The 60,948-nt window shown below is 39.5% G+C and overlaps 3 protein-coding genes across 3 annotated transcripts; 2 read left to right on the top strand and 1 right to left on the bottom strand.

Annotated features, from left to right (window-relative positions):
• The first annotated feature begins 2,933 nt into the window (after positions 1-2,933).
• Positions 2,934-8,318, top strand: LOC135462574 (zinc finger protein 418-like). Its single transcript, XM_064739797.1, has 2 exons — positions 2,934-3,045; positions 6,987-8,318. The coding sequence occupies exons 1-2, from the start codon at positions 2,973-2,975 to the stop codon at positions 8,189-8,191; spliced, it is 1,278 nt and encodes a 425-aa protein (XP_064595867.1). The 5' UTR covers positions 2,934-2,972; the 3' UTR covers positions 8,192-8,318.
• A 5,820-nt stretch (positions 8,319-14,138) lies between these two features.
• LOC135463175 (oocyte zinc finger protein XlCOF6-like) lies at positions 14,139-18,823 on the bottom strand. The gene is made up of 2 exons (XM_064740493.1): positions 18,721-18,823; positions 14,139-16,378 (listed from the first exon to the last, which is right to left on the bottom strand). Exon 2 carries the CDS (start codon positions 16,278-16,280, stop codon positions 14,211-14,213), a length of 2,070 nt encoding a protein of 689 aa, XP_064596563.1. The 5' UTR covers positions 16,281-16,378; positions 18,721-18,823; the 3' UTR covers positions 14,139-14,210.
• An 18,100-nt stretch (positions 18,824-36,923) lies between these two features.
• Positions 36,924-40,673, top strand: LOC135463174 (oocyte zinc finger protein XlCOF6-like). The gene is made up of 2 exons (XM_064740492.1): positions 36,924-36,982; positions 37,982-40,673. The coding sequence occupies exon 2, from the start codon at positions 38,011-38,013 to the stop codon at positions 40,204-40,206; it is 2,196 nt and encodes a 731-aa protein (XP_064596562.1). The 5' UTR covers positions 36,924-36,982; positions 37,982-38,010; the 3' UTR covers positions 40,207-40,673.
• The last annotated feature ends 20,275 nt before the right edge of the window (positions 40,674-60,948 follow it).

Genomic DNA, 60,948 nt, shown 5'->3' with positions numbered 1-60,948 from the left:
GCTCACCTTGTCAATGTTATCTCAAGACAAATGTGTCTAAATTCCAACTTCCACTACCAACAACTTTGCATTGTGAAGAGGTTTTGAATTTTGACTAAAAAACGGCCTTGCTGAATCGGCCCCGGGACGGCTTAGGTGGACGAATGGTTAGTCCGCCTATAAGACGGGGAGACCTGGGCTCAAACCTGGGTTGGATCATACTATAGACTTTTTAAAATGGTCGCCTAATTCTTACGGCCTCGCTTGGCGCTCAGCACTGAGAGCCTGTTAGAGTAACTAAACAGGACTGGCTGACCCGGTGTCGGTATAACGTGACTGTATAGTGTCATATCTGGTGTCTTCGACATTATACTTAACTCATTATACTTGATTCAATCAAAGTCCATGTAATGTCCAGCTCATGCTGTCCTCCTCTTCGACCGTAAATGGGACGGTCTTCCAGCAACCTGCTGATGGTCGTGAGTTTCCCGTGCGCTATGCCCTGTTTCCTCCAACAATAATTTTGGCCGCCGTCGTCTAAGTGAAATATTCTTGAGAACAGCGTAAAACATGATTCAAATAAATAAATCAATTAAAAAACCTTGGTTCTTTGGCCATTTTATGACATACATACATGTATTATTCAAAGACACAACCGAGTAAGTTGTGTTGGAGGCAATGAGTGTTTCAGTGGTTGGGGTAACTGCCTCAATCCCAAATCTAGTCAGACTTTTTAAACACTTTGAAATTGGCGATCTTGGCACTTGGTTACTGCAAAGAACAATGGGATAGGCCAAGCTCTGATAGGCTATGTGTACTACCCTATTTCCTCAGCCTTTTTGCGGATAAAAAAAGGAACTTTCAGCCTATATTTCGTTGTTATTAGAGATGAAAACATAATATAATATTGTGAAACATTACTGCGCCCAAAAAAAAAAAAAATTAAGAAACAAACGAAGATTTGATAGGCTGATTGTGAGAAGCGTTAAAAGCACCAATCAGTGTGATAAATAATTTAAAAAATAAAACGCGCTATGGCGTAATTAAAAAGCCGTATATATAAGCAAAGACAATGCAGAAGTGATGAAATGATCGCTTTCAAACAATTGATGTTTATGTTCTTATACATACGTAATGATATACATTTTGGTGTAAGTGTAAATTATATGTCAAAGAACAGGAAAACAAGTAGCCTTAATATTAGATAATGTAGCGGGTTATTCGTTCCGTAGTCAAAACATTGTCTTCTGTAGTCCAGGAATGATGCTGAGAAGAATTCAAACTTTCTCATGTCGTTTTTGATGCCCGCCTTTGCAGTTTACTTTCCAGACATTGGACCGATTAAGAATTTCTACTCTCCCGCAGCGAGTTGAGGCGCGTTGTAATCGCGCCGCAGATACCTCATGTGATTTCCGGTTATTCAGGTGTGGAAAATACCTGTCTTCAAAATGCCTAGAAGTACTCAGCAAATTAGCGACTTGTAGGTCTGTTGATCTTCTGTGTGCAGTCTTTGTCTTCTATCGACTATTTTGGCCAGAGACCGTAAGTTCAGTGAGGATAACGGCTTACAAAGAAGGGAATCCAATGTGGAGGTTTTGTAGACATAGCATAAACTGAAGATTTTTTTCAGGTTTGCAACATTTGTGCTAAACACACTTAATCATCGTGTAATTCACTAGGCTAGTTTATAGTTTCAAGCACGCAGGTTCCTCGCAAGGAGATTTTTTTATTGTTTTAAATTCTAAAATGGTCTTCAATGCCTATCTCAAGTAGGTTAAATTGGCTTTTTTTTAACTCCAGAACGCTAGTCAGTCACGTGACCAAAGTGTGTGCTGATGATTGGCTCAGAGGAGCTATGACAGCAATGCAAAAACTATGAATACTGGGGTAGGGGAGAGTGAATAATCAGATGCCTGTAATCTCTTCCCTGAGCACAGGGCTTGGAACTTACAAGCCAAGTAAAATGTTTTTGAACAATTTATTTTGTGTAACTTTGAAATGTAAATATGTGTTTATTACATGTAAATTTATTATTTATCTGAAAATTAAATCAGGTCTTTAGAGTAAAATTCCTAAATACATGTAAATCATCTATGCGTTAACTTTCACAAGCAATACCAATCCATTCTTTAGAATAAAAAAAAAAAAAAAAAAAACTACCGTGGCAAACCTTCCCCAAAATTCACTGTCACTCCAAACAGAGAACACCTAAAGCTACAGTATAGTTGCGGAATTTAACTTGCTGTACCAAGCAACATGAAGTGTTGGGATAGTCACTGGGAATAACTACTTCTGATGTGTCGGATCGACAGTAAGCCATAATTACTGCATTTTAACGTGCATAAAATATTCCTGAGCGTAAATCGATGTCAACTGAGTGGTCCCCATAAACAACTAGCCCGTTCTGAGTCTCGGTGAACCAAAAACAATCCATGACAACCACTCAAATTCACGAAACAAATACATTTTCAGACGCTACACCCACTCTGGCAGTAAACTGCCTGCCACATCCTGATCACTGCAAGAAGGAACGAAGTTGAAGCGATCAGCCGTAAACTGCCTGCCACCATTCTGATCACTGCAAGAAGGAACGAAGTTGAAACGATCAGTTCCATCCGACAACAAAATAGACCACAGGACTGGCCTTGTCCATAAGGATTGCCATAGGTTTTATCTCCCTTTAATGATGTTATTTTTTTCCTGGCTCACATGGATCACGCGACTTGTATGTACGATATATGCTAGGGAAAATGTGATGTGTGAAGACGCAGTAAATTTGGCTTACTGTCAATCCGACACATTAAAAGCAGTTATTCCCCGTAACTCTCAGAGAGGTACATTCCTCAACCAGTTACAGGAATGAAGCACTATCGGTCTCAATAGCTCGATGGGTCTAATGTTTAAATGCATCCATTGGCGAAAAAAGATTTAAACTTTTATTTTTTGTGCTTTGCAGGAAGATGATGTTGTAGTTGCTGAAAACACACACAGCTATGGAAAATATGGAAAATAGCTGTGCTGAGAATGATATGGATCTGATCAACTCAACTGACCTTCCAAACTCAGGTATTTGTGCACTCATTCACTCTCTCTCTGTCTCTGGACATGTAGGTGACAGAGCTACAACACTCATGCCAAAAATGATAATTCATAGTTTTGAACAGCTGGGTTCCTGACAAGAAGCAGGAGGTGATAAATATCACAGAGCTAAATGAGCAAAATGCTGATTTTGGCTGATTCCTAAAGTTCAAAGTACTACATGGGAATGAAACTATCATATTTGAAGGCTTGGCATATTCTAATTGTTTTTCCAGTAAGAATTTTTAACCTAACAGCTATATTTTTCTCTTTTTTTTTGAATATGAAAATCCGGGTGAAATTTCACCTCCATTACTTAGTCACATGACCAAGAGTGTGTTGATTGTTGATTGGCTCAAAGCAGCTATGACATCACTGCAAAACCATGAATAGGAGTGGATAACTGTCGCTTGTGTAAAATATGTGTCAATTATGACCACCAGCCGTTACCAAGATGATAGGGATATATCGTATTGGTGGAAGACATGTTGTGTTTGATAAATATTACCAGCAGTGGCGTCGGGAAGCACTACAGCAGATATGGCCATGGCCGTACTAATTTTAATCCCCCCCAAAAAAAAATAAATAAATGTAAAAAAAAGTAAAACAAAATAAATCAGGTAAGTCAAACCAATTTAATGCATACACACGCACATAAAACTACAGTGGATCTGTGATAAGAATAAAAAACCCATCAAATGATTTTAGGACATCTCAAACTCTCAGTTTATTTAATGAAGGATTTGGGCTGCCATACTTCAGTATCCTGACCGCATCAGTTATGTCCCTTGTTAAAATCCACAGTCTACTGCCATTTCTGTAGCCCAGAGTTAGGGACATGTATCAGTCGCTGAGTGGCTCTACCTGGCACATGTGATTTAGTTGAATTGACTAAAATTCCAGATTGATAAATAATTCGAAAAAATACAATGACAGTCTGCAGTTGGTATTCTGACTTGCCCATTTGAAAATAGGTCTGAGTGGGTAAAGGGAGATAATTCTGTTTGTATAGCTGCTTTGATATTGCTTTATACTGAGAAACAGTGGCGTACACAGTTTTAGTAGTTAACTCTAGTCTGACAGATTGCTAGTTCAGGTTTTGCTGCAAAGAAGTTGCTGTTTAAGACATGAAAATTGAGGGTTAAACCTAAGGATTAGGTGGAGTGTGGTGGCCAAGTGGATAGAAATGTTTGCTTTTCAATTGCTACCAGGTCGGCTCATACCGAAGACCTTAAAAATCGTACTATTTGCTGCCTGGCTTGGCGATCAGCATTGATAGGCTAGAGCAAGGAAACAGGACTGGTTGGCCTTCTCTCACTATGATGTGATTGGGGACATGTCATGTCTGGTGTCTACAGTATGATACTATAGTGGCGGCATGGACTTGCCACAGTATATATACACACACTTAATGACTCCTCATCATCACCGGGCTGAAAAATGGTTAACTCTAGTTCATTCATTCATTCATTTTTTTTTTTTCAATCACTAGGACCCACAAGATGCGGGTTCAAACCCAACCTTGGAGAATGGATATACATATTTCTTTTTTCTCACTGTTAGTGGGACTGTGGTGGCACAAAGCAGTCAGTGACGTACTTTTGCCATTTGCCAGATGTGTTCATTTTTTGAAAAAACACATCTGTAAGAGTTTGCGAGTAACTTGCCAAAGGGCTGTGGTTTTACCTTAGTGCTTCCACCCATAAAATCGACTGCAGCCATATACGAGAAATATTGTTGAGTATTCCAGTAAGTGACAATCAAATTATTAAGTAAATGAAGTTAAAAGATTAGTGTCCAGATTTAGCCAGTGGTCTTACTTTTGAAGATTATAATCTGTTTAAACAGTGCGTTAGCCGAAGAGATTGTGAGAAATGTACTATTGAATTTAAATACACCAAAACAATAGATTTACTGCCCTCATTGATCTCCAGCCAGCCACCTGTTGCGGCTGAGAAGGTTAAACTTCAGATTCCGATGTTTTCAGATGAATTTAATCTTTGTCAAGGCATATTAAACTGCACGGCAATACAGACTGGTAAGCTACAGCTTTACACTGTACATTTCATGCGTTTGTCTCAAAATGTAATATTTATTTACTTTTCTTTGCCTCTGTCCGCTTCACAATAAATGTCATTCTATTCCCGCGAGGTATTTTAAATTCATACCTGTATGAGATGACAACTTCCTGTTAATGTCAGCATTTCGAGTAGCCTACATGTATGTAGTCATGATTAGTACTCATTATCCTAAAGCCGTTTGTGGCAACAGCTGTGGGTTCAAATACAGGGAAGGCCTGTGTGTACTTTGTGCGTATCTGTTTGTTTTCTTCCAAAATAGTTGATAGAAGTTTTGTTTGACTAAGTTATGGCATATTTGCCTCCAAAAGTAGGCAATGCCCCCAGTTGCCCCCAATGGATAGCCCCCAGAAGTGGACAATGCATAACCTCCAAAAGTAGGTCAAATTTAGCCTTGAAAAGTAGGTCATATTAAACAGTGAAAAGTAGGTCATATTTAGTCTTCAAAAGTAGGTTATGCGGAACCTCTAACAGTAGATCCTCTCCGGCCGTAAGGGGGAAGGTCTGGCAGCAACCTGCGGATGGTTGTGGGTTTCCCGTGGGCTCTGTCCGGTTTCCTCCCACCATAATGCTGGCCGCCGTAAAAGTGAAATATTCTTGAGTGTGGCGTAAATAAATAAATAAATAAATGTAACAGTAGATCATACATTGTCTTCAAGAATGTCATATATGATAACCTACCAAAGTACATGTGGTTCATGCATAGCCTTCAAAAGTATATCGTAGCCTTCAAAAGTACGTGTGTATCATGCATATCCTTCAAAAGTACACGTGGTTCATACATAACCTTGAAAAGCACGTGTGGTTCATACATAGCCTCCAAAAGTACAGGTGGTTCATACATAACCTTCAAAAGTACACGTGGTTCATGCATAGCCTTCAAAAGTACACGTGGTTCATGCATAGCCTTTAAAAGTACACGTGGTTCATGAATAACCTTCAAAATTACAGGTGTTTCATACATAGCCTTAAAAAGTACACGTGGTTCATGCATAGCCTTCAAAAGTACACGTGGTTCATGAATAACCTTCAAAAGTACACGTGGTTCATGCATAGCCTTTAAAAGTACACGTGGTTCATGAATAACCTTCAAAAGTACAGGTGTTTCATGCATAGCCTTAAAAAGTACACGTGGTTCATGCATAGCCTTCAAAAGTACACGTGGTTCATGAATAACCTTCAAAAGTACACGTGGTTCATGCATAGCCTTTAAAAGTACACGTGGTTCATGAATAACCTTCAAAAGTACAGGTGTTTCATGCATAGCCTTAAAAAGTACACGTGGTTCATGCATAGCCTTCAAAAGTACAGGTGGTTCATATGTAGCCTTCAAAAGTACAGGTGGTTTATACATAGCCTTGAAAAGCATGTGTGGTTCATACATAGCCTCCAAAAGTACAGGTGGTTCATACATAACCTTCAAAAGTACAGGTGGTTCATGCATAGCCTTCAAAAGTACAGGTGGTTCATGCATAGCCTTCAAAAGTACAGGTGGTTCATACATAACCTTCAAAAGTTCAGGTGGTTCATACATAGCCTTCAAAAGTAGGTCATATTTAGCCTTCAAAAGTAGGTTATGCAGAACAGTATATCTTGCATAGTCTTCAAGAATATGTCATATATGATAGCCTCCAAAAGTACACGTAGTTTATACATTACAGCCTTCAAAAGTAGTCCCCACATGGATGAAATATTGAAGAGGTGGTGTTAAAGGAGTAGTCATTCATTTTCAAGTGAGCACATACCTTCACATAAGTTTAGCATAATTTAAATCCGAAGAAAAAAGATACTGTTCGAGTTGTGTATATATTGAGTATGGTTTCAATTTTATGTTGCATATTGAACTACCAGATGAATCTGATGTGAAGCCCATTGTTAAAAAAGAAGTGGTGGACGACCTCCAAGATGGACCTCAGGTTTGGCCTGTTATTAAGAGAGAAGTTGTGGTCGACCCGCAAGAGAAACCTCCGGTGTGGCCTGTTGTGAAGACAGAAGTAGTTGACGACAGCTTTGGAGAATGTTACCGGTGGCCGATTCTGGACCCCGGGGGTGTTCCAACGGTTACTGGTGGATGTCAGGAGTTGCCAGAGGGTGTTACCTGCACAAGCAATAACAAACATGAAAACCAGTCTTTTATTAACACAGAATGTGATAATCCCTCAACAGAACCTGATTCCTGGTCCATCAAAGTAGAAGGTGACGATCCTACAGGTGAACCTCACGTGTGGCAAGTCGTTAGGCAAGATGAGGGATGTGATTCTGACGAAAATGAGGAGGAACAGGAAGGCACAGGTGGAACTCCTTTTGTATCTGTTTTTTGTCGAAAAAATTTCGCGTGTGTTTCTGCCTTGTTAAGACATGGAACAGTTGGCAAACCTCACCCCTGTAATATCTGTGGCAAAGTCTTCAAGGGGCCGCGCTCTTTGAGAACTCATGAACGAAGACATACAGGCGAAAAACCTTATTGTTGCTACACCTGTGGAAAAAGCTTCGCTCTGCAGTGCACGTTGAAAAAACACGAACGAACGCATACAGGTGAAAAGCCTCACGCCTGCGATATTTGCGGCAAACACTATACCCAGCGGGCAGGGCTGATAGCACATCGTCGAACGCACACAGGGGAAAGGCCTTACGCCTGCGATACTTGCGGCAAACACTATACCCAGCGGGCAGGGTTGATAGTACATCGTCGAACGCACACAGGTGAAAAGCCGTACGCCTGCGATATTTGCGGCAAACACTATAACCAGCGGGCAGGGATGATAGCACATCGTCGCACGCACACAGGGGAAAGGCCTTACGCCTGCGATACTTGCGGCAAACACTATACCCAGCGGGCAGGGCTGATAGCACATTGTCGAACGCACACGGGTGAAAAGCCTAACGCGTGCGATACTTGCGGCAAGCACTTCACCCAGCGGGCAGGGCTGATAGCACATCGTCGAACACACACAGGGGAAAGGCCGTTTACTTGTGATATTTGCCACAAAAGCTATCCTTATAAATGCGTCTTGGTGAAGCACCAACGGACACACGCATCTGAAGGCAAAATTTGAACTTGAAACGCCATCTTTGTTTAACGACCGATCATTTTATTTAAGTATCAGTGGACATGCAGGTTCATTGCCTGATTCCTGGTCCACAAGCAGTAAAATCAAGCAGGTCAATGACATAAGGCGGATTACAGGTATACTTATGTCCGGCAGAATCAGCTCTATATTAAGTTGACTGAAAGAAAAACAGTGGAAAATATAAATGCACCTCAGATCTACGGTGTATCTGGCGGTAATCATCTTCCGAATTAGGGACGGGCCTTGCACTTCAGATTGTTAAAGCAGTTATTATCATTCCCTTGACCAATCTGGTTGCGAGTTCGAATACAACTCGTGTTGTTTCGGTTGTGGCTGTAAGCCATACGGTTTGTCAAGGTCGGTGCTTCATTCTAGATTTTCTCCACAAATAAACCTGCATGATTGATGTAATAAAAGTGGATAAGTCCTGAGCACGGCATTAAATACCCCAACCAATCTATCCAAAATGAAATCCCACGTCAGCACATGTAGGAAAATATTGTTACTGTGTTAAATGGTTGGTGAAATAAGTAGATTAAGACATACTGACAGTGCAATGAACAATAAAGTGACCGTTTACAGGAGGACCTATTGGAATCTGCCCAAACAATATGAGTGTAGTGTTTTCTTTGGGGTTGATAAAATGATAGAATATTGGGTATTCCTTGGGCCAAACTAGCTATTGTTGGCGTATTCCTGTAACAACTGTGCGCCAGAAGAAACGGCGACGTATTGAGGACTGTAATTAATTTGCCATGCTACGTGGCCATCAAAAGCCCAATCTATAGCTGAGACACTACTAACGTCAAGTGCACGTGTATTGTATAGATAAGTGTGTCAGCTAGCTTCGGCTGGACTTCCAATGTTCGATTCCACAAAGCAATATCGGAAAATTTAAAATGCAGTCTGAAAGCTTATTTTTCGATTTTAGAAACTAAATTTTGCTCACCTTGTCAATGTTATCTCAAGACAAATGTGTCTAAATTCCAACTTCCACTACCAAAAACTTTGCATTGTGGAGAGGTTTTGAATTTTGACTAAAGACTTTTTAAAATGGTTGCCTAATTCTCACTTGGCGCTCAGCACTGAGAGCCTGTTGTTAGAGTAACTAAACATGACTGACTGACCCGGTGTCGGTATAACGTGACCGGATAGTGTCATATATGGTGTCTTCGACATTATACTTAACTCATTATACTTCATTCAATCAAAGTCCGTGTACATCTCCAGCTTATGCTGTCTTCCTCTCCGTCCGTACAGGGGTACGGCATAAAATGCCAGACAAGTAAATAAATGAATAAATAAATAGTATTGTCCTTTGTTTCCACGGACAGGTATTTAATATCTTGAATATAAGAAAATAATGATTAACGTTGCAACAACTGTTCGGCTAACTGAAGTCCCAATGTATATGTAACCCCAAGGGCCTGGAAACATACCCACTGCTGGCTTAATCCTCCCCTTTGACAAGGGGACCTACTACAGGCAAGTGGCGACAGGCATCCCCCTCACCACCGTCACACCTGCTGGCATAAGGACTACAACTGGCTCTGATGACGAGAAAAAGCGGCCGTCGGAATCGGCAGTCAAATAGTCTGTTGCAATAAATACAAGTAGCATGTATCTCCGTTTGCTCGCGAGATATTTTCGTATATTGTCGAATATTCCGTTATTATGAATGTCGTTGTGAAGAGTTTTGACAGTATATGAAATCTTGATTGGAGTTGTACACTGTTCTCCAGAATATTTCTCCAACACGACGTCAGCCAGCATTCTAGTGGGAGGAAACCAGACAGAGCCATGGTGAACCCACAACCATCCGCATTTTTTAGCAAACCTTCATACTTACCCTTTGATGGAAGACGATAACGCGCGGGGTAACAGGGTCTATTTTGAGTCCGATCAACCGTGGACTATGAAACAGAAAATCTCGATAGTTTTCGCTTAGTGTTCAACATGAAAGATTAGACCATTGTCTGGTTTGTCCACTGTGGGTTTTTTTTTTTTGCTACTGGGTGTCATTTCCGGTGTCTTCGGCATGGCCTTCCGGTGACGCAGCACTTCGTCCTGATGTCATGGCTGTAGGATAACAGGCAATTGTCTGCCATATTTTTTTGTTTTGAACGTGGGCTAACACAGCTATCTCACTGAAGTCCATCACGGCGTCAAGTCTTCGGATTGTTTCCGAACTGATTTGTGGCGTATTGTCAAATTCGTTCGTTCTTGAAAATAGGCTATGTTTAATACATGTATAGTCTGGGCATATCTGTCCGTTGTCAGCCTATATCTTCATGTGACAGGGCTGACCAACTGGGGATTTGAACCAACGATCTGGAAGCCCACAGTTTTACCACTAAATGTAGATTAGAGCAAAGTTCCGTCCAATTCGGGGGCAGATACACCCATAGTAGCGTCAAACCACTTGGCGTGAGATTCTCAAAGCAGGTGGAGGGAAGTGTGCAAATGACCCACGTTTTCTTGTCGTTCAATTTGCCACCTTGCTTCAGTCATCGCAAACAGTCAAAACCAACAAATGGCTGAGAACTGATGTCACTGAATATACTCCTTACAAAGCACGCGTCGGTGCGCTTTTCATCATTGCAACCGGCTAGAAACTGAACGACGCACGTAAGGATGCTTAGGGTTAGCCTCATCACCGATGATCCCGCGCGCACCTGTGATCAGTATTCATAGTAAAATGTTTCAGGTGTCCGCTGGAATCATTAGGTGCATACTACAGGTAAAAAGAACGTGCATGTATATGTATCATGTTACTAAAAACAAAAGTTCAGAAAATAGTTCTCTCGACATTATTTCCTGTCTCATCGCCGTGAAACCAGTGACCTTGGCGTTGTTCAGGGTTCTGTATACAAAATTTGCTAGTGGTGGCAGAGATATATTCATTTATTTGATTGGGGTTGTACGCCGTATTCAAGAATATTTCACTTATAGGACGGCCGCTAGCATTATGGTGGGAGGAAACCGGGCAGCGCCCGGGGGAAACACACGGCAATGCACAGGTTGCTGACAGACCTTCCCACTTACGGCCGGAGAGGAAACCAGCATGAGCTGGACTTGAACTCACAGCGGTCGCATTGTTGAGAGGCTCCTGGGTTATTACGTTGCGCTAGCGCGCTAACCAGCTGAGCCACGGAGGCCCCATGCAGAGATATAAAGCGAGCATAGCGAGTAACACATGCGTCGTATTTATTTATTTATTTATCTGACTGGTATTTTACGCCGCACATACGGCGGCGGCCAGCAATATAGTGGGAGGAAACCCACGACCATCCGCAGGTTGCTACAACATCCGTCGTAAGAAGTATGATCGTTGAACTGAATAGACGCCTCTTTTCTTTTTGAATGTAACACATTCTGGTCACGCTGTATACGTACGATGAAGGGACAGATTGATCCTCGGGTATATATAGGAACTCATGACAAATAAGTTATGAAGTTATATTTTGGTCCTTAGAATCAGAAGTGCCGACTTTGGATTATGCGGTTGTAATGCTTGTCCGTTATACACGACAACCTCAGCGTTACGCGTAAGGAAGTTCGTCAGTTTTCTCTATCCACATAACTGCCTGCCATCGAATAAGTGCCAAATTCTTGAGTATGGCGTTAAACAACATTCGAATACATACATGTAAATGCATATCACAAGGACGGCCGGTAATGAGACGGTAATAAGCCCAGGCTTATGTAAGATACCCTGGATTCCATTTTTGCACAGTACATGAAAATGGTTGTGTGTTTCCTCCGGGCCCTGTCCGGTTTCCACCAATTATAATGCTGGTCGTATAAGTGAAATATTCTTGAGTACGGCGTAAAACACCAATCAAATAAATAAATTACCATGTTTTAAAACCCAGGGTCCTGTCGTGTAACGTCAAAGTTGGAGCTCTAGGATCTCTGAAGATGTTGCAAAAGAATTCTTATTTCCTGCTAAAGGAACTCTTCTTGACCACACGGATGTTGATTTGCTGGACATTCAGAACACGATAAATTCCACGGCAGACAGATCTCGATGACTTTATTAGATTCCAAAATCCCCTCAGAATGGAACTGACGGCGCATGTGCACAGGATGAAAGATGATTACGACATTCCTTTAGATTTCAGCTGTATTACAGCCACAGTCATGGCAACGTACATAGCCTATGCAGGTACCATCATAGAAGACAAACGAAGGCTAATGTATAGTGTCTCGGTGTCTGTATAACAACAACAATACATAAACTGGGTCTACATGTTCCGTGAGCACCAAAGAATTACTGCCTATGTTCCATCAGGGCAGAAGAACTACTGCACGTGTTCTATATGAACCAAAGAATTACTTTGCCTGTTCAAAGAACTAAAGAAACGGCGCCTGTGGGCAAAGGATAATCCCAGTACATAATCTAGGAGGGCTGAAGATCAGACCAGGCCTACATGCTCCACGGGGACAGAATAACTCAGTACATGTTCTGTGAGGACTGGAGAAATATGGTTTTCACTCTATTGGGACTGAAGAATTACTGTAATTGTAGTATCAAGATTGAAGATTTACATTACTTATTCCATCACGACTAAACAATTATGGTACCTGTTCTATCACGACTGAAGAACTATGGTACATGTTCTATCAAGACTGAAGAAAAATGGTACCTGTTCTCAGCAGACAAAATAACTACTGAATACATTCCATCAGCCGTGAGGACTTCAAGTGAAATGCAGTATTGAGATTATATATTTTAAAACACATATAAGAACAAACATCACAGAACACATTTTTTGTATTTAGCTACTACAGAACAATAGTACATTGGAAGTATACCTGTATGTACAGTACAGTGTAAATATATATTGTATATGGAATTGGAAATATTGTCTTCAACGGACATTTGGTCATTGACATACATGTACCAACAAGAGAGAAGCATGTTTATGGGCTGTGGTGACAGAAAAGTGGATGAGGGTAGAGGCTTAGGGGGTGATGGGGTGGAGGTGGGGGTTGAGGAGGAGATACACATGTTAACAATATAATAAAGTGTATATGCGGACCAACACATATAAACAAGAGAACACTTGTGCATATGTGGACCTACACCGAAACAAAAGAGTACAAGATGACCTAAACATATAAACAAGACTGTACATGTGAACTACACCTAGAAAAAAAGAGCATGCATTTGATTGTCGAATTAACCTGTCAAATTCCACCAGCATCCCCAGATATCAAATGACAGTAAGACATCCGCTACGTCACACTTCAAAATATTCACTAATATATTCACATAATTCAAAACATGCTCACATCTCTTGTATAAGACGTTCTTCCCTGTGTACACTGTACCACAAGTCACATACTTCAGGACACTCCAATCAAAACTTTTCAATTACCCTAAATTACCTAAAATTTCGTCAACAAAAGTTCATTTTTGGAGGCACAATAAATGTCACAAAACATTATTTCTGGAGCTGAAACTTACAATTTTCCAGTAGAATATCATTCCATGTTTCAAGCAAACATCAAAACACTTCTCTAAACCAATATAACCCTCAGGATCAGGAAAAATGGGAAAGTTTTAGTCATGGACAAAAATTTAAGGTCATTTAGAGAACATGCAGGTCATGTTCACAAATATTGTTTGCTTCTTTCATGTAGTTACCCAACCTGTGCGCAAAAAAAATGCTTTCCCCTGAAAATCTGCTTTTTTTTTTCTTTTGTTTTTTTCTTTCCATTTCCAGAAGAATTTGCCTTTAAATGCAAAATTTTGTAGAAAAAAAACCCTACCCACATGGACCCTAGTTCTCTAGACCGTCCTATTACAGGTATGTGAAACAAGCATTTTTCTAAGCATTGCCTTACCTGTGAGCCTGCTATACAACTACACAAGTACAAAAAAGCATAAAAAGTTTATACCCGTAAAGTACAAGACATTTCTTAGCATACAAAGAAATACATGTAGGAGTAAATGAAAGTTAATATACCACCATGCAGTCTTTGTGAATGTAAAATTTTAACTTTTTGTCATATCTGTTGAAGAAGAATTACTCGGCCCATTTTTCAGTACAGATGCTTGACATTTTTTATAGTGTATTTTCAGTGAGAACTGACGGGTATAACTCGTACCACAGATATCACAGGTGAATGGCTTTTCACCTGTATGTGACTGGCCATGTCGTTTTAAACCAGACTGTTCAGTAAAGCCTTTCCCACACAGGTCACAGTTGTAAGGCATTCTACCTGTATGTATCACTTTATGCGTTTTTAATTTATATGACTGATTGTAACTTTTGCCGCACACATCGCAGACAAAAGGCTTTTCGCCTGTGTGGGTAAGCATGTGTGTTTTCAGTGAGCAATTTTTGCCGAAGCTTTTGCCACAGGTAGTGCAGGTGAATGGCTTTTCCCCTGTGTGAATTCGCTTATGTGTGGACAGAGCGGATGGGTGGGTGAAGCTTTTACCACATGTATCGCAGCTGTATGGCCTCTGCCCTGTGTGGGTTACACTGTGCGAGATTAACCCCGACTGCTGGGTAAAACGTTTGCCACAAACATCACACACATGTGGTTTTTCACCTGTGTGAATCAAATTGTGTATTCTCAGCTTGTAGTGTTCTGGAAAGCCTTTCCCACATGTGCTACAAACGTAAGGCCTTTCACCTGTATGTATGTAAGAGTGCCTCCTTAATTCCGACTGACGAGGAAAACGTTTGCCACAAGTTTTGCACAAGTGACTATTAGCCTTTTTGGACAGAGTTTCCGAATGAGTTTTCTCGTGTTTACCTAGGTCAGACATGCAAGTATAGCTTTTGCCACACATGCTACACTTAAAGGGCCTTTCACTACAGTGTATTAGGCTATGTCTCTTTACCGAAGATTGGAGGGTGAAGTTTTTATGACAAATATTGCAAGTGTAAGGTTTTTCACCTGTGTGTGATCGAATATGTACTTTAAGGTGAGCAAGCTGGGTAAAACCTTTGCCACAAATGCTGCAGTTGTGTGGTTTTAAACCTAAGTGAGTTTTACGGTGTTGCCTTAATAAGCAAGGCAGCCTAAAGCATTTACCACAAATACTGCAGATGCAAGGCTTGTCATCAGTCTGTATTTTAGATGGCCTTGGGGTCTTCTCTTTAGACACACTGGGAACGCTTTCGCCAAGTGCGTTAGAGCTCTGGGCGCCTTCTTTTGAAGTCGTCGAATCGTCTGGTTTCAATCTGTTGCGTGGAGTAAATGCTTTTCTTCTAATACTGTTCGTGTGTTTATATCCATTTTTACCTTCATGTGTTTGTTTGTGGGTATTGAGGCAGATTAAAGAAGGAAAGCTTTTCTGGCAAACATTGCATTCATGTTGTTTCCTGCATGTAGCTGAATCAGCATCCTCCTCAACCTTGACCACAGCTGCAGAACTAGGTGGGCTATCCTTCACAGATACATCAAGACAAGATGCAAAATGTCTCACAGCATCTGTACTGTTTTTGTCCTCGCCAAGTGATGGTATAGTTCCTGATGACTCCGCAGTGTTGTTAGAGTCAGCTGTCTGTAATGACCCTCCACTTACTTCACTGTCACTACCAGATTCAGGCTTGCTATTTGCTGAAAGAACACGTAACTTCAGCCTGTCAGTTATTCTTGACATTCTCTTCGATTGTATAACCGGTCTCCCTGCAGCGAAGTCAGTCCCAAGAGGAGAAGAATTTCCTTCATGAAGAGACTCTACACCAAGGCGTTTCTGGGTCAATTCAGCTTTTTCACTCTTAACAGACGAGGCTGACAGAATTTTACGCAGTAAACTCTTACCCCCCATTCCTTCATTATGACGCACTTGCTCACTGGAAACATTATCACCTTTGAGATGAACGCTGTGGTTAATCAGATATTTAACGTTAATTTCAGACACTCTTGTGTTCAAAGGAACACCTGATTCAGATTTGCTGTTGGTATCAACTGACTGCATGGAAGGGAGGCTACTCTGTGATGTATGACCAAGACTTTCCTGTCCGACTTCAGCCTCAAGGTCACTGCTTTCAGTCTCCTTCTTGTCACACTCTTCCTCTGCCTTCCTCTGCAATTTACTTGTTTCCATTTTATCTACCTTGTATACCTCAACACTTTCTGTACCAATCCTTTTGCCCAGCAGGAAAAGCTATTTCCTTAACTTAGAGCAAAGACTGCTCAGCATATCTGCAAATCAGATAGAACTCTTGTTAGCAACACATACTTTAATACCATGTATAGTAATATTATACAATAATAAACATTAAAAATATACATGCAGCTGAGCAGGCTACTGGTAGTCCAAGGCTGCTCTGACATTAGGGTTGGCAAAATTTTGTATCGCCATGGATGGCCATAAACAAACGGCAGAGTGCACTACATTTAAAACCTGATGCAGTTGGCGTTGCAGTGTTTCATGGTTTTTGAGACAAAATTTATCAATTAAATACGTCTCCACGGCCTTAAGTTTGCAGACACGCTCATGTTTGTTATATTTGCGTCTTTTGATTTATCATACGCACAGCCCTGATCTATTATATCCTAGGCTGCGTGGGTCCAAGATTCCTGGGTGATGCTCAAGGCAAATGGCTGCATGTACCGACAGCCTCGACATACTTGACAAGAGCAGGTAACTGCATCAGGTTTTTAATGGAGTGTGTTCCGACTTTGTTTTGGATCACCCTTGGCAGGACAAAATTTTGCCAAACCTAAACCTAATGTCACAGCAATCCTTGATTATTTACCGGATGAGCATATGGTAAGCAGGCCTTCATCTCATGAAAGGTAGATAAATATAACAGTCCCACCCATTCCAATCATCTTTCTGGAAGGTTCCATAGAAAAATTTTGTGTTGTGCCCAAATTATGTGAACAGTGAAAATTGACAGTTGACAGAGCATGTAATTTGCAGGCAAATGCAAAAAAAAAAAAAAATAACACCATTTCTACAAAAACGTTTGTTGCCAATCAAGGCTTTTTTAAGCTACAAACACACCACAAGCTATACAAACGTCACAAAATAAAAACAACAAAATACAGTCAAGTAGACTCGATTGATGCTCCTTCTTAGTTCGAATATTTTGACTACAACTTGCTGCAGATATTGTGAAAGGCCTGACAGTATGCTGCAGAGTTACAATTAGAAGTCGCTTCATTTGAAAAAATTAAGAGCTTACAAACAACATTACTGATGCTAAATTAACTACCTTATCCACTTGTTTTAGCTACAGTCAACCACGTATAGTCCTTCTCTCCTTGTCTACAGTACTAATTTCTCCCTTGTTTGTCCATTGTCAATGATATTTTGACGAACAGAGTCTCTCACACCTTTCCTTTCTCGCTTTCACCCTTACTGGGATGGCCACCAATGTATCCACACGAACTCTTTACATCACACGCGTTGTAGATATCGCCCCTAGAACAATGGACAAACATAGGAGAAATGAGACTGTAGATGAGGAGAGAAGGACTACATGTGCTAGAATGTAACTAAAACAAGAGGATAATGAGGGTAATTGAGTGTCAGCAACGTTGTTTGGAAACTCTTAATTTTTTCAAGCGAAGCAACTTCCGACTGTGCAGCATGCCGTCGGGGGTTTCACAATATCTGGTATAAGATTTAAAGTTGCGGAATGTGACTCTCTGTATTGACCTACACAAAGCGTTGGCAGAGTCACAGGGAATAACTGCTTCTAATGTGGCAGATCAACGGTAAGCCACATTTACTGCATCTTCACACGCGTTAAATCTTCCCTAAATAGATGTCAACCGAGTAATCCCCATACTCACCTAGCCTGTTCTGAGTCCTACTGAACCAAAAACAAGCCATGACAAACTGTACAAAGACATAAAATAAATACATTTTCAGACACTGCACCCACTGTGGCCACCATCTCGTTCGGATAGTCGCACATACAAGTCATGTGATCGATGTGAGTGCAGAAAAATATAAGATCGTTAAAGGGAGATAATACCTATGGCAATCATTATGGTAACACTAGGCAAGTCTAGTCGTCCATTTGTCTTCAGCCTTGTTTGTTCTCGCAAGTGATCAATATGGTGACAGATGGCTTACGACCACAGTGGATGTAGCCAATGAAAAGTATTTATTTTGGGATTTAATGCGCGAGTGAACATGCGGTAAATGTAGCTTACCTTCGACCCGACACATTAGAAGCAGTTATTCCCTTAACTCTCCCAACAATTTGTGTTGCTCGATACTGAGAGTTAAATTCCGCAACTACAACTTTCAAATTTTCATTCTGCAAAGCTGGTTCCTACCAGGGCCACTCTACCAGGTTACAGCAGCCCGAACTTAACGCCCTCTCATCACCCCTAAAATTAAAAATATAACAATAACAAACCCACAAGCTTTCTACAACACACAGGAGTTCGTGTTGTTGTTGTTGTTGTTGTTCAACATAATTTTCTTGATTGCTGGTCGACGTGACGAACGCTTTCAGAATTTGGCTCTACCAAAGTGAGATACTGAGCCGAATAGCTCTGAACAATTTACCAAACATACTTACAGCCACCTTTAATCTGCTAAGTACCGATAAAGTCAAAGCCATCTCAAAGAAGAAAGGTTAAACAAAATACTATGCCGTTTGCGGGCAAATTAGGAGAAAAATACCCATACGTGCCACAACAGATAATGGTGCATTAAAAATCATAACCGATTCAGTTTCCGAGAAAGCTCACTCGGCCAGCTTGACTGATGCCTTTAATTTAAATACCTCTTGTACGATAACATCTGAACCGAGTTTTATAAGTAGCTTAGAAAGTTTTCAGTTTTCAAAGAAAATACGATATTCTTTGCATGTTTATACTCATTTTAGGATACAGAAAGTATATTTGTACTTTCTGATGGACTTTGTTTGGTAACTGTGTTACTTCCCAATACAAAATGTCAGGAAGGTTACCTTGTCTGATGCATGGCTCTATCCATGTTTTAGTTGGTTTATTTGCCCATAAAATTGATTGACATCATATAAGCGAATTTTTATGAGAACAACCAGTTTGTAATAAAATAAATTGTATCATTATTGATAAAATAATGAATAAAATTGCTGAAATCATACTGGAACTCAGTATTTTTTTTTATTATAAAACCACCTAATGTACATATTCAGAATAAATACAAGAAATAGTTAAACATCATATGATGGGCCTACAATGTATAAATGCAGGTAAAAAATTTCTTTCATGAACCACTTTTCACCTGATGTCTGAAGTGTGTTTTTAGATGTCATTTACATTTCACGTGGTGCATCTTGCATTATTCCTTGTAGGCCAACATGTACAGAGACATTCTCCTTCTTTCCTCTAACTGTTTCCTTATTATTTGTTAATCGAGTGCGATGCACTGTGCATGTAACTGAAAAAAAAATGCTAATGAAATATAGTGTTAGTAGGCTACCCGGGGAGGTATGGCACATGATTTTCTCCAGGTTTTAACTGGTTTAATTTGTCCATGAAATTAATTGACAGCATTTACGCCAAATATATTTTGTGTACATCATGAAAAAAACGCTTGAATAAGTTAAAAAGAATTTAAAAAGTGGAACCACACACACACACACACACACACACACACACATATATATATATTATATATTATATATATATATATATTATATATATATATATATATATATATTTATATATATATATAGTGTGTGTCTCTCGCTCTCTCTCTCTCTCTATTTGCATGTGATTGCTGGAATACCTCGACGCTGAACTTCGTCGCGTCTTCGGATCTTACGAAAACTATTGCTAAGAGTCACGGACAAAGAAAACTATGTTCAACGGGTAAATGATATGTGTCATTAGGCAGTTATAAAAGAAACTGAAAGTTCGGCGGCTATATTACGCGAGGGTCTTTAATTCCGGCATTTGGTATACAATATATAATATAGATCTATGATAAAGCTGAAGTGATTTTCGGCTTTGTTATGTGCGTGACATAGTCCAGTGACCTCGCGTGCTGCAGCTACAGTATGGTTGAGTTGCTGCGACTTTAATTCACAAAGTTTTGTGGAGTAACTGATTAAAAGCGACATAGCTTACCATATCAGATGTTGTCCCTGCACTGCGATTAAATAAATGGCACTCTGGCCCTCCTTGAAGACTGTACTATAACTAGTATAGAGTATTTTCCATGCAAGATCATATTTATAAATATACATGTACATATGTAAGCCTATATATAACACCTTTCAAATGAATACATGCATAAAAGGCACTCCTTTGACCGGAAATCTCCGCTACAGCTACCGGCATTGTAGGTTACAACTCCCCCACTATCTTTCCGGCTGCATACACTATGCTGTAAGGCCGCGCGGAAGTTGGAGATCACGTGATCGCCCTAGCTTGGGTGAAAACAAAATGGCCACCCCATGTTGAAGCATAGGGGAAAAGATGTACATGTATTATTAACGAGTTTTTTCTTATATAGTCTTTATTTTGTAATCTTTGGGACCGCAATAAACCGTGACTTATACTGTGACCCATTTGGTGAATACAACAATTTGACAGATGAATATATAGGCGTACAATGTAATCAGACTAGCAAATTATATGTGCAAGAGAAAGTGCTTTTGCTGGGAACGTGCAGTGCTGAATGGGCTACATATCAACAGTTCAAAATAGACGACATAATATAGACATGTGCTTGAATGAACAGGAAAATCGACAAATATTTTGAAAAATTCCTAAAATTATACAGCTAAGTGTGCAAATACGATTACAGATGTTTTTGTCTCTTGGAGTAAAGCCTGAGACTGATAATATAAATACGCGGTGCTTAATTAAATCCCCGGCTCTCATTAATAAAGCAACCTACATGTTGTATAATTATTTCATTAGATTTTGCCGGAAATGTGTTGTCCCCAAAAAGTAACGTAACAGGCGTAATAACAACAGTACAACCCGACGCCGTAACTCCATCCATTAGTTTTACCCTCTGTGCATCATACACATGACATTTTATCAGGTAATGTTCAGCATCTCCTACTTGTGGCCACAAGCACATTTTGGAGAATCAGAAAGGAAGTTGTCAAATAGATCGCCATTGAGATTACTGCAGCCATTTCGAAATCGGCGTATTAAAATGTTTGTCATTCTAGATTCCGAGTAGTATCATGGGGGTGGGTTTGCCGACTGAAGCAATAAATTGAGCTTTCATTTAAAATGGGCTGGACCATTGAGTTGTTTCACATGACGGGGGAGAGCATTCCAATCTCGAACAGTGCGAGGGAAGAATGAATTTCTGAACTTTTCCGTTCGGCAGAAGAAAGAGGTAATTGCTCCAACAGAATGCAATGGATAGGGATTTCTATTATGAGAAAAATCTGGATAAGACGACTTAAAACATGAGTTGGTGTTTGAAAAACTATTTTATGGAAAAGTGTAAGTCTGTGGATGAGACCACTTTTTGCTAAAGGCAAGGACCCATATTCCTCACACAACAGTGGCGTTGTACTACTTCTTGTAAGACCACTTATAGTTCTCAAGGTGTCATTTTGAAGCATTTCATTTCGATTTATTTGTTGTTCCGTGAGGTTATCCCACATCAGCATACTCAAGGGAAGGTTTAACATAGGTTACATGTACTATGTTTCCACTCCGCCAGTGAGCAGCACGCCCGGCATGGTTGTGAAAACAAAGGTCACGAAAGATGTACAGAAATACCCATACTATCTGGATAGCTGAAAATTATACAAATCCGGTGCATTGTTGACAGTGATTCAAAACAGAAATTTTCCTGTGCTATAACATTTCTTTCACCCACGCCGTTAATAATGATGTCACGTGGTTTCTGGCTTCCTGGCCGTATTACATAATAGTAACCCATTCCTACGCCGCCTACATTTATTTTTTTATATTGTTGCAAACTCTGATTAGAGTGGCATATAGCCACAAGAGTTAGACTTAATGCGATACGCCTTCTCATCTGTCGTACCCACCAAAAAAAGCATATTTATTCGCGTTATTTCTTCAAATAAAGCCACGTACATGTAAGCTATATGCTGGCTTCACATCACTGTCACTCGAACAAGCTTGACCTTTGGAATTTGTGAGGCCCACAAAGGTTTGTTTAGGCTTAGCCTCTCACCACTGGTTTCTTCACGCGATATTACTTTATCAGCACTTACCAATAAGATCGTCTCAAGTAGTTAGAATCGTATTCTTCATAATTTATACATAAAAGGAACGTGGGTTTTTTTACGTAATATTAGGCCTACAAATTAAGGTTGAAACAGGAAGTGATGTCAGAAAACATAAAAACTCACGGACACTACATACGAAAATAACACAACAAGGTCACCAAAACAGCTCTGTGAGTCGTTACTAGCGTCAAATAACCACAGCACTGAAAGCGGAGAAGTGCACGGGTCTGTGAAGAACCCATCAGGCCTACAGGTTCTAAGTGTTTAAACCAATGTTATAAATTAGTAAAGCACTCTAACTGTAATTTCGTTGCAATAATATGGACGTCCAACAACATATTGGTGCACAGAGCTCAAGGTTTTACGTGTCACAAACACAAGGCAACATTGACAGTGAATATGGCTGATTTTACAAAATTTAATATAGGCGACATGTTAAAAGAAACAGAGTATAGACATAAATCTTTTGCACGTTTCACTGTGCATTTTTCAAGATGGACTTTTGTGCAAAAGTCAGACAACGTGTTGTACCAGCTGGTGTTAGAACATGTCTTTTCATCTGTATAGCACAGAAAAGCTTTTATTATCCCGCAAAACTCTTGTCACAAAGTTCACAACAGAGAAGCGTTTCCTTTTCCTCCGTGCCTTTCGCCAGGTAACGCGTTTTAACTCTGTGTGTCATAGAATGTGCTTTAAAGGAAAAGACATCTAAAATCGAAGTAGGCATCACTAAATAGACAACTCAAAACTATGCATCAATGTACTTTTATTTGTTTTTTTTTTATGATTTTGTAAAAAAAATGGTGCTCAAACATTTGAATTCTAATGTGGGTTTTATGGGCCATACTATCAAAGGTTAGGAACTCTGACGGCACAGGAAGGTTATTTAACTCCAATGGCGGCACTAGATGTTGGAATAACTCTTTCACGTACGACTAAAGGACTACTGAAATAGTGTTCCCAAAAATTCCTTCCTTCTAGTGAACATCAGGAAAATGTGACGCCAGAGTTCCGAGATACCGTCAGTATGGCTCATAAAGCCCACCATGTTATTCAAATATTATCACACCCAAAGGCTTTGTCTTTTCACCAGAGGGTGACATCTTCACCACAATATATCCAGGTATAGCCTCCGTGTGTTTTAGTGTGTTCACTCTGTCACAGATACGACAAATGTAATTTTGTAAGGCTAAATACTCGACTTATGGTTAAGTTTTTAGTGAACATTGTTCAGTTATTTGTGCTATGCGCTTATGTGTAATTTCTTTAGTTGATTGTTTAAAAAATCATAAAACGAGTGTAGTGCGTGTTCAGACGGCTTCTAGATTCATGGCGATTGTATAAGGGGCCTTGGTGACATTGGGCTGCCAGCGGCGCGTCCTATTAATCTGTGTCAGTCGACTGAACAAAAATGCGTTTAAGTAAGAATATTTTAAAGTGTTGAATAAATTTGGAACAACACAGTTCGACGTAAATAACACCCCAAAGCTGCCGGAGGATAACCGAGAATTGTATGTTACGAGATCTGAAGTTAATTCACCTATCAGCCCTTCGTTACGGTTGGGCCACGTAACACAGAAAGAACCTAGGGACACTTCACGGGTTTTCTTTAACGAGTTAAACTCCACAACCGTATTGTGCACACGCATAGCCAAGGTCACGTGACAGACAATAAAGTGATATGTACCCTCGAACAAGTGGTAACCGCCCACAGCCCTATCGCAATCCGCCCAATGATTACCAGCCACAATCAGCGTCAGGTGACGCGTCGCCAAACGACATATTGCTGTCTGCGGTACACCACGTAAGTAAACATTCGCCAGAACTGAAACCTTTCAGTGGCGATCCCCTTGAAGACAAAAGGTTTATTCGCCAATTTGACGCCAAAGTAGTGGCGAATACAGATTCAGACAGTGGTAGAATGTCCTGTCTGGGACAGTTCACAATCGACGGAGCGAACGCCATCGTATCGGGTTTCAGCTGTCTCAACGCAGACTACGGTTGCCTGGCAGTCATGAAGGAGCTAGATCAGAGGTACGATAACAACGAGACATTGGCAGCAGCGTTTGCGACCGCCTATTAAGCCGGACACCCCCCCCCCCCCCAAAAAAAAAGCCCTGGACGATATTGGGATTTTCTTAGCTGAATGTACTCACGCCATCCAGAGGATTTCGGTTCTGAGGGTCGTGAATATCCCGCCAACCGGTAGACAGACTAGACTGTAACTACTGTAACAGTTACACACGTACCTAATGGAGGTCCACATAGTTCTACATCATCAGGAAGGGCCGTCTCTGCATCAACATTATCACATTCCTTGTCAGTTGACTCTGTCTCTACCTGAAGACAAGAGCCTACTCAAACGTCAGAGTGTTCTAAACTAGCAGAATGAGCGATCCCTGATAGAGCAAATCTACATTCCTTGTCAGCATCTCCGCCACTAGATTTTGTCTCTGTCTGAGGATAGGGTTCCTTTTGAAGGGTCACAGAGCTCCAAATCATCAACAGAGGCTCTCTGTGGTACAGCAAGACCCCATTCCTGGTCTGTATGTCCTTCAGCAGACTCTGTCTCTGCCTGAGAACAAATTCCTTTTGAAGGGTCACAGAGCTCCAAATCATCAACAGAGGCTCTCTGTGGTACAGCAAGACCCCATTCCTGGTTTGTATGTCCTTCAGCAGACTCTGTTTCTGCCTGACAGGTCATAGTTCCACATTATGTGTAAGGGCTCTCTGTGATACAGCAATATCACATTCCTTGTCAGTATCTTCTGCCAGCAGACTTTGTCCTTACCTGAACTTAGGAGCCTACTGAAAGAGTTTTAAACTAACAGGATGGGCCATCTCTGCTACAGCAACATCGCATTCCTTCTCAACATCTTCGCCAATAGACTCTGTTTCTATCTTAACACAGGTGCCTAGTAAGGAATCATTTCCTATACCGTCAGCAAGGGCTGTCTGCGGTATCATTGCCAGTGTAACTGGACGATTGTAATTGTGTGTGTAACCTCAATATGATCCCCCCCCCCCTTTTTGCTTGTTAAATTCCAGTATAAACTGTCTCGTGTCTGTGTTTACGTCCTCTCCTGTTTGCCCACGCCCTACACCTGGTCCTGTCTATTGTGCTGTTGTTTGGCCATGTGCTTGGTGCCAGTGACATGAATGGTGTATTGAGTGCTTTTGGAAGTTCACTGCTGTTCTATTACAAGTTTTGGCACCTGTCGTTCGTATCTTAATCACTATGAATCAGTTATTGGTATCCCTCCAATTTCATTCAACACATCTCTCATGTCCGCTGGCACCAAGACATGGCCAAGCAACAGCACAATAGACAGGACAGGGTGTAGGGCGTGGGCAAACACGAGAGGACGTAAACACAGACACGAGACAGTTTATACTGGAATTTAACAAGCAAAAAGGGGGGGGGGGGTGGAAACATATTGAGGTTACAGCATTATCCGCAACAACAGTATCGCCATATGCAGGCTCTCCCCTAGTCTTGTATATTCTAAGGTACCAGGTGTTTCACACAGTCCAATCATCTTCAGCTTTAGATTGCTTGTCCCTCAATATATCTTAAGGTCATCTGCCTTGTTACCATCGCTACAGCTTCAGATTGATCATTCCAGAAGAATTGTCGGGGTGCTATCTTGAAAGTTACCATGGTAAAAGCATTAGACCAGTTGTCACGAACAGGATCTCGGGGTTCTGCCTTGATATTTGCCTTGGAAGCAGCAACATACTAGTTGTCTAGTATCTACTAGTAGATTTCAGGGATCTGTCTTGATGGTTACCATGGTTACAGCATTGGGATGCCCGTTACCAAGGACATGTTGCGATTTTGTTTTGGTATTAACTAGTTTTTCTGGAGTTGCCTCAGGCTGTTCCCGAACAACTGCTGATGATAGGGGATCATTGTAAGGCAGGACTAAGTGAGTATCCATGATCTGCCATTGCTGTCTTTTAAAGAGTAAACAGGATCGAGAGTACCTACATGTATCATCTGTTAGTAAATTGGATCGAGAATACCCATGATCTGCCATTTCTGTCTTTGACAGAGTAAACAGGATCGAGAGTACCTACATGTATGATCTGTTAGTAAACTGGATCGAGAGTACCCATGATCTGCCATTTCTGTCTTTGATAGAGTAAACAGGATCGAGAGTACCTACATGTATGATATGTTAGTGAATTGGATCTAGAGTACCGATGATCTGTCTTTTGTGTCTTTGATAGAGTAAACAGGATCGAGAGTACCTACATGTATGATCTGTTAGTAAACTGGATCGAGAGTACCCATGATCTGTCATTTCTGTCTTTGACAGAGTAAACAGGATCGAGAGTACCCATGATCTGCCATTTCTGTCTTTGATAGAGTAAACAGGATCGAGAGTACCTACATGTATGATCTGTTAGTAAATTGGATCGAGAGTACCCATGATCTGCCATTTCTGTCTTTGATAGAGTAAACAGGGTCGAGAGTACCTACATGTATGATATATTAGTAAACAGAATCGGGAGTACCCATGATCTGCCATTTCTGTCTTTGACAGAGTAAACAGGATCGAGAGTACCTACATGTATGATATGTTAGTAAATTGGATCATAAATACCCATGATCTGCCATTTCTGTCTTTGACAGAGTAAACAGGATCGAGAGTACCTACATGTATGATATGTTAGTAAATTGGATCGAGAGTACCCATGATCTGCCATTTCTGTCTTTGACAGAGTAAACAGGATCGAGAGTACCTACATGAATGATATGTTAGTAAACAGAATCGAGAGTACCCATGATCTGCCATTTCTGTCTTTGACAGAGTAAACAGAATCGAGAGTACCTACATGTATCATCTGTTAGTAAATTGGATCCAGAGTACCCATGATCTGCCATTTCTGTCTTTGATAGAGTAAACAGGATCGAGAGTACCTACATGTATGATATGTTAGTAAACAGAATCGAGAGTACCCATGATCTGCCATTTCTGTCTTTGACAGAGTAAACAGGATCGAGAGTACCTACATGTATGATCTGTTAGTAAATTGGATCGAGAATACCCATGATCTGCCATTTCTGTCTTTGACAGAGTAAACAGGATCGAGAGTACCTACATGTATGATATGTTAGTAAACAGAATCGAGAGTACCCATGATCTGCCATTTCTGTCTCTGACAGAGTAAACAGGATCGAGAGTACCTACATGTATGATATGTTAGTAAATTGGATCGAGAATACCCATGATCTGCCATTTCTGTCTTTGACAGAGTAAACAGGATCGAGAGTACCTACATGTATGATATGTTAGTAAACAGAATCGAGAGTACCCATGATCTGCCATTTCTGTCTCTGACAGAGTAAACAGGATCGAGAGTACCTACATGTATGATATGTTAGTAAACAGAATAGAGAGTACCCATGATCTGCCATTTCTGTCTTTGATAGAGTAACGGGATCGAGAGCACCTACATGTATGATCTGTTAGTAAATTAAATTGAGAATACCCAAGATCTGCCATTTGTGTCTTTGATAGAGTAAACAGGATCGAGAGTACCTACATGTATGATCTGTTAAATAAAAGTGGATCGAGAGTACCCATGCTCTGCCATTTCTGTCTTTAATAGAGTAAACAGGATCGAGAGTACCTACATCTAAGATCTGTTAGTAAATTGGATCGAGAGTACCCATGATCTGCCATTTCTGTCTTTGATAGAGTAAACAGGATCGAGAGTACCTACATGTATGATATATTAGTAAACTGGATCGAGAGTACTCATAATCTGCCATTTCTGTCTTTGACAGCGTAAACAGAATCGAGAGTACCTACATGTATGATCTGTTAGTAAATTGGATCGAGAGTACCAATGATCTGCCATTTCTGTCTTTGATAGAGTAAACAGGATCGAGAGTACCTACATGTATGATCTGTTAGTAAACAGAATCGAGAGTACCCATGATCTGCCATTTCTGTCTTTGACAGAGTAAACAGGATCGAGAGTACCTACATGTATGATCTGTTAGTAAATTGGATCGAGAGTACCCATGATCTGCAATTTCTGTCTTTGACCGAGTAAACAGGATCGAGAGTACCTACATGTATGATCTGTTAGTAAACAGGATCGAGAGTACCCATGATCTGCCATTTGTGTCTTTGATAGAGTAAACAGGATCGAGAGTACCTACATGTATAATCTGTTAGTAAATTTGATAGAGAGTACCCATGATCTGTCATTTCTGTCTTTGACAGAGTAAACAGGATCGAGAGTACTCATGATCTGCCATTTCTGTCTTTGACAGAGTAAACAGGATCGAGAGTACCTACATGTATGATCTGTTAGTAAATTGGATCGCGAGTACCCATGATCTGTCATTTGTGTCTTTGATAGAGTAAACAGGATCGAGAGTACCTACATGTATGATATGTTAGTAAACAGAATCGAGAGTACCCATGATCTGCCATTTCTGTCTTTGATAGAGTAACGGGATCGAGAGCACCTACATGTATGATCTGTTAGTAAATTAAATTGAGAATACCCATGATCAGTCATTTGTGTCTTTGATAGAGTAAAATGGATCGAGAGTACCTACATGTATGATCTGTTAAATAAAAGTGGATCGAGAGTACCCATGATCTGCCATTTCTGTCTTTAATAGAGTAAACAGGATCGAGAGTACCTACATCTATGATCTGTTACTAAATTGGATCGAGAGTACCCATGATCTGCCATTTCTGTCTTTGATAGAGTAAACAGGATCGAGAGTACCTACATGTATGATATGTTAGTAAACTGGATCGAGAGTACTCATGATCTGCCATTTCTGTCTTTGACAGAGTAAACAGGATCGAGAGTACCTACATGTATGATCTGTTAGTAAATTGGATCGAGAGTACCCATGATCTGCCATTTCTGTCTTTGATAGAGTAAACAGGATCGAGAGTACCTACATGTATGATCTGTTAGTAAACAGAATCGAGAGTACCCATGATCTGCCATTTCTGTCTTTGACAGAGTAAACAGGATCGAGAGTACCTACATGTATGATATGTTAGTAAATTGGATCGAGAGTATCCATGATCTGCCATTTCTGTCTTTGACCGAGTAAACAGGATCGAGAGTACCTACATGTATGATCTGTTAGTAAACAGGATCGAGAGTACCCATGATCTGCCATTTCTGTCTTTGATAGAGTAAACAGGATCGAGAGTACCTACATGTATAATCTGTTAGTAAATTTGATCGAGAGTACCCATGATCTGTCATTTCTGTCTTTGACAGAGTAAACAGGATCGAGAGTACCCATGATCTGCCATTTCTGTCTTTGACAGATTAAACAGGATCGAGAGTACCTACATGTATGATCTGTTAGTAAATTGGATCGCGAGTACCCATGATCTGTCATTTGTGTCTTTGATAGAGTAAACAGGATCGAGAGTACCTACATGTATGATATGTTAGTAAACAGAATCGAGAGTACCCATGATCTGCCATTTCTGTCTTTGATAGAGTAACGGGATCGAGAGCACCTACATGTATGATCTGTTAGTAAATTAAATTGAGAATACCCATGATCAGTCATTTGTGTCTTTGATAGAGTAAAATGGATCGAGAGTACCTACATGTATGATCTGTTAAATAAAAGTGGATCGAGAGTACCCATGATCTGCCATTTCTGTCTTTAATAGAGTAAACAGGATCGAGAGTACCTACATCTATGATCTGTTACTAAATTGGATCGAGAGTACCCATGATCTGCCATTTCTGTCTTTGATAGAGTAAACAGGATCGAGAGTACCTACATGTATGATATGTTAGTAAACTGGATCGAGAGTACTCATGATCTGCCATTTCTGTCTTTGACAGAGTAAACAGGATCGAGAGTACCTACATGTATGATCTGTTAGTAAATTGGATCGAGAGTACCCATGATCTGCCATTTCTGTCTTTGATAGAGTAAACAGGATCGAGAGTACCTACATGTATGATCTGTTAGTAAACAGAATCGAGAGTACCCATGATCTGCCATTTCTGTCTTTGACAGAGTAAACAGGATCGAGAGTACCTACATGTATGATATGTTAGTAAATTGGATCGAGAGTATCCATGATCTGCCATTTCTGTCTTTGACCGAGTAAACAGGATCGAGAGTACCTACATGTATGATCTGTTAGTAAACAGGATCGAGAGTACCCATGATCTGCCATTTCTGTCTTTGATAGAGTAAACAGGATCGAGAGTACCTACATGTATAATCTGTTAGTAAATTTGATCGAGAGTACCCATGATCTGTCATTTCTGTCTTTGACAGAGTAAACAGGATCGAGAGTACCCATGATCTGCCATTTCTGTCTTTGACAGATTAAACAGGATCGAGAGTACCTACATGTATGATCTGTTAGTAAATTGGATCGCGAGTACCCATGATCTGTCATTTGTGTCTTTGATAGAGTAAACAGGATCGAGAGTACCGATGATCTGCCATTTCTGTCTTTGATAGAGTAAACAGGATCGAGAGTACCTACATGTATGATCTGTTAGTAAACTGGATCGAGAGTACCCATGATCTGTCATTTCTGTCTTTGATAGAGTAAACAGAATCGAGAGTACCCATGATCTGCCATTTCTGTCTTTGACAGAGTAAACAGGATTGAGAGTACCTACATGTATGATCTGTTAGTAAATTGGATCGAGAGTACCCATGATCTGCCATTTCTGTCTTTGACAGAGTAAACAGGATCGAGAGTATATACATGTATGATCTGTTAGTAAATTGGATCGAGAGTACCCATGATCTGCCATTTCTGTCTTTGACAGAGTTAACAGGATCGAGAGTACCTACATGTATGATCTGTTAGTAAATTGGATCCAGAGTACCCATGATCTGCCATTTCTGTCTTTGATAGAGTAAACAGGATCGAGAGTACCTACATGTATGATCTGTTAGTAAATTGGATCGAGAGTACCCATAATCTGTCATTTCTGTCTTTGACAGAGTAAACAGGATCGAGAGTACCTACATGTATGATCTGTTAGTAAACGGGATCGAGAGTACCCATGATCTGCCATTTCTGTCTTTGACAGAGTAAACAGGATCGAGAGTACCTACATGTATGATCTGTTAGTGAATTGGATCGAGAGTACCCATGATCTGCCATTTCTGTCTTTGATAGAGTAAACAGGATCGAGAGCACCTACATGTATGATCTGTTAGTAAATTGGATCGAGAGTACCCATGATCTGCCATTTCTGTCTTTGATAGAGTAAACAGAATCGAGAGTACCCATGATCTGCTATTTCTTTCTTTTATAGAGTAAACAGGATCGAGAGTACCTACATGTATGATCTGTTAGTGAATTGGATCGAGAGTACCCATGATCTGCCATTTCTGTCTTTGACAGAGTAAACAGGATCGAGAGTACCTACATGTATGATATGTTAGTAAATTAGATCAAGAGTACCCATGATCTGTCATTTCTGTCTTTGACAGAGTAAATAGGATCGAGATTACCTACATGTATGATCTGTTAGTAAATTGGATCGAGAGTACCCATGATCTGCCATTTCTGTCTTTGACAGAGTAAACAGGATCGAGAGTACTCATGATCTGCCATTTCTGTCTTTGACAGAGTTAACAGGATCCGAGAGTACCTACATGTATGATATGTTAGTAAATTGCATCGAGAGTACCCATGATCTGTCATTTCTGTCTTTGACAGAGTAAACAGAAACGAGAGTACCCATGATATGCCATTTCTGTCTTTGACAGAGTAAACAGGATCGAGATTACCTACATGCGTGATCTGTTAGTAAACTGGATCGAGAGTACCCATGATCTGTCATTTCTGTCTTTGACAGAGTAAACAGGATCGAGAGTACCTACATGTATGATCTGTTAGTAAACTGGATAGAAGGTACCCATGATCTGTCATTTCTGTCTTTGATAGAGTAAACAGGATCGAGAGTACCTACATGTATGATCTGTTAGTAAACTGGATAGAAGGTACCCATGATCTGCCATTTCTGTCTTGACTGCTGGTTTCGACTTTTTATAGTTTTCATAGATTCATAGTCACGAGATTTTCTTTCCCAGTAAGACAAATCCTAGTAAAGAGTAGTACATCGTGTACTCTCCGGCCGTAAGTGTGAATGCCTCGGGCCCTGCCCAGTTTCCTCCCATAATTCTGGCCGCCGTCGTATAAGAGAACTATTCTTGAGTACGGCGTAAAACACCAATCAAATAAATAATACATAAATACATCGTGTGGTACATACTGTGCAGGTGCCCTTGGGTCCAATTCCACAAAGCCATTTCCGACTTCAGTAAAAATTTGAAATACAATCATGAAGCTTTTTTGGGTTTGTAGAAATCAAAATTCCACCTCCTCAATATTATTTTAAGAAAGTTGTGGCCAAAATTTCAACTTCAGTACCAAACCGTAAGCATCAGGGAGAGGTTTTAAATTTTTATTTAAGTAGGAAAAATCTTTGTGGAATCGGCCCCAGTAAACTTTGGATACATCAGTGCGATTAATTAGATGCAAATGTTTGGAGTTTGCTATGTATAGAGTTAAATATCAAGGAACTGAGATACCATTCCTGCAGATCCACCTGGACATTTCAATTTAACAATGTTGCCTACATCAAAAAAGAAATAATTCATCCTTAAAGGATTAGTGTCCAGATTTACTTACTGGCCCTAATTGTAAAGATTAAAACTTGTTTAAACATCATATTACGGGAAGGGTTTATGAGGAACGTAATAATGACTTGAAATCAACCGTAGTCGGGTAACGTCACAGATGGCCACCCAACTTTAGCTGGCTTTAATAATTTGGGGATTCGTATCAAAACGATGTCATTTTCGAGATGAATTCTAGCTACACAGAAGTGAACATACTGTCGTTTTGATTTGAACCCATAGTAGGCGACGTTGATGTTGTCATAGGCTATCGATGTAATGTTGTATATAATGAGAATAAACGTGATTCTTTTGCATACAATCGGTTAGAATATAAGCCGGTGTCAAGATGGGGGCAAAATCTTGTTCTGACAAAATTCATGATGTTACTGTACCAAATGTAATCTTACTCGCAAAATTCGGGTTAGATTGTCCTTCAGCAGGCACCTTTGTCAAGGTAGAGACAGAGCCTGTGTACAGATATACTAGGCGGGCATGACGAAGAACATTCGCCACGTGAAGTTTGTGAGGGCCAAATCTATCACAGTCTGCTCAATAGAAGCACGATGTGAATGTGCACAGAGAAGACAAACCATTCACCTGTTATGTGTGTATGAAACGGTTTAGATATTGGAGCGGTTTACAAAATCACGCGAGGATGTACTCCCCCGACAAAAAAGTGTTTTTCTGTCATATTTGTCAGAAAGTCGATTATCGTTTGAAATCTCTGCAGAACCACATATCCTGGCATACAGACCACAGACCTTTTCATTGTGATACTTGTCAGAAACGATTTCGGTTCTTAAAACATTTGAAAGAGCACTTGTTGGTACACTAAACTGTAAAAAAATATTTGTAAAGTTTGCAGCGAAGGATTCACGACGCGGTATCTTTTAAGGAGACATTTGAGAATACATATCGGTCACGTACCGTACAATTGTTACGTGTTTTGAGGCCGTTTTACGAAAAACAAAAACAAAAAAACATTCGCCGTGATCTGAAGAAAGACACGTGTATGAAAATAGCGTTAGACCAAAAAACGTTTGTAAGGAAAGGCTTACGCAACATGCGTCTTGTGAGAGCGAACAACACTAAAACCACGAAAATGTGGAAGGAAACCGGAAAGAACAGGAAGACCACTTAAAACTATGTCAATAAAAAATGACATATGGATTTTGTTATAATATTGGGTTTCTTCGAATGTCTTCTTCCATTGTTCCTTCAAAGAATTTGGGTTGATTGTTGTGTAGAGTAAAGGTTTGAGCACCGGAGAAGCGCTGAAGTTTTAACAAACAGGACTGTTCGAGATTTCCTTATTATTCAGAATTATTTTCAGTAACATGTTAATGTTTTTCACAACTAATTTTTGTAACCGTTACATCTGACACCTGTGGGTATCTTTGCTGCACACGTGTGGGAGTTTTTCTTGTAAACGTATATGATATTCGTATCTAAAGAAAGGAAGTGAAACTGGTTTAAAACTTAATACTATGTCAAAAATAGATTTTCGTTTGTTTGAGTTTTAGTTTTATATACATGTAGTTATACTAAAGGCTGTTATACGTCAGACAAGCTCAAACGTTTGGTAAACTGAGCAGTGTTGTCTGCTTTCATTCAGAATTACAAGCACATATGGAAATGCAGGAAAGATTAGTTGTAATTAATTGTATAGTACATGCATGTTTCTGTTTTTCTCTGTACAGGTTATGTTTGAACTGTTGAACTCATGACTGTTTATTGTTTCCTTTTTGTTTTGTTTTTTTTGTTTTTTTCTGTCTACATTTTTCTGGGTTTTTTTTCTTCAGCTCTATAGCTCTGCAGATGATTACAGTATTCTGGCAAACGTGCATTGTCTGAGATTCGTATGTTCATTAGAGAAAGATTTCATTTTATTTGAGAAGTTAAATGAAACTGGCTTATATAGGTCGATCGCTTTAAAACTATGTGAAAAAAGTATTTCTTTGCTTATTGAAATGTTTTGTAAATAACATACATGGGGTTGCGGGATATTATATGCTTTTGTTTAATAATTCCTCTCAGGACTTCGAGCCTTTCTTATAGTTTTTAGACGTTGTTATTCGAGAGCTTGGAGCTGGGAAGTTTGATAAAAGGAGAAATGTTTTCTGTTATTAAGAATTACATATTGAAATTGAAATGCAGGACAAATTGATTGTAATTCACTGGTGCTTGCCCTGCGGATTTTTTTTTTTTTAGGCAAATTTTAAACTTTTAACCCATGCGTGTTGGTCGTTCTTTTTTTTTCCAAACCAGATTTTTCAGCACACTACAAATATATGAAGAGCCTTCGTGCTGTGAACCAGCAAGAGATAGTTGCGCATGCGTGTGTCACCTGCATGGCCTGCGGGAAGTATGGATATTTTGTATATTTCTTTGCGAACGTTTTTCATACCTGCATGCATGTTCGTTATATTTTACTTTCTTGGGAAAGAAAATGAATCCGTCGTCAAAATGTCGATGACTTAAAACCGTTAAAAATAATTGTTTAGGGATTGTTGAAATATGTCTAGCATTTGTCTCTCTATTCAAGTTTAATAGAGTTCAAGTTGATTCTGTGTTAGGCTACTATTGTAGTATGCATTTTACTTCAGAGAATTTCCGTGTATACGGAGCTATGCGTGATTTCATTTAAATTTGTAAATCAGCATTCAGCATTCAGCAGAAACCTACTGTAATTATTACCTCGTGTTTTTGTCTTTCTTTACAGTTCTTGTTTTTGTGCTGTGTTTTTTTCCCCCATACCACATTATCAAAAATAATAAAGGGTCTTTCGTGTTATATCTTTCTTGTTTGATACATTCTTTAATTTAGATTTAAACCGACTATTCTAGTTAAGGTTTGGTGGTGCGTATGCGAACATGGAAAAATTTGTCGGTAAAAATATCCCTGAGGTCGGTGGTTTAATCGAGGCATTCCGATTCTCTCCACCAATGAGAAACCAATCACCATCGCATTAGTGAAAAACTCACGAGTAGGCCTATCATGTCAAACAACACTTAGACCTTGACACTGGAAAAAGGTCGGAATCCTCCCGTCTTTTTGGCTGTAGCTTTAAATCAGGAAGCTGATGGATTAAGTGCGGTGTATGGTTTCCTCCGGGTTGTCTTACCCATTCTCCACCCATAACCGGGTGGGTGGAATATCTTTCAATGCGTGTTAAAACATGAGTCAAATGAATGAATCAATCCAATAACTAGCGTAATTAGATAACAACAGTTATGCCGGATACCATCATTCGGGCAATAACTCGGTGGCCATTCGCATGATCAGGTCGCGGAATTAATGCGCCAAACATATAGACCTGTACTGCCATTGTGTTCGCCTTGTTCTCGTAACACATAGGGATACATGTGCTTTCACAGGTGAAACAGTCACAAATAATAAATATATATTCGAGATTGGATTTAAATCTCAAAAGTGTAGTTATATTTAATTTTTGTTTAACACAATATGCGGAAGAATTTTTGAATTTTACATGTTCTATGCCGGCCACTATTCTGTGTGGAGAAAATCGGAGAATAATTTACAGGATCATCCATATAGGAGGCCTAGACAGACAAAGATTCATTGCTTTCATCTTGTTCAAATGAAAGTCTAGTACGTGTAATATTTCCTTTGTTTACGTGATTTTTGCGTGTATGCGTAAATGGGAATTCAACAGGTAATGTACATTTTTATGTATGCCTTATAAAGGTAAAAAATCAACATGCCTATCCCATCGTGATCGTCATCAAGTGGGCTTTATAGAACACAAGTCTACGTCTGTTAGAGTTCAAGGATTGATTTTCCGGAACAAAAAGTCAGTTTAGAGTTTTGTTCAGCCTGTGAGCGTTGTGGCGCGTTGATACTTTTTTTTTTCAGTACTCCCTGAAAATTATTTTTTCGGTTAAATCTTTGTAAGGACTACAAGCAGATTAACGCCGGGTAGAAGTAAGTATTGCAAGTTGTGTGGGGCCGCTATTTTAACGATACTTTCTGCGAGTACATATGATCGAAAGCTTAAGCCGAGGAATCTAACACGTCAACATTAGGGTTGTCAAACCAGGGACAGTAACAACAACAACATGTCAAGTGGCGAGCCGCTAAGCTAAAAAGAAAAGCCCCGAGCCGTTCCGTAGTGTTAGAGTTACTAGAAACAGATTTGCCTGACATATTTTTGTCAAGCAGTATGTTAGTCGACTGGGCGCCTTTCTCCATTCATCTTTTGCGATGTATACATGTGGTAAAATATGAACTTTTTGTACGTAATGCCACATTATCTCGTCAGTCGTGCTAATGTATTGGAAATAGCCACTTAGGGGGTTTGTAGTGTACCTCTTCCTGGAGGAGAATAGTCGTTTACACTGGACACTCCAGTTTTCTCCACCCACAAACGTCTTCCCCTTCGATGTGGTAGATCCAGGGTCGGGTCACACCTAAGACCTTAAAAGAGGAAGTCGTAACTTCCTTGCTTGGCGTTCACCATTAAGGGGATAGTGCAACAACTCGTATCAGTGTTGACCTGTATCAGTATAATGGCTCGGCCGGGGTAGCTCACTTGCCTTCGTAAGTCGTCTCAGTGAAGCAGCACTGAATAATAGAGCGGTGGAAATCCGTCCTGCAACAAGGCAGCACATTACATGCACTCTTAGGACTCCTTCGTCGTCATATGACTGAAAAATTGTTAAGTGTGACTTGAACCCCCAAGCACTCTCACATAAATCTTGTTGGTGTCATAAGTGTGAAGGATTCTTGTCTCAGGAGGTAAACATCAGTCAAAAAAATGGAAAAAAGGAAATGACTTAAAATTTCGGCCACAAAAGTGCATTTTTAGAGGCAAGTAAATGTCACAAAATATTAGTTTTGGTACTGACACTTAGACCTGTGAGGTCATTGCCTTCATTCATTTCACTGATGTAATAATAAGTCTTTTTTTTATTTCATTTGCAGCTGACTCATTGACTCTGTTGACACCAGGCATGGATACAGGTGTTGAACATTCACATGAGCCTAAAGTCCAGCCTGTGAAGACAGAAAATTCTGTGCTGATACATATACCTCACATGCAGGATGACAGCACCACTGAAAACAATGATATTCAGCTTGTTTTTGGCACTGGTCTTCCAGATGGAGCGCAGTCAAAGCTTGTTTTGGGCATCCAGGAGAAACCGGTTGTTTCAGCCAGTAAGGAAAGTGTTGATTACTCTGATAAAAGCGTGAAGAATGAAGCAGGTGAGCCGAGAAGTTATCCACCTCATCTAACATCCGAACAAACAAGGTCTTCTTTGCTGAACCAACTTCTCCGTACAAAGCCTGTTCAGGTAAAGACGTCTTATGTTGTGGAAACTGATTTATACAGCGTACCTGTGGCTGCTACGAGATCAGAGAAACGATCACGGAAGACACGTAGGCCAACAAAACGTGCTGCACCTGTGGTAAACAACAGATCTGAGCTGAACAGAGCAGATATTGGTCCCTCTGACCAGGTATCTCCGGAACCAGGTGATGACTCTATACCTAGGTTTTCCTCTAGCCTTGGTCTGCCAGAAGAACAAGTAAACATGGATGAAGACAGAGAATGTACGAGCAGACGAGACACGGTTAAGTCAAGACTCTTGGCACCTGCAATGAACAGAGATGTGAAGGATCGTCCAAGAACAGATGTTGACTATACTGGGTCAGAGAGTAGTTCAGTGGCGGGTTCATCTATTTGTGTGTCTGCAGCCACAGAGCAAGATGCAGTTGATTTTTGTGTAAAGGGAAGTAACTCTGCAGAGTCTTCAAATTGTGTAGAACAGGCTGATATGGTAAGCCCCATTGAAGATGAGTTTACCTGTGATATCTGCCAGAAAACCTTTTCGTCTTTAGGCTGCCTGAATTCGCACACGGTAACACACATAGGTAAAGGTGGTAGTACATTTGGGATTTGTAGAAAAGATCTCCCGCAACAGTCCAGGCGTAAATCTCGAAGTCTAGCCCTTATAGTTGACAGCCCGTCAAATAGCTCTAATACAGACCAGGAAAGCTTTACAGAACAGTTCCAGTTAAAATCGCAGGGTCCAACCCGAATACAGACGGATCAGAAATCTTGTATCTGCAGTGTTTGTGGGAAATGTTTTAGATTGCCTTCTTTACTGAAGAAACATAAGAGAACTCATACAGGTGAAAAACCACATAGTTGTACGACCTGTGGCAAGGCATTTTCCCAGAGAGCCCACCTGAAAATACACGCCCGCTCACACACAGGTGAAAAGCCCTACGCATGTAATCTTTGTGATAAAACTTTCACCCTTCAGTGCTCACTGAAAAGACATATTCTAACGCACACAGGTATTAAGGCCTTCACATGTAATATTTGCCAGAAAAGTTACTATTGCAGGCCTGATTTGAACAAACATCTTCGAACACACAAGGGGGTAAAAATCTTCCCCCGTGAAAGGCCAGACATCTATGAAAAGCCTTTTGTCTGTAGTACTTGTGGCAAATGTTTCCCTCGTCAGTCGGAGTTGAAAAGGCACAACATGACACACACAGGCGAGAAACCGCACACCTGCGAAGTCTGTGGCAAGTGTTTCTCTGTGCAGTACAAGTTGAAAATTCACAATTTGATACACACAGGCGAGAGGCCGCATGTGTGTGCAGTTTGCGGCAAAGCTTTCACTCAGCTGTCTGGTTTGAGTTTGCATCGTATAACCCACACAGGGGAGCGGCCATACACCTGTGATACATGTGGTAAAAGCTTTACCCACCCATCCGCTCTGTCCACGCATAAACGAATCCACACAGGAGAAAAGCCATACACTTGCACTACCTGTGGCAAAAGTTTCGGTAAAAGTTGCTCGTTACGAATCCACACACTTATCCACACTGGTGAAAAGCCCTTTGTTTGTGATGTGTGTGGTAAAAGCTTTATCCAGTCGTTTGCATTGAAGACGCATAAAGTGACGCACACTGGTAAAATGCCTTATAATTGCTCGATTTGTGGGAAGGGGTTTACGGGACACTCTGCTTGGAAGAGACACGGACTGACGCACACAGGTGAAAAGCCGTTCACCTGTGATATTTGTGGTCAAAACTTCACCCGCCAGTTCTCGTTGAAAACCCATTATAAAAAGTGTCAGATGTCTAAGGTCAACATTTTAGCCAGCAGTTCATCTGAAACAAACATTGTCTAACATTTTTCATAAGCATACATTGTTAGAGGCATGTAACAAACATTATATCACACATTTATACCGAGTAATTCTTGCAGAACAATCATTATGAAACATGTAAACCTACACATATACTCTCTTTGTGAACAGAAATTGTAGACTGTGTCAAACTTTAATACAGGTACTTTTCTTGAACACATCATAAATGTCATAATGCTGGCTGTGGTGGTATAAGTGAAATATTCGTGAGTACAATGTAAAGCATAAATCAAATAAATATAATGCTGAAATTAAAGTTACATTATGTACTACTGTAATACCATGGTCATTTGTTGGAATATTTTCTTTAAAACATGAGTTTTGTTGGAATTGTACTGGGAGCCTTTAATCTTGTAAGAATTTGTACTGCAGTTCATCTACGTGGACATTGTTGAAAAGTGTAATACTGTAAATCTTTAACCTTGTTTGATCTTGTTAGGATGTGTAAATTAAATCTTCACTACTGTTAAAAGTTGTACTGTAAAGTTTCAAAATTGTTGAAATGTGTACCATAATGTTTCAACACTGTTGGAATATGCACTGCAATGTCTCAACATTGTTGAAATGTGTACTGTATGTACTGTAAAGTTTCAACATTGTTGAAATGTGTAATGCAATGCTTCAACATTATTGGAGTATGTACTGTAATGTTTGAACATTGGTGAAATGTTTACTGCAAAGTTTCATCATTGTTGAAATGTGTACTGTAAAGTTTTAGCATTGTTGGAATGCATAATGTAAATCTCTAAGCCTGTTAAAAATTATAAATTGAGAATATTTCACTTGTATGACGGCAGCCAGCATTATGGTGAGAGGAAACCTGGCAGAGCTCAGGGGAAACCGACCATCCGCAGGTTGATTTGCCAATAATAGAATGTGCTCTGTAATCTTGGTTACGTTTACCATAGCACCTACTGTAATTCTTAATACTGTATACACCATGTACAGTAACTCTTCAGTGTTGTAAGCTTGTACTCGGTGATTCTTCCTTCTGTATTTTAATTATGCATTGTAGCTTTCTAATACTGTTGTAAACTGTGTGGTAATGTAACCAATACACTGTATTTTCTGAGTCTCTTGAAAATGTGTACATACACTTGAATGTTTTAGCTTTGTTCTGCGTGTCATCATTCATCAGCTTCATTATGCAAGTTGATTTTACATCTTTATTCATATCTATGGTAATTCATCAAACTTTAACATTCAGTTAATCTGTTTTCTATAATAATTCATTGTTTCAAATAAATAGTGTCTATTACTGGATTTTTCAGTCTTGTTAGATAATGTGCAGGATTTCTTCAGTATTTTTTTTCTTTGTGGAACAAAAGCAGTTCTTTAGTTTTCTTGGAACATATACCATGTATACAGCAGTGCTCCGGTTTTGTTTTACTCTAAGTCAATCAACACTTCAGAACTTAGTTTACATGTAGCTTAACTTACATACTGTATTTGTTTGGATACTGAGAATATGTAGTTGAAATTTTCAGCTTTGATAGAATGTTCAGTTTGAATCTTCAGCTTTGGTGTTCTGCCGTATGTTCTGTTGGGATGTGTACTGTAATACTGTAGCTTTTATAGGATGTGTACTGTAATGCTGTAGCCTTTATAGGATGTGTAGTGTAATGCTGTAGCCTTTATAGGCTGTGTACTGTAATCATTTAGCTTTTATAGGATGTTTACTGTAATACTGTAGCCTTCATAGGATGTGTGCTGTAATACTGGAGCCTTAATACGATGTGCATTGTAATCGTGAAGCCTTTATAGGATGTCTACTGTAATCCTGTAGCCTTTATAGGATGTGTACTGTAATCCTGTAGCTTTTATAGGATGTGCACGGTAATCATATAGCTTTAATTTATTGGATGTGTACTGTAATACTGTAATTATATAAGAGTAGCCTGTTTAATAAAGTGTAGAGTTATATCACCCACAGTGTATGCATGGTTTCAATCCTGGGCCGGGTCATTTTGTAGATGTTAAACTGACGGTGTTGTTATTTCCCTGACTTGCAGCTCACCATAGGTGAATATGTAGATCAAGCATAGGGTAAGTCTGGTAGAAGTCCATACTGAGATTGGATGGATTGCTACATGTATATCTAGTTGTCTTTTGTAGGCTCTATGATTTCAGTGAGGTACCACTATTTTTTTCTTTGTACTGTATGTCCAAAATAATATCACACATTCATTAGTCTCTGGTTTCAAGTCCAGCTCATGCTGGCTTCTCTCTATGTGGAAAGGTATGGCACCAACATGCGGATGGTCTTGAGTTTTCGCCGAGGTCGGAGCAGTTTCGAACGTCTCACCATAACGCTCGCTGCCGTGATATGAATCTGATTTTATTGTGTATGGTGTAAAGCTGGAAGAAGACAAATATATAAATAGCATAAAACTGGAAATATGTAAATTAATGAATATTATGTTGACTGGCTTAATTATACGTGATTTAAGGACGACTGAACTATAGATTCATGCATGGCCAGTAATACAAAATCCACTCCAAATCAGTCATTATTAATATTATAAATGCAAAATGAGTAATAGTTTCGTCGGCTAGCGCAGCGTAATGACCCAGAAGCCTCTCACCAATGCGGTCGCCGTGAGTTCAAGACCAGCTCATGCTGCCTTCCTCTCCGGCCGTACGTGGGAAGGTCTGCCAGTAACCTGCGGATGGTCGTGGGTTTCCCCCGGGCTCTGCCCGGTTTCCACCCACCATAATGCTGGCCGCCGTCGTATAAGTGAAATATTCTTGAGTACAGTGTAAAACACCAATCAAAAAAAATAATAATAATAGTTTCAAAAATGGATCAAGGTCTTGTTTGCTTGAATGTAGATTCCCATCGTGAGAGTAGTGAGAAATGTCACTCCTCCACTTACACAACGAACCACTATTTTGTAAATCAAGTATCATGATCTTGACTGTGGCGTTAAGCATCAATGGAAGAAATAAATAAATGAATAAATATGAATAAAAATAGTTTAAAAATAGTTTAAATGCACATCTAAATCTGGAAGACATTAAAGATGGGATAGACAAAATAACTTACTGGTATTTATTTTGTTGGCACTTCATTAATTTCTATCAAAAACAGTAATAATACATTTTGTAAAGAAAACAAAGCACATGTATAGGCCTAAATGTGTTCAATGTGTGTGTATATATAGCTTATATCTAGACTTTATCCATGGAGGTAGAATAGCATTGTTTATTCTGTATTAGTGGCCGCATGCATTTCTCCACCGGCAAGTTTATAGGTTCAGATTTTATACCTAACCTTGCGGGTGAAATGGAGCAATGGAAGGCAACAACAACAACAACCACATTCACAACCACGTATTCTTCGGTAGAAGATTTCTATGACGATTCCAGGCGTACAGAGGTCGCAGATCCTCTGTAGTTATTTTGTGTGGAATTCTGTAAACGGACGATGAAGGGTGAAAGGCCCTACAGCTGTGAAATTTGTGGCAAAAGCTTTAGATTCAAGTCCAACTTAAAAGAGCACACCCGAAAGGTGAAAAGCCTTTCATCTGTCAGACTAGTGGGTAGGAGGTTTATAGGTCAGTCAGAGTTGATCAGCCACAGTTACAGATGAAAGGCCCTACAGCTGTGAAATTTGTGGAAAAAGCTTTAGATTCAAGTCCAACTTAATAGAGCACACTTGAAAGGTGAAAAACCTTTCATCTGTCAGACTTGTGGTAGGAGGTTTATAGGTCAGTCAGAGTTGATCAGACACAGTTACACACCCTCAGATGAAAGGCCCTACAGCTGTTAAATTTGTTGCAAAAGCTTTAGATATTAATCTAACTTAAAACAACATGCTCAAAGACCGCACAGATGTGAAGCCTGTGGGAAAAAGCTTCAGTAGCAAATCCATATTAAAAGAACACAGTAGGACAGTACACGCAGGTGAAAAGCCTTACACCTGTCAAACTTGTGGTAGAAGGTTTAACGGTAAGTCAAAGTTAAAAAGACACAGTCAGACACACATTGGTGACAACACTTACAGCTGTAAGACTTGTGGTAAAAGTTTTGAAAAAGAATCCACCTTAAAAGAACACAGAATCTCACCACAAAGGTGACACGCCACACACCTGTCACACTTGTGGTAAAGGATTTCAAAAAATGTCTCATTTGGATAGACACACTCGAGCACACACACACCGGAGAAAGATCGTATAGTGGTGAAATTTGTGTCGAAAGCTTCACGAATAAATTTTCAATAAAATTACACATCGTAAACATTCAGCCGAAAAGTCTTACATCTGTGAAACCTGCCACAAGAAACTCGGTACAAAATTTTCTCTGCAATTGCACACTCGGATGCACCCAGGTGAAAAACCCACACATATGTGAAACTTGTGACAAGTGCTTCAGGGGAACGAATGCAACTTAAAGAAACACCTACGTGTACACAAATAAAAAGCCTTGCCCCTGAAAAACCTGCGATAAAAGGCTGACTTGTTGATCCCAGTTGAACAGCCATGCACACACTGCTGAAAATATTATACCTGTAATAATTGTTGCAAAGGCTTTAGGTAAGAATCGAGATTAAAGCAACACACACATTAAACACAGAAGTTTAAGACCACATAGAAGGCTTCTACGCTTCACACCTGTTGTTCCAAACTCAAACATTTCGAGTCATTTCATCTTGGAGAAATAAGCACCTCCGAGAAAACTGAGGCAAAAGCTATATTCACCCTAAGTATTATAATTAAAGATTTACAGGTGAAACTTCAGAAAAGACTTGCATACACAAATCTGACCGGGTGTGAAAGCTTTGCCCTCGATCGTAGTCTGTACCAACTGAATAGACTTAGAATAGATGTATAATTCACACGGTTAAAAAACAGGCTTTAAAAAACTCTACACACTTGCATACTTTGGAAAAACAGGGGACAACACATTTGGAAGAAGCGTTTCAAGCTCAAAATGTAGGCAATGCTCTTGAATTCAGTTTTAATACATGTATGTGCTCTGAAGGAAAGTGACGTCTAATAAATGGCAATTGACGTCACTGCATGCTGTTTACCTAATTCTGCGTTTACTAGGGGCGTGTAATTTGCTGTTGTTTTAAGTGTTTACGTGAACAGTTAGAATAAAACCATGCCCGAGATAACATGACAAGACCGTATTTCACCGGTTACGCCATGCACGTGTAACCATTTGCCAGTTATCTCACTGTCGTCGTTGCTCGGGGTTTTACTTTCTATGGTGTAAGATAACAAAGGGCGTATTAATGATACTTGTATATTGATATTTGTATGGTTTATACTAACACACCTCATAAGAACGATGTACGATGTACATGTATGTGTTTTAAAGGCAAGGTTACCCAAAGCGGAAAACGTGTCAACGCTTTGTCTTCTCTGTTAATCGTGCAGCAAAAAATGTCTGGCAGCAACCTGCGGATGAGCCCGGTTCCCTCACACCATAATGCTGGCCGCTGTCGTATAAGTGAAATATTCTTGAGTTCGGCGTCAAGCACCAATCAAGTAAAGAAAAAAGTCAGACATGCTGAAATTGCCATTCGTGGCGTTTGGAACTGAGATCTATCCAGTGCATCTCTATGGTTCCGTTTGAGAATTGCGGTCAATTGTTAAGCAGAAAACAGATATTTATAGGGTGCGGATTGTAGATGAGTGCATAAATTACTTGCCTTTCATTCGCGGTGACACACAAAATGCGAGTTCACGGAATTTGTGGATTCCTCCACACCCGTTGTTCGTGGGGTGTTGGCGACGTTAAGCGGTAGACGACACTCGTGTGCCCTTTTGCCCAGTTTAACTATATTTGGAGTTCTCCTGTCTTCCAAATATACGGTGTTCATATCTGTACGTTACACGTGGGAAAGTGTTGTCAGTAACTTACCAAAGGTCTGTGGTTTACACCGGGTACTCCGGTTTCTTCCAGCGATAAAACTGTCCGCCATTGTATATAAGTGAAAATCCTTTATGATGGCGCTAAAGAGGCTATGCCGGAGATGTGTGAATAAAAAAACCGATCGGCGTTAATTTAGTGGAATATTACTGTTATTTTTGAATAGCGGAAATAATTACCTTTCACAAAATATCAGCCCTGTCTGAGCACGTGTTATCTTTGAAAATTGGTTATAAATCGGGTCATTTTATACCCTTTACAGTGTTCAGAATCATTTGAACACTATTAAAAATCTACTTGCGCGAGTCTGATTTTTTCTTCAAAGGTGAGGTATTTATGATTTGATAAGCGAATATGGATTTTGCTTGCCAAAAATCTCCAATATAGCCTCTCGAAAAACCAATAAATTGGATTAATGAATGCACAGACTAGGTCTGTATATCAGTCTCTGTTTCCAAGTCAGTTTCAAAATACTGTTTTAACTATACTAAAGAGAATATATCACAAGAGGCAAATGGATGTCCGCGCCCAGATTGATTTATGTCTGATGCTTTTCCAGCCATTTAAGTTATTGCGTTTTAACCTCATCTGGGAAGGCACTATATAGGATTTAGGGCTTAAGGCATAAAATAAATTAAGAATCAGGTTAACAATCGCAATGGATCAGCCAACAACACCGCACGAATCTACGGTGGAACAATGGTGAGGTATTCTAAGCGGATTACTGGCAGATAAAATTGTACAGCCCACGCTGGATTGTGAAGAAATGTGTCCACAGAGGGCTTACCAGAACCTGATAGTCGTACTGACGTACAGGCATTCACACAAGCTATGTCCCTGGTTTGTAAAAGCTCGCCATTGTTATTGCAGATAAGCTCATCATTTAGCTCGGTTTTAAAAAGAGCTTAGAAGCAGCATCGGCACATCGCCCGTGATAGATTAATACGCTGCCATCCGTAAGCAGTTTGTTGACTGCTCTAAATCGATGGTCGTGTCAAAAATAACATATATATATTTTTAAAGCTTATCCGTGTTCATATCAGTTTGCTAGACTTTCATTGTTTTAAAAGATAGTACATTTGAAATGTAAATGTAAAAAAATGAACTGAAATGTTCTACTGAAATGGGGTACTATGGCTTCACAGGCCACCCGGGTTATTTTTCACGTATTTTTTTGTGATAACTGTGTCCTATATCATTTCTTCTATATACATATAGTGGCACACTTTTTGTTCATTTTAACAAAATTGAACACTGGAGGTAGTTTAGTCCAGTCATCCAATGGGCTCTTTGATCGTCGGACCTCAAGCATGGATGCACGTAGACTGATTGGTGACAGCAGCTCCTTCGCTCTAGGTCTGACACATTGGCCAATACGTGCCACATGTATTTGAAGAGATGAAGGGAATTGACCTCTTATATAGCGAAAATGATCCTCTACGGCCAGATTAAGCTTACACGTACATGGCTATATTCAAACTGTGATCGAAAATAAAACGCCCCCCCCCCCCCCCCCCCCACCGTTTCTCTACTTCCATGCCGTCTTGCAGAATGTGATTCGCATTTAAGCTTAGACGACATCAACAACAATATCTTACCGTCTATGCAGACCAATACACGGCCAAACCAGTCTGAAAAATCTGACAGGGACAAACACAAGGCGAGCAAAGGATAGCGAGAACTTTTGAAGACTTTAAATACAGATAGCATGGAAAATTTAATAACAACTGAGTTATTTTCGGTTTCACCAAAGTCCGTTTAACGATTATTTTATTACAACAGCAACCTGACTGGATGAGTTATCTTTGGTTTCACCAAAGTCCTTTTAACGACTATTTTATTACAACAGCAACCTGACTGGACGAGAAACTACCCAAAGGGCACAAAAATTCAAACATCATCTTGCAATGTCTTGAGAATTGATGGTTCTATGCCTGGTAAATTACAAGTCATTGTTTGCCAGCTGAAAAACTTCTCTCCTGGCATTGGCGATATTGGAACTTGAATTTATGTCTGATTCTATTGAATATTATCAACCTGTATTTTACCACAGGGAAATTGCCGACATCCTTAAAACTTCTTGTTTTCAAACGCGATGTATCCCATGATTGTACATGTATAAATTGTGTTCAACAGGCTATGGGATAGAAAACAAAATGGCGACTGGGGGAAGCTTACCCCAGCTGACGTCACATCTTGATATCTCGTAAACCGTTCAATAATTTGAATGTAGTCCTACTGCTTTATTCTCACACTTATATAACCTAACCAGTTTGATAATTTAGATGAATATTAATTTTTTTTAGTATTTAAAAATTATACATAGTCTATACATTAAGTAATATTCCAAGGGCGAAAGTATCAAAGATCAAACGACAAAAGGCTATTGAATAATTCAGAAGCACATAACGACAAGACCAGAATCATGCGGTTTTCACATTAGGCCTATATTCTTAAATCAATGTAAAAACAATAATTATTAAAAAGTTCATATTCTGGTGCGTTATAAATTGTAACAGATTGTTAATAATTATGCATGTAGTTACAAAAGACGACCTCGTGTAGACAGTAACTTAAGATTCTGTTTTGAACTGAGCAATGCACCATATTTATGCTGAGAAATAGTATTGGAGTTGTGATTAGATGACTTATTAAATAGGTCTGCCGTGATATTTTTATTCCGAGGAAGATGGGTTTCTATTTTTTTTAAAATTTTGTTTAAACAATTTTGCAACTGTAGGCCTGTTCCTCATTTTACCACAAAAATCAAGCTTGTTTGTCGGGTAGGTAAAACGTATATCTATAAGGAATAAGTATTAAAATGCAGCATTTACTTGAGATATACAGCTCTCTGCCAAGGGCTGCTCGTATGCCAGTCATTGCTGACAGTTTTCATTATAGGAAGACAGTAACGGGACCATTCAATGAGACTTAATTCCCTATTTTATTTTTCGGTCGGATAATCGCCTTGTGCTAAGGAATATCCTGCATCACTGATGAATGTCGTGAGTTGACCCACTTAGGAGAATATTCAATGAGAACATTTACCTCCTTGAACCTTGCCCAAGAAAGCGGCCAAAAGCTACAAATGAGTATAACAGACGAGTGTGTAATCCGCCTAAAATGAAGAGTGACAGTTAATCAATGATATGTACTGAACGTATCTGTAGCCCCACAATACATTTTAGATCGCAGAATGGTAAGTATTCGTTTCACATTTGTCTTTCCATAAACATTTGTCATCATTTTGACCAGAGAACGGCTTGTGCCGTCACTGTGCGGATATTGTGTTGTGTTTGTTTACACAGGACACCAGCGAACACTACTCAAGAGAATATATATAAGGATGTACGAAGAATTTCGTGGCAACTGAAAACGAGGTAGGAAAACTCTCTCTTTCTTCGCAGATGGGGAAAATGAGCCAAACACAAGTTCTTGATGGTTTTTTTCTGTTACACCTCCTGAGACAATAGTTTACTGGAATGAATAAATTCGAACAGTTTGTCGAGATGGGGCTGGGGGTGGGGTAGTGTGGTTTGATGACAATGTGCAATGAACGGATTGCGCAGTAATAATTTTTGTTGAAGACAACTATAGTCTCTCTCCAAAAGAGGGTAGAGCTACAAAACTGTCATTCACACGAGGTTGAGAGCGTCTAGCACTAGCCGTTGGTGGTTGATTCCTCGACCCATACGAAAACCTACCACCATATTTAATTGAAAAATTATTGAGTGAGGTGTTAAATCACAATCAAACAAATAAATGTACAATGATACAGATAAAGATTTCAAATGGTAAATGGTAACAAATCTTGGGTGTCGTTTTCAAACATTGAACAGCTAATAAAATAAATAGGAAAGGGTTGCATTGCTTCGATGTAACGTTGATTTCAGTAAACAAATTTGAGATACAAGATCATTTTCGACGGTGCACGTCTCTGTGTTAATAACGACAATTGCTCGCTATTGCCTTACTGAAATGTCATACCGAACACACCAGCTTTGATTTATTTATATATTTATTTATTTGATTTGAGTTTCCTGAAATGTATCACTCATACGACAACTGCGGGCATTATGATAAGAGGAAACCAGGAAAAGCCCGAAGGAAACCCACGACAAATGTACATATATCGAGATATATATCCTTACTTGTGGAAGAGTCGCGTGCTGGAGTTTTACGAAGAATACACTTAGAACCGAGGCGTGTATATAAGGTAATGCAATGCGAACAGCCGTACGTTTGTGAGCATATGCAATACAACTTACGTGTATCTCAAATCGGTTTCAATTGTGTTCACGCTTTTCTTTCAGAAAATTGGATGAAATATTTATTCTTGCAAACATTCCATTAAAGATTGGCGTCGTGTCTGAAATGGGAATTTATAATTCTTCATGAAGCCAGTTCAACTATGGTTGTTAGATATTCCATGACCTGGGTACATGAAGGTAAGTTTTAATGTCCTAGCTGTGTCATGGAAAACATTTAGATCAAGCCCCAGTACGAGGCACCGAAACTCGACCAGTTTCGAAAACACGAGTCTCAAAAGTCAACGTCAACTTTTCGCGCCAAGTTTTTTTTACATATGGAGACCCCGAATGAATCTTTGCGTCCAGTTTCAAAACAGGACTTTTGGATTTAACTGAAGCTTCAACCAGACTTGAGTTTTGGGAGTTGATAAATACAAGGTTTGTTTCATAGCACAAAAAGAACAACATAGTAACTTTGGACTTGAAATTTTAACAATATACTGCACGCCTAATTCTAGCACACTTCTGGGTTCGTGAATCTAGATAGCACCAGGCAGACCCACAACGGTAAGTCAAAGTTAAAAAGACACAGTCAGACACACATTGGTGACAACACTTACAGCTGTAAGACTTGTGGTAAAAGTTTTGAAAAAGAATCCACCTTAAAAGAACACAGAATCTCACACAAAGGTGACACGCCACACACTTGTCACACTTGTGGTAAAGGATTTCAAAAAATGTCTCATTTGGATAGACACACTCGAGCGCACACACACCGGAGAAAGATCGTATAGTGGTGAAATTTGTGTCGAAAGCTTCACGAATAAATTTTCAATAAAATTACACATCCGTTAACATTCAGCCGAAAAGTCTTACATCTGTGAAACCTGCCACAAGAAACTCGGTACAAAATTTTCTCTGCAATTGCACACTCGGATGCACACAGGTGAAAAACCCACACATATGTGAAACTTGTGACAAGTGCTTCAGGGGAACGAATGCAACTTAAAGAAACACCTACGTGTACACAAATAAAAAGCCTTGCCCCTGAAAAACCTGCGATAAAAGGCTGACTTGTTGATCCCAGTTGAACAGCCTTGCATACACTGCTGAAAATATTATACCTGTAATAATTGTTGCAAAGGCTTTAGGTAAGAATCGAGATTAAAGCAACACACACATTAAACACAGAAGTTTAAGACCACATAGAAGGCTTCAACGCTTCACACCTGTTGTTCCAAACTCAAACATTTCGAGTCATTTCATCTTGGAGAAATAAGCACCTCCGAGAAAACTGAGGCAAAAGCTATATTCACCCTAAGTATTATAATTAAAGATTTACAGGTGAAACTTCAGAAAAGACTTGCATACACAAATCTGACCGGGTGTGAAAGCTTTGCCCTCGATCGTAGTCTGTACCAACTGAATAGACTTAGAATAGATGTATAATTCACACGGTTAAAAAACAGGCTTTAAAAAACTCTACACACTTGTATACTTTGGAAATACAGGGGACAACACATTTGGAAGAAGCGTTTCAAGCTCAAAATGTAGGCAATGCTCTTTAATTCAGTTTTAATACATGTATGTGCTCTGAAGGAAAGTGACGTCTAATAAATGGCAATTGACGTCACTGCATGTTGTTTACCTAATTCTGCTTAAGACACGATACTAGGGGCGTGTAATTTGCTGTTGTTTTACGTATTTACGTGAACAGTTAGAATAAAACCATGCCCGAGATAACTTGACAAGACCGTATTTCACCGGTTACGCCATGTACGTGTAACTATTTGCCAGTTATCTCACTGTCGTCGTTGCTCGGGGTTTTACTTTCTATGGTGTAAGATAACAAAGGGCGTATTAATGATACTTGTATATTGATATTTGTATGGTTTATACTAACACACCTCATAAGAACGATGTACGATGTACATGTATGTGTTTTAAAGGCAAGGTTACCCAAAGCGGAAAACGTGTCAACGCTTTGTCTTCTCTGTTAATCGTGCATGTCAGACATGTTGCTACGTGGGAATGTCTGGCAGCAATGCGGATGAGCCCGGTTCCCTCACACCATAATGCTGGCCGCTGTCGTATAAGTGAAAAATTCTTGAGTTCGGCGTAAAACACCAATTAAGTAACGAAAAAAGTCAGACATGCTGAAATTGCCATTCGTGGCGTTTGGAACTGAGATCTATCCAGTGCATCTCTATGGTTCCGTTTGAGAATTGCGGTTAATTGTTAAACAGAAAACAGATATTTATAGGGTGCGGATTGTAGATGAGTGCATAAATTACTAGCCTTTCATTCGCGGTGACACACAAAATGCGAGTTCACGGAATTTGTGGATTCCTCCACACCCGTTGTTCGTTTTGGTGACGTTAAGCGGTAGACGACACTCGTGTGCCCTTTTGCCCAGTTTAACTATATTTGGAGTTCTCCTGTCTTCCAAATATACGGTGTTCATATCTGTACGTTACACGTGGGAAAGTGTTGTCAGTAACTTACCAAAGGTCTGTGGTTTACGTCGGGTACTCCGGTTTCTTCCAGCGATAAAACTGTCCGCCATTGTATATAAGTGAAAATCCTTTATGATGGCGCTAAAGAGGCTATGCCGGAGATGTGTGAATAAAAAAACCGATCGGCGTTAATTTAGTGGAATATTACTGTTATTTTTGAATAGCGGAAATAATTACCTTTCACAAAATATCAGCCCTGTCTGAGCACGTGTTATCTTTGAAAATTGGTTATAAATCGGGTCATTTTATACCCTTTACAATGTTCAGAATCATTTGAACACTATTAAAAATCTACTTGCGCGAGTCTGATTTTTTCTTCAAAGGTGAGGAATTTATGATTTGATAAGCGAATATGGATTTTGCTTGCCAAAAATCTCCAATATAGCCTCTCGAAAAACCAATAAATTGGATTAATGAATGCACAGACTAGGTCTGTATATCAGTCTCTGTTTCCAAGTCAGTTTCAAAATACTGTTTTAACTATACTAAAGAGAATATATCACAAGAGGCAAATGGATGTCCGCGCCCAGATTGATTTATGTCTGATGCTTTTCCAGCCATTTAAGTTATTGCGTTTTAACCTCATCTGGGAAGGCACTATATAGGATTTAGGGCTTAAGGCATAAAATAAATTAAGAATCAGGTTAACAATCGCAATGGATCAGCCAACAACGCCGAACGAATCTACGGTAGAACAATGGTGAGGTTTTCTAAGCGGATTAGTGGCAGATAAAATTGTACAGCCCACGCTGGATTGGGAAAAAATGTGTCCACAGAGGGCTTACCAGAACCTGATAGTCGTACTGACGTACAGGCATTCACACAAGCTATGTCCCTGGTTTGTAAAAGCTCGCCATTGTTATTGCAGATAAGCTCATCATTTAGCTCGGTTTAATAAAGAGCTTAGAAGCAGCATCGGCACATCGCCCGTGATAGATTAATACGCTGCCATCCGTAAGCAGTTTGTTGACTGCTCTAAATCGATGGTCGTGTCAAAAATAACATATATATATTTTTAAAGCTTATCCGTGTTCATATCAGTTTGCTAGACTTTCATTGTTTTAAAAGATAGTACATTTGAAATGTAAATGTAAAAAAATGAACTGAAATGTTCTACTGAAATGGGGTATTATGGCTTCACAGACCACCCGGGTTATTTTTCACGTATTTTTTTTTGTGATAACTGTGTCCTATATAATTTCTTCTATATACATATAGCGGCACACTTTTTGTTCATTTTAACAAAATTGAACACTGGAGGTAGTTTAGTCCAGTCATCCAATGGGCTCTTTGATCGTCGGACCTCAAGCATGGATGCACGTAGACTGATTGGTGACAGCAGCTCCTTCGCTCTAGGTCTGACACATTGGCCAATATGTGCCACATGTATTTGAAGAGATGAAGGGAATTGACCTCTTATATAGCGAAAATGATCCTCTACGGCTAGATTAAGCTTACACGCACATGGCTATATTCAAACTGTGATCGAAAATAAAACGCCCCCCCCCCCCCCACCGTTTCTCTACTTCCATGCCGTCTTGCAGAATGTGATTCGCATTTAAGTTTAGACGACATCAACAACAATATCTTACCGTCTATGCAGACCAATACACGGCCAAACCAGTCTGAAAAATCTGACAGGGACAAACACAAGGCGAGCAAAGGATAGCGAGAACTTTTGAAGACTTTAAATACAGATAGCATAGAAAATTTAATAACAACTGAGTTATTTTCGGTTTCACCAAAGTCCGTTTAACGATTATTTTATTACAACAGCAACCTGGCTGGATGAGTTATCTTTGGTTTCACCAAAGTCCTTTTAACGACTATTTTATTACAACAGCAACCTGACTGGACGAGAAACTACCCAAAGGGCACAAAAATTCAAACATCATCTTGCAATGTCTTGAGAATTGATGGTTCTATGCCTGGTAAATTACAAGTCATTGTTTGCCAGCTGAAAAACTTCTCTCCTGGCATTGGCGATATTGGAACTTGAATTTATGTCTGATTCTATTGAATATTATCAACCTGTATTTTACCACAGGGAAATTGCCGACATCCTTAAAACTTCTTGTTTTCAAACGCGATGTATCCCATGATTGTACATGTATAAATTGTGTTCAACAGGCTATGGGATAGAAAACAAAATGGCGACTGGGGGAAGCTTACCCCAGCTGACGTCACATCTTGATATCTCGTAAACCGTTCAATAATTTGAATGTAGTCCTACTGCTTTATTCTCACACTTATATAACCTAACCAGTTTGATAATTTAGATGAGTCTTATTTTTTTTTAGTATTTAAAAATTATACATAGTCTATACAATAAGTAATATTCCAAGGACGAAAGTATCAAAGAACAAACGACAACGACAAAAACGACAAACGACAAACGACAAAAGGCTATTGAATAATTCAGCAGCACATAACGACAAGACCAGAATCATGCGGTTTTCACATTAGGCCTATATTCTTAAATCAATGTAAAAACAATAATTATTACAAAGTTCATATTCTGGTGCGTTATAAATTGTAACAGATTGTTAATAATTATGCATGTAGTTACAAAAGACGACCTCGTATAGACAGTAACTTAAGATTCTGTTTTGAACTGAGCAATGTACCATATTTATGCTTAGAAATAGTGTTGGAGTTGTGATTAGATGACTTATTAAATAGGTCTGCCGGGATATTTTTATTCCGAGGAAGATGGGTTTCTATTTTTTTTTTAAATTTTGTTTAAATAATTTTGCAACTGTAGACCTGTTCCACATTTTACCACAAAAATCAAGCTTGTTTGTCGGGTAGGTAAAACGTATATCTATAAGGAATAAGTATTAAAATGCAGCATTTACTTGAGATATGCAGCTCTCTGCCAAGAGCTGCTCTTATGCCAGTCATTGCTGACAGTTTTCATTATAGGAAGACAGTAACGGGACCATTCAATGAGACTTAATTCCCTATTTAATTTTTCAGTCGGATAATCGCCTTGTGCTATGGCCCTGCGGCACTGATGAATGTCGTGAGTTGACCCACTTAGGAGAATATTCGATGAGATCATTTACCTCCTTGAACCTTGCCCAAGAAAGCGGCCAAAAGCTACAAATGAGTATAACAGACGCGTGTGTAATGCGCCTAAAATGAAGAGTGACAGTTAATCAATGATATGTACTGAATGTATCTGTAGCCCCACAATACATTTTAGATCGCAGAATGGTAAGTATTTGTTTCACATTTGTCTTTCCATAAACATTTGTCATCATTTTGATCAGAGAACGGCTTGTGCCGTCACTGTGCGGATATTGTGTTGTGTTTGTTTACACAGGACACCAGCGAACCCTACTCAGGAGAATATAAAGATGTACGAAGAATTTCGCGGCAACTGAAAACGAGGTAGGAAAACTCTCTCTTTCTTCGCAGATGGGGAAAATGAGCCAAACACAAGTTCTTGATGGTTTCTTTCTGTTACACCTCCTGAGACAATAGTTTACTGGAATGAATAAATTCGAACAGTTTGTCGAGATGGGGCTGGGGGTGGGGTAGTGTGTTTTGATGACAATGTCCAATGAACGGATTGCGCAGTCATAATTTTTGTTGAAGACAACTATAGTCTCTCGCCAAAAGAGGGTAGAGCTACAAAACTGTCATTCACACGAGGTTGAGAGCGTCTAAGACTAGCCGTTGGTGGTTGATTTACCCATACGAAAACCTACCACCATATTTAATTGAAAAATTATTGAGGGAGGTGTTAAATCACAATCAAACAAATAAATGTACAATGATACAGATAAAGATTTCAAATGGTAAATGGTAACAAATCTTGGGTGTCGTTTTCAAACATTGAACAGCTAATAAAATAAATAGGAAAGGGTTGCATTGCTTCGATGTAACGTTGATTTCAGTAAACAAATATGAGATACAAGATCATTTTAGACGGTGCACGTCTCTGTGTTAATAACGACAATTGCTCGCTATTGCCTTACTGAAATGTCATACCGAACACACCAGCTTTGATTTATTTATATATTTATTTATTTGATTTGAGTTTCCTGAAATGTATCACTCATACGACAACAGCCGGCATTATGATAAGAGGAAACCAGGAAAAGCCCGAAGGAAACCCACGACAAATGTACATATATCGAGATATATATCCTTACTTGTGGAAGAGTCGCGTGCTGGAGTTTTACGAAGAATACACTTAGAACCGAGGCGTGTATATAAGGTAATGCAATGCTAACAGCTGTACGTTTGTGAGCGTATGCAATGCAACTTACGTGTATCTCAAATCGGTTTCAATTGTGTTCACGCTTTTCTTTCAGAAAATTGGATGAAATATTTATTCTTGCAAACATTCCATTAAAGATTGGCGTCGTGTCTGAAATGGGAATTTATAATTCTTCATGAAGCCAGTTCAACTATGGTTGTCAGATATTCCATGGCCTGGGTACATGAAGGTAAGTTTTAATGTCCTAGCTGTGTCATGGAAAACATTTAGATCAAGCCCCAGTACGAGGCACCGAAACTCGACCAGTTTCGAAAACTCGAGCCTCAAAAGTCAACGTTTTTTTTACATAAATTGACCCTGAAATAAATGAACACGCATTGGACAATTAGATCACCTGATATATCACAGAAAAGGTGAGTTCGGATATTTAAATGAAACATTCTCATTAAAGTAGTCGCAAGATATACACATACTCTCAAAAAAATAATCTGTTAAATTTCACAGAAATTCTGTTGTTTGGGGGGATGCTAGAAGGTACTCTGTTATTCCAGCAGATTATTCTGTTAAATACAGCACGCCTGTTCTAATAATTCAACATAAAGATTATATGAGACAAACAGAATATCATGCTGAATATGACACATTATCATATTATGATAACAAAATACTTTCTCGTATCACTCAGACAACAGACTTTGTTGAAACTAGCTCATTATTATAGTTTTGGTGGGGCCTCCGTGGCTCAGTTGCTTACCACACTGCGCAGCCTTATGACCTAGAGGCCTCTCACCAATGCGATTGCTGTGAGTTCAGCTCATGCTGGCTTTCTCTCCGGCCGTACGTGGGAAGGTCTACCATCAACCTGTGGATGGTCGTGAGTTTCCCCCGGCTCTGCCCGGTTTCCTTCCACCTTAATGCTGGCCGCCGTCGTTTACGTGAAATATTCTTGAGTAGGGCATAAAACACCAGTCAAATAAATAAGTAAATATATTTTTGAGTGTATATACAGGCATTTTACTGCAAATATCAAAGCTTTATTTCTTAATTTTAACATATCGCCTACTTGTACCCGCCAGTTAATAAACTAATATATTGTGTTGTTTACCTGAACAGGTGTTGTAAACATGTGTTTTCTTGGATTTCCCGTGATATTATTGGCATGCGGTGAGTTCATGTACTTTTTTTTCTCTCTAAGACACCCGGTTGCTATGGCTTTATCTTTTCAGACCAAAACAAAGCATGTACTGACGTACTGTAGATTAAATTAACATGAGAGTTTCACCGACGACTCAAGAAAGAATACCTGATTGTAATGTATGCATACGTATTAGCTGTTTTGCTTTGTGACATGTTACTGCTTGTAATATAGGATAAGAAATGAGAGAGTGGCTAAATATATGTTGCTAAACATTATATATATTCTAGTGATGGTATGTCTATCCCATGTAATAATGACATTGTCTTCAGGCTAGCATTACTTGGGTGTTAAAAAGGCAATGGTATAAGGATATCGAAATTTGAGATGGCAAGTAACAAATTCTTTGTTGCATGTACCACCCTCTACCCCCGCACGGCATCACCGTCACCACTAGCAGCTTTACTTATGCAGCCAGTGCTACGCGACTAGCATTGTTTTGAACCTAGCCTCACTCTTCGTGTTCTTGCGGGGGCTATGTTGTATTTAACCGCCATTGATCAGAAAAGTTGTTTCAGGTATTGGTTTTAGAGGAAGATAATATATAGGTGTAAAGCATTATTAGAAACACATGTTGAGACAAAGTTAATGTGTTTTCTGACGTCACTTCCTGTTTCATCACCGTCATTTCGGGGACTTCGTTCCAGATTTCAGTATAGAATTTGCTAGTAGTGGCAGTGATCAGGTGATGCAAACGTCAAGTGCGGTACATGCGCTGTGAGTAGTATGGGGTAATTAAGAGATTATCCGTATTTTTTTTAACTCTCATCAGCGGAAATTTCGATAAATGTAGGTCGCCATCAACAGAACTCTTTCGGCCTATGTGATGAAATTTTACGGGAGAACATATTCCATAAAGGATAAATACATGTGCGCGCAAGAAGTGAAGTCTTCTGGTAACTTGACATCGCTAATGGCAGAAATAAATAGAGAAAAGTACGCCACGCTCTCGTTTTACGATTCCTCGTCTAGGTATTCCAATTCCACATCGATTGTTGCATACAGTCACATCAGTGGCCCATCTGACATTTCCATTTATAGACGAACGCGAAACTGACAGTTACTTGCTGATCGTGATATGCAGGCCACAGATTATTTCCTATGATTCCTTAGTATCGCCTTAGACACTTAAACACATATCCGCCTCTGTGACCAGAGGAAGTACAGACATACGATCTACAATACCCTATATACTTGTACCCCCATCAATACATGTATTTCATTGTCTACAGTCTGCAGCGCAGGCACACCAAACAAAATGCTTACGTACTTCACGGACAAGAAGATACCATGGAACGACGCCGCCGAACTGTGCCGGTCACGCGGTTCAAGACTTTTGACGATAGATAGCGAAGATGTCCGACTAGCTCTGAAATATATCGGCGAAAATGACTGGAGTGGCTATTTTACGTAAGTGACATTCCACATATATTTGTCATTTATTTATTTATTTGATTGATGTTTTACGTCGCATTCAAGAATATTTCACTTATACGACGACGACCAGCAATGTGGTGGAAGGAAACCGGACAGGTTGCTGGCGGGGCACATACATTTATTAAGATTCATGTATATGGTAATTAAATGTGGGAAGAAGCAGTATCTGCTTTTTTCTTTTTTTTTTTTCGACACATAATGTCAGTAACTTGATCTTAACTTTCGGGGATATCAACTTCAAAACGAATTTTGCAATATCGGTATATCAATATTACTACATAAATTACATATAGGTCGTGTATGTGTGAAGCTTGCACGCACGTGCACTATAGAGTATCTCTTTTAGCCAGTCGCCTTTTTTTTAGCTGCCTGTAAGATCCGTTTTATACTAGCTACTAAAATTACATTTCGTTAGTGATAAGCAACACCACACGCTCTGCACATTATATAGGTCTATATTATTGCAAGGAAAATGCAGTTAGAATTCTTTTTCTAATCCATATTGTTAAACTCCATGATTCTGGTTTCGACAACTAGAACTCATTGTCTCCAATGACGTCATAGTTATTCAAAAATCTCGAGCATGCTGGACAATGGGGTGGAGAGTAATTTGTTTTACAATAGCTGCACCAACATACGGTTAGAGCAAATTTCGCCCTGTAACACAGCCGAAACTGCCGTCTCTTCAAATAGACTACAAGTACATTGATTTTTTTAAATAACGGAATCTCCTAACATCCAACTCTAAAAGGATATACCGCCGCGAGATCATATACTACCAAAGATAAAACGGTTATACTATACTAAAACTTGCGAACAATGTCAAGTATGGCAGTCTCAGAAACAAGAGTTATGTAAAAGTCGACAGCAGTTTCGGTAACTCATGTTGCCCGTCATCAAAGCATGTTGAACTCTGCCCAGTATCCACTATGTCATTGCTTTTTAAATAATTATGACGTTACCCGAGGCAAAGAGTTCTTGGCGTCGTAACAGAGCTTATACAGTTTTACATTGTGGATAAGAAAAAGTGTTCTAATTTCATTAACTCTGCAAGAATATGGACTTCCAATATATCCATGTGTCGCGCTTGTGTTGTTACCTGTCACTGACTAAATACAATAATTGTACAGCTAGGTAATATGAATGATTTCACAGACAGCTAAATATATAGGCGGCTGTCTAAAAGAAATAGACTATAGCACCCTGCGAGAGCAA

The sequence above is a fragment of the Liolophura sinensis genome, chromosome 2 (assembly GCF_032854445.1).
Source record: "Liolophura sinensis isolate JHLJ2023 chromosome 2, CUHK_Ljap_v2, whole genome shotgun sequence".
Lineage (NCBI taxonomy): Eukaryota > Metazoa > Mollusca > Polyplacophora > Chitonida > Chitonidae > Liolophura > Liolophura sinensis.
The sequence above is the reverse complement of the archived record's forward strand: the minus strand, read 5'-3'. Positions and strand labels throughout refer to the sequence as shown.

Coding starts and splice junctions, on each gene's coding strand:
- LOC135462574 (XM_064739797.1), top strand. CDS start 2,973: ATGGAAAATATGGAAAATAGCTGTGCTGAGAATGATATGGATCTGATC. Junction 3,046..6,986: donor AACTGACCTTCCAAACTCAG/GTATTTGTGCAC, acceptor TTGAACTACCAG/ATGAATCTGATGTGAAGCCC.
- LOC135463175 (XM_064740493.1), bottom strand. CDS start 16,280: ATGGAAACAAGTAAATTGCAGAGGAAGGCAGAGGAAGAGTGTGACAAG.
- LOC135463174 (XM_064740492.1), top strand. CDS start 38,011: ATGGATACAGGTGTTGAACATTCACATGAGCCTAAAGTCCAGCCTGTG.